Source organism: Glycine max, chromosome 10, assembly GCF_000004515.6.
Source record: "Glycine max cultivar Williams 82 chromosome 10, Glycine_max_v4.0, whole genome shotgun sequence".
NCBI lineage: Eukaryota > Viridiplantae > Streptophyta > Magnoliopsida > Fabales > Fabaceae > Glycine > Glycine max.
In genome coordinates this window covers 49,683,332-49,749,133 of record NC_038246.2, presented here as the reverse complement: position 1 = coordinate 49,749,133, position 65,802 = coordinate 49,683,332, and the positions used below count along the sequence as shown (strand labels likewise).

General features: G+C 33.6%; 4 protein-coding genes and 1 pseudogene across 7 annotated transcripts; 1 reads left to right on the top strand and 4 right to left on the bottom strand.

Annotated features, from left to right (window-relative positions):
* Positions 1-7,758: 7,758 nt before the first annotated feature.
* LOC100527343 (uncharacterized) lies at positions 7,759-9,684 on the bottom strand. 2 transcript variants are annotated; one of them, XM_006588352.4, is made up of 4 exons: positions 9,464-9,684; positions 8,752-8,911; positions 8,590-8,656; positions 7,759-8,476 (listed from the first exon to the last, which is right to left on the bottom strand). In XM_006588352.4, the coding sequence occupies exons 2-4, from the start codon at positions 8,889-8,891 to the stop codon at positions 8,156-8,158; spliced, it is 528 nt and encodes a 175-aa protein (XP_006588415.1). In that variant the 5' UTR covers positions 8,892-8,911; positions 9,464-9,684; the 3' UTR covers positions 7,759-8,155.
* A 3,754-nt stretch (positions 9,685-13,438) lies between these two features.
* On the bottom strand, positions 13,439-17,321 carry LOC100781843 (50S ribosomal protein L15, chloroplastic-like; annotated as a pseudogene).
* A 9,239-nt stretch (positions 17,322-26,560) lies between these two features.
* Positions 26,561-29,154, top strand: LOC102664687 (zinc finger protein JAGGED). Of its 2 annotated transcripts, XM_006589630.4 has the most exons (5): positions 26,561-26,933; positions 27,066-27,160; positions 27,677-27,808; positions 28,040-28,127; positions 28,340-29,154. In XM_006589630.4, coding segments are annotated over exons 1-5 (774 nt in total). In that variant the 5' UTR covers positions 26,561-26,931; the 3' UTR covers positions 28,797-29,154. The 2 variants fall into 2 exon arrangements, with proteins under 2 accessions (XP_006589693.1, XP_006589692.1); XM_006589629.4 differs by lacking the exon at positions 26,561-26,933 and having other exon boundaries at positions 26,940-27,160.
* Positions 29,155-45,912: 16,758 nt separating this feature from the next.
* Positions 45,913-49,278, bottom strand: LOC100814824 (IST1 homolog). 2 transcript variants are annotated; one of them, XM_003536634.5, is made up of 6 exons: positions 49,127-49,278; positions 48,670-48,802; positions 48,458-48,561; positions 47,465-47,636; positions 47,220-47,360; positions 45,913-46,606 (listed from the first exon to the last, which is right to left on the bottom strand). In XM_003536634.5, the coding sequence occupies exons 1-6, from the start codon at positions 49,174-49,176 to the stop codon at positions 46,232-46,234; spliced, it is 975 nt and encodes a 324-aa protein (XP_003536682.1). In that variant the 5' UTR covers positions 49,177-49,278; the 3' UTR covers positions 45,913-46,231. The 2 variants fall into 2 exon arrangements, with proteins under 2 accessions (XP_003536682.1, XP_006589691.1); XM_006589628.3 differs by lacking the exon at positions 49,127-49,278 and adding an exon at positions 48,922-49,119.
* A 1,073-nt stretch (positions 49,279-50,351) lies between these two features.
* LOC100814294 (caffeoylshikimate esterase) lies at positions 50,352-54,153 on the bottom strand. The gene is made up of 8 exons (XM_041005994.1): positions 53,817-54,153; positions 53,638-53,747; positions 53,432-53,529; positions 52,775-52,921; positions 52,572-52,702; positions 51,782-51,923; positions 50,961-51,022; positions 50,352-50,842 (listed from the first exon to the last, which is right to left on the bottom strand). The coding sequence occupies exons 1-8, from the start codon at positions 54,075-54,077 to the stop codon at positions 50,627-50,629; spliced, it is 1,167 nt and encodes a 388-aa protein (XP_040861928.1). The 5' UTR covers positions 54,078-54,153; the 3' UTR covers positions 50,352-50,626.
* Between the last annotated feature and the right edge of the window lie 11,649 nt (positions 54,154-65,802).

The following is a 65,802-nucleotide window of genomic DNA, read 5'->3' as shown; positions in this document are numbered from 1 at the left end:
CCTGTTTCTGGGCATCTAGTCTGGCGCCATTTTCGCGTTTTTTCTGCACAGTACTTGCGAATTGATCGATAATGGACTCGATTTGGATAACTTTGCCTAGAATCTCATCAGAGGTAAGGGGGTTGTGCAATTTCTTCAAAAAGTTCAGGTGCCCAAAAGCAGCAGGGGGTTCTCTTCAATGGATTTAAGTACGTCTTCCCGTGCGTATTCCATTGATAACTTTAGGAGCAGGCAATCTTGGCGTACTGAAGAGTTTATTTCGGCATCAGATGAGGACGAAGCACCAGGAATCTTTTCACTTGAGGTGTTGGCTTGACTTGTGTTCAGCAGGAGTCGAAGGGCTGCAGCAGGGTCTTCGTCTTGCATTTGAATGAATGTATCTTCTGCGATCCCTATGCTAGCGGAAAGCTTAGATGTCGAAGACGCCGGGTAAATGTCCGAACCACCAGCTTCAGCCTCTTCTATGGCCTCTTCATCGGAAAAGTTTTCTTCGGATGAACTTTTCTGACTCGATCCATGAGGACTACTGGATCCAATGCCTTGACCTTCACCCTGTTCCTCAACATTCACTGCATCCGTCTCAGGAGTGGGAGATGTTCGAGCATGTGAGGGTTGTTCTTGTGGTGAGTCCGGTTGATCGACAGGGTTGCCCATCTCAGCAACAGAAGGAGTAGCCTCTACTTCAGTGCCGTCAATATCGGTCGAAGGTGGTTGAACGTCAACAGGTTGATTGTCACCTTGTTCTTTTGAAGGCTTGGGCTTTTTCTTTTTCTTCTTGATTGGCTCACCACCCTCAACAGCCACAGAAGGTTCAGGCTCGACCTGCTTCACTTTCTTTTTCTTCTTAGGCATTTGAGCCTGGGAATTGCCTGCCTCTGTTTGTTCAGCAGACTTGGTCGAAGTCGCAGGTAACTTTCTTTTTCTTATAAGAGGTCTTTCCTCTTCTTCCTGCATTACGAGGGTAAAGAATTGTCAGAATATAGACTTGAAAGAAAGCTATAATATTGACATTAGAAATAAAACTTGCATCTTTCTCTTCGTCTAATTCGACGACCGCATGCTTTGAGCGTTTTGAAGTCGTGGTAGTATCAATGCTATCATCTTTCTTTTGACTCTGAAAAAATAAAGAAATATGAGGCAAGACGTTAAGAGTAAAAGATAAGTTCAGAAGAGTCACCTTCTCTTTTTGTTTCCCTTCTTGGATCTTCACCCCAGTGGGTTTCTTGGGTCTCACATCAGCTCGAGACGTTTCAGCACTTTTCTTCGTCATGATTGTTTTGCCTGAAAGTAAGAATATTAGAAAAGGCAAAAATACATATCAATTTAGAAAGTCAAAAGTAATTTAATACCTCGAGCTTGAAGGTTTGAGCGGATATTCTCGACCGTTGGTTGTGTAAAACCACTCTCAAGTCTGGAGATCATGATAGTAGTGTCTCCAACTGAACGGGTCGAATAATATTTCTCCCACCAGGTAACAAACCCCATGGTGCAGAAGTGGGAATGGTTGAACTCAAAAGGATGCAGGTTATAGTTTTCATCAAGAGAAATCTTCAAAAACTTCTTGAAAGTCTTTTCCGAAAGATTGGCACCTCTTATAACGTCTCGAGGATCTTCGAACAAGCTTTTAGGACGGATTTGCGAGAGGCCAAATTGTCTTGAAACCAAATTAGGCTGGTATCCAACCAGGCCTAAATAGTTCGATTGAACACCTGTACGACAAGACAGGATCTGTGGATTCAAGTAAAATGACCATATTTCGTTCACTTCTTCTTCATTGTCCGGATCGACAGCAGGAAAATAGTCAGTGAACCAGGCCGGGCCAACCTCTCGACTAATGAATGGAGCATGTTGGGGAAGAAACTTGTCAAAGCTCAGAAAAATCCTCATGTACTTTAGGAACAGCTTTTGTGGGTTTTGATCTAAGGTCTTGGGTGTTAATCGAAGTGCTCTCTGGCCTTCGATCGAGCGATTCGCAACTTCTTCAGCATAATCTTGTGGGATTATTAATCCCATTTCTTGTTCGAAAGTGGCATTAAGCCACAATTGGAGAAGCCACATAGGCCCGGACACTAAGAAGGAAGACCCATCCTTCGATTTCTTCAGATCATCACATGCCTCACCAAGCGATTCGTATAGCACTGCTAACAAGAGGCGTCCAAATCCAAAGTTCTGACCTTCATAAATTTGTAATGCCATTGGAATAAATCTTTTGGCTACTTGCAAGGATTTCGTGCAGAAGACATAGTGGGATAGCCACAGGGTTAAGAAGGCTACGTGCTCTTCATCAGAAACCTCCTCTTCGACGGGTCCTTTGTGTTCAGCTATATATTTGGAAAAGGTATTCTCCTTATATACTAGCTTGATATTGTCACTAGAATTAGTGGGGTCATAAGTTTCTCCGTTAGGCCTAAGGCCTGTGAGGGCGGCTACATCTAAGAGAGTAGGGGTCATCATACCACATTTAAATTGAAAGGTGTTGGTAGAAGACTCGAAAAAGTGCATAGCTGCTATCAGCATTTCTGGTCGATATTCAGGACCAGATCGAGAGAATTGTATCAAATCAAAGATGCCATATGTCTTCCAGAAATCCTCATACGCTTGTTCGACTCGATCAAGCCAAGGTAGGTAATCCCTATGGGCTATTGACGGGGCGGATCGAAAGAGTTTGTGGGGTTTGCTTAAACAATTAAAGTTGTAAGGCTCACTATCAAAAATCCTAGGTTCGCAAGTTGGGTAGCAGGGAAATACCTTGTTCATTGTACTCGAAAGTGATTCTTGGTCTGGCAGGGGTCCACCGAAAGCGTAAACTGTTCTTTCCACTGCGAAAGGGATCATCACCTCTGATTCCCAGGTTTCTGTTTGTTCGGCGTCACCATGTGGTTCTGGAACCACCTTTTCTCCATCAGTCCTGACTGTAAAATGGTGCCACTTCCCAGCAAACGGAACTGCTTGTCCTTGCGACATTGTAAGAAATCTGAAAAGGGATGATTTTCTCGTGAAGGGTTTGGTAACTGATAGAATCAGTGAGTAAAAGCTTGGACTCACGGAGAACAATGGCAAAGCTCAGAAATACGGTGAGGTTGATGATGAAAGGAGTAGCAAGTTGTTATCTGAAAATAAGAAAGCTTCGCCGGAGATAATGGATACGAATTAGAAGAAGAAAGGTTTCAGAAGCAAAGAAGAAGAAAGGTTTCAGAAGCGAAGAAGAAGAAAGGTTTCGAAAGCAAAGAAGCTGAAGGGGTTTTGTCTGGGGTTTCTGGCGCTATTTATGGGATTTCACTTTTAAAAGGGGAAAAACAATATAATAAGAATCAATGGTCAAAATCAATCACATCAGATTTCCCTTCCGATTCCCCAGCATGACACGTGTCCCACTTTGCCTAAAAAGGTGGAATTAATGATGGGTAGTGGGAGATCGAGGCGACGGTTACACAGTGAACGTGCGATCATGACGCCGTTTCAGGAAAACTGGTAGAAGAAGAGAAAAAATGTCAACTTCTCATCTTCCTTCGATCTCGAATCGAAGCAGACATTTTTTGGGGGCAATTTGTTAGCCCATATTTTTGATGAGCTAAAATATGCTCTAAATACGCATTAGATGTCGTCTTGAATTTCGAAGCGTATTAAAGAGCAAGAGTCTTGTCAGATCCTGTTCGAATCGAAAAGAAAGAAGAGTTTATTGAAAGGGATTCACGGGATCAAAGAAGTATTTATGAAGTATAAGGCTAAGACAAGAAAGAGGGCTTCGAACCATTGGGCGATTCGAACTGGTGTATACTCGAGTCGAAGTCGAGGCAGCAAGATTTCTGGACTTAGCGCAATTTCTGACAAAACTTCACAAAATCAGTTCGATTTCGAGTAATGTGGATAACCGTTCTAAGGAGCAGTTATATGCATGCAAGGTATACGTAGCAGGACACTTGGCATTAGGATAGTGTTCGACCGTTAGGGTAGTTTATTTTCGAATGTCTATATATAGCAGTTTTTTAGTCAGATTTCAAGGTCGCAAATCATTCCTACAAAATCCTTATATACTCAAAGTACCCAGCGCAGAGAGAAACGAGTACGCAAGGAAAATGTATGATTGTGAACCATTTTAAGTTTCTGTAAACTTTACATTTCGAATGCAATGCAATTTACGCTTCACTTTATAATTCCTGTCTTTTAAATGGTTCATTCGATCGAATGAACTCGTTGAGCCTTTTAATTCTGCAATTTACCTTTCCCTTGTCAATTTACTTCCAGCATTTCGATCCTGTCAAACAATTTTACTTCCTGTAAGTCTCAAACCAGTAAATGTTTGTTGCAATGATGAACATTCAAAGCTTTACATTTAAACGCAAACACACAAATGACATGCTCCTAAGATTCACTAGTTGATCTCGCAAGCAATTAACTTAGACTAGCGATTGTTTACCAAATTTCAGCGTAAACAGGTATAAAAAAATATATTTTCTTTTACAGGATGCTTTTGAGATTATGTTATGATTTCTAGTGATAATATGGTTTATATATTTAATACAATAATATTGATTGTTTGTTAACTTTAATTCTATAAAAATAAGTATTTATCCTATGTAACGAACAAGCTAAAATATTAGTTTAAATTACAAATGAAATATATAATTAATTATAGTTAAATTTAAAAATAAATAGTAGAAGCAACCAAAAAATATAAGTGTAATTAACTCTTAAGAAATATTTTTAAGTAATAAAGATAAAACAATGCATGCCATTTTTTGAAAGAAAGTATGTTAAAAAAATTATCCGTTAATTTAAATTTAGTATACAGAGATTAAAAGTGATGGAAAAAAAAGTCTCCAACGTTACATTAACCCTTCATTATGATCACCAAAAAAAAATTAACCCGTCATTATTTATAAATTTTATTTTCTTGGCAGCAATAGATACATGAATAATTGCAATATGATTTTTCCTGTTTGTAGTCATCCCAAGTCAAATGTCAACATCCAGCCAGCCAGGTTGGCTCCAATTTGCTGATTTGGTACCTGCGCTGCCTCCATCAACAAAGTTCCTTTTGGGTCCCACGACTCACTAGAAAAACCTGAATTGATATAAAAGAATTTAAATTAAAGTAAAATTTTAAAATATCAGTTTTACTTTATTTCTTTTTATTTTCAGGATCTTCTCACACAAAGCAACACATCCTTAAAGACTTTTCATACACACCGTAAAGTTAAAGGATGCTTGATTTGAATGTTTTTGGTTTTCGTATTTAAAGAAAACAGGAAATAAAAGATGTTTCCTTAAAATTTAGAAAACATTTTTAAAAAAATTCAAAACTAAAAACAACAAATTAATGCTTTTGATTTTTTTTATGAAGAAATGAAAATAGAATGACACTTTAGGGTGTTTTATTCTTAATATATATTTTGAAAATTTTAGAATAAAATATATGTATTTTTTTAAAAAACACTCAAATCAAAATCAAACGTTGATGTAAAAAAAATATATTTGACTTTTAAGAGATGAAATCTTTTTTTTTTTTTTTTGACAAAACTTGTCTCTCTATACTGATCCAACATCATAGTGGAATTCAATCACAACCAGCTACAAACCTAGTGGTACGAAAATGAGTATGATTAGTTCCGCTAAGCTATTTTGATTTAATATAGAGAGATTAAGAGACATAAACAGTCACCTCCACTTTTGATTATTTAATTAAAATTGTTTTCCTAAATTTTACTTTCCTCCCATAAATAGATACTACTGGAGTACATAGAATATGATTTTCCTACTTACATGGAAGACCTTTTTGTAGTCATTACTATTAGTCAACGACAAGTCAAATGGCATCTTCCGAAGATATCGGTGAGCATAGTTTGCCAATTTGGACGAAAGCTACGCCCATCATCTAGTGTTAGTCCGGTTAGATAACCATCTTCGTCCATCAAGATAATTCCTTTCAAGCCTTTTAATGCATTTCCACCAGGCAAAAATATATATTTTGTTTTTCATAATTTGTTTTTTTCCTTACAAATCTTGTCTCTGTAAGGATGCAAATGCAACATCGCAGTGGAATTAAATCACAACTAGCTACCAACGTAATGGTATATGTGAATGAGTATGATTAGTTCCAAAGCTATTTTTTATAAATTTATTATAAAAGCCAAATAACGAATTATAATATGTAATATGATAAAAAATGCAAATATAAGAGAAAATTGAGTTACTTTCAGAAAAAAAGAAGAGAAAATTGAGTTGTAAAAGAGGGAGTGGGATGAATATAGTTACTCATAAATAGGATATGAGTTTAGACTAATGTTCATTTTCATATGTACATCTTCTAAAATAATGTTCCTGAACTTAGAAATGATCAAGGTCAGTTTATGATGGCTAAAACTTGTAGGTCATTGCCTATGATGCTAGTTCATGAAGGGGGAAGCTACAAAATTTATTGTATGCAATCTACTGGACCAACGAACTAGGTATGCAGAAGTAACTATTTGAGTTGGATTATAAAATGGTGGTTGATAATAGTTTGACAACATCTTCAAGTCTGGCCCCGAAGCTATCGTTCAAGAATGCAGGGAACTCCTTTTTATTAATCCAGTTTTTACTTTTGAGTTTGTGAGGAGTCAAGATGTATACAATGTAGTTATTCATATTCTTTCTAGGGTTACCACATCTATTGAATAGTCTCTTTATTTTTTTTATTTTTTTTTATAATTATGCTCTACCATGTATCAAGACCTACCTTGCACTTGAATTAAAAAATATTATGTTATATCCTAATTATAAAAAAAAATTGTTGGACATTTAACTAAAAATATTCCCAAACAACAAAATTTCTAAACCCGACTTAATAGTCAGTTTCAAAAATATATATTAGACAGAAGTATAATATATAATTTCAGAAGATTAAGTGTATTTTTTTTTCTTTCAATATTTTAATTAATGCACAAACATGAAACAAGATAGAATCATACTCATCATAATTTTTTACAAAAACTACCAATAAAAACAATATTACATAATATTCTTATAAATATTCTAATATTTTATAAAGTAAATATTAAAATTAAATAAATTTAATATCTTATATCTTATAACAATAAAATTTACTGAATTTTTCTTTACTGAAACATAACAATTTGTAGAAGAGTTCATGAAAAGAAAATTATGCTAAAATTGATGAATAATTTTTTCAAAAATACTTACTAGTATTAAATATGAGTTCAACTAACAAGCAGTTCCTCTCCGTGCTTTCAACCAAACAAAACGGTTACGTTAAGAACGAGGTCAACAGATTCCAACAGATCTGTGACTGTGACCATACAAAAAACCACAAGCGCGTGGACAGAACACCCAAAGCGACCTAACAGAACAGGTTAGAGTTAGATGAATGAGACCGCCATAAAACCCCTTTTTTATTTATTTATTTTCCTGATTGCCATATAACCTTTTTGCTTTGTCGTCTCGGCAAGAAACAATCACTCGCGCCGCCTCATCTCAAATTCCATCACTGTTTAATCTTTTTAATCCTTCGCGTAAAGCATAAGCAAAGACAGCTATCCGACGCAGAATTTCAATCAAATAAATTAAAAGTCATTGTTATCCGACAGGCAAGAAAGAAACACAAACCAGCCTTTTCTTTTTACGCAGTAAAACTTTGCTCATGCTTTTCACATTTCAAAAAGACCCATGAACTGAGAATTCTCAAAACAAACCATTCCTTTGTACAGATTTTGCTTCTTAAGCCGCTACTAATTACAATTCAAGGAGAGAGACCCATCATAAAAGAAAATCAAAATGAAATATTCTCCATCCTCAAAAGACTTCTACTTACAAAAAAGAGAATGGTATTTTTCCTTAGACACTACTAACATAGGGCACGGGCGAAATCTAATTAACACCCAAATCAACCCTCTATCATTATTTGGAGGCTAGACAATATTTCTCTACACAAGACACACTATTGACATTTACATGCACTGGCCGATTAACTGAACATATTTACAAACAGACACAAGATAAAATTTTATCTCTTCCTCTAGATTCAACTCTCAAGCATCCAAAATTACTCTTCTCCGTAGGGTATTATATTGTATGAAGGCTCATCTTCTGTGGTTATGTTTATATGTTGAACTGAATCCTAATATCAAAGAGACGTGTGGCGTGTGAGGAGGGTGTTCTAAGCCAGAGCCGGGATGCTGCAATTTCGCCTGTCCCTGTCAAGGCAATCGAACCCCTCAATTCTCACAGCAGGATTGTTACCAAAATTGGCTCGGACACACCCTCCCTTCCTTGCAGAGGAAGAGGGAGACGGTGGCAGACCCGACGCAGCAGCCGGAACCACCACCCACGACGGTGGGGAGAGCGGGGAAAAATTCTCATCCCCAAATCGAGCATCCTGAATCAAAGGGTTAGCTGCTCTACTCGGCGGCGACCCGCAGAAAAATGGGGGCGACGAGGTTACCACTGGCCATGATTGCTCTACATCAAAATCACCATCCTGCAAAACCCATAAAAACAATTCAATCTAAGCACAACCTTCGATCACAAATCAACAAGTTAACCCAAATCATACAGTCCATGATAAAATAAAAAATATCAAAACAGAATTACCTTGGTAAGTAAGTTGTCCAAAGGATTTGAACCAGACGAGTTTGAATCACATGGCTCAGCCTGGCAACTGCAAAGAAAAAAGAGTACGCAAAGCTGAATAATAATAATAATAATAACAAGAACAATATTAGAATTAGAACAAGAAGAACAAATTAATTATACCTGAGATGCCAGTAGAAGGGTCTAACAGGGGGATCGTTCACGGGGAAGTTGAAGAGGCCGAGGCGGCGGGGCTTGGGGCAAACCACGCTAATCTCATCGTGGGATGGAGCGACGACGTTTTGGACGGCAAACTGCTTCATCTTCTTCCTTGGATTTCTATCTATATATTTAATTAACAACTAAAACCTGTTATAATATATAGCAGAAGCCACAAATTAGAACCAGGCAGCCATCAAACGAAAATTCAAAAACCAAAAGGAGTAAACAAATCAAGCGTGTCAGAGCAAATTTATTATTATATTCAACGAGATGGTAAACGTACATGAATATAACTATTAACTATTTGAACAGCTCAAGGCTGAGATCTAATCAAATTCAAAAAACTTAACAACGAAAATTAATTATAATCACGCCTAGAGTTTCTCAAATCTCAACCACCTAGCTCCTATCATAGCTACACACCTCACCTACAGATCTAACTAAAACCATAGAATTATTCACATAATAAAATTTCTAAGTAAATGAAAATAGTTTTATTTGAGAGATCAACAAATTGAGTTAGATCTAGAAAAAGAAAAGCGTTTGGTTTATGTTTTCTAAAATGGATTAGAAAATAGAAATATTGAAAAAGGATAAAAGGAAATCGGTTCCGAGCAGAGATCTGAAAAGAAGAAGAAGAAGAAGAAGAAGGAAGTGGTAGAAGGAGTAGTACCTGTGAGGTGAGGTGAGGTGAGGTTGGGCTTGATTAACTGTACAGAGTTTCTGAACCACAAAGAATTGAAATGAAAGAAAGACGAAGGTGAAGAGAGAAACACAAAGTTGATGGGAGAGGGATGAACTATGGGTTGCAACCACACTTCCTTTATATTTATCTTTTTAATTTGTTTTGGGGGAGATTTTTTTAATATTGTATGGTTAATTCATGCGGGCGGTGCCTCCCGCGATATATCACATCGATTTTCGCACCCTCAAACCCATTCTCTTTCTCCCAACAGTAAAATGATAATTTTATGGGCATGAATGAATTATGAATTATTTAATTAATTATTATTTAGAATATTAAAATGTTAGTACCAGTATGTATGATGGGGAAAAAAAATCTTAAATATCAAGGGATCCGTTGGGAATGAGAATGAGTCTTGTACGGTGGAGCGTTTCGCAACGCTCAACATTTAACCTCGTCCCTACACGTGGCAGCCTCTCAGAGTTTTAGGATGGAAGGTCGGCAAACTGAAACTTTGAAGAGGGCCGGCCCTACGATTCTTGTGAAAAAAGCAAAAAAACACACCATTGAATAATTAGGGGTGTTCATAACTTGCAAATACCAAAGTATATCAGCTTCACTTTTTTAGGGTATCTAAGTATTTATTCTACTTGAACGCATCTTCAATTTGTCTGTCTTTCAAAATCTAATTAATTTTAATAGTGTTCTTTTGGTGTTGGGTACTTGCCCAGTCAAAATATAAGTGTTTTTTCAAAGATTTGGGCAAAACTGAATTTGGATGTTGTCTGCGAGATGAGGAGGGTAACTTTATTCAAGGAGAAGCCTATGCCATTCTGCGAGCTTTGAAATGGTTAGAACAACAACATTTATGAGTGGTATTTTTATAGATCGTGTCAAACGGAAGCTCAACTCTCGTCCAGGCTTTAGTATTCAGTTCGCAAGCCCAAAGGCAAATTATGCAGCTCGGTCTTCTTTAGAGAATCACAACAATAATTGTTTCCATGTAATTCCCTCTTGCATTCAATATGCTATATCAATGGAAATTAGTTGATTTTCTTTTGTTATTTTTTTTTATCATCTTTCACAGACAAAATAAGAAAATTAGTAATTATATTTAATTGGATCAACCTCAATTATTTTTTTTCTCTAACTTATCTTCATTCAAATTTATTATCAGAAATAAAAAGAATCCATAAAACTAAAACCTCAATAAAATTAAAGATATTTCAAAAATAGTACTATTAAATAAGTTAAATTTTTCTTATATTTATTTTTTAGATGACAATATTAAAGAAAAAAACATTTTTTTCTTATGCTTAAGAGTAAATGGATTATGTTCCATTACTAATAACTGTTATTTAAAAATATAAAATTATAAGTGGAATTTATTAAATAAGAAACAAAATTAAAAGAGCATTATAATTTTTAATAAATTTTAACATGTAATAAAAAAATATTTAAAAGAGTGTGTTACTAATATAACAAAAGTTTTTTTAAGTATAACATGGACCTAGTATAATAATTAATTTAGGATGAACTAGGTACTAGTATTAAATTTCTCGACCAAGAACGGACTCTCTCTCGCGGCACTGTTATTGTGTTATTCATTTGAGGAACTCACCTCTCTCAGCTGATGTTTTCCATACACATGCACAAAGTATAATAATTATTTTAAAGATTATATTTAAAATTATTTTTAATTAGTTAATATTATAGAAATCTTAACAAAGTACATGAAGGCATGCTCCCTCTACCTCTTGTCATTTGTCCAAATAGATTCTCCCCTCCCCTCATGCTTCTACCGAAGAAAAAGCAAAAGTCAAAGAACAGAAAGAATGAAAAGAGGATGGAGTATGGACAGATGATGAAAAATACAGAGAGAAATTGTAAAAAAAGAAAGAGGATATGGAAACAAGTTGAAGAGGGCAGTGCTGGAAAGGACTCGAATAAAGATGATCAGATATTGTGACGCGGTGACTTTTGAGCCATTCGAATTTTGACCCTCAAACTGGCCCAAAACATATGGCATATACATAAAATACAAATCGTGGGTTAATGGTTTGACGTATTTGTTGCGATTTGCAAAGCATTTGTCAGCAAATCCATTCCCTAATGTCGTAGTTTTGTACAGATGATATGTTACTAAAAATAAAATAAAAAATCTTGCAAAAATGAAATTAAAAAAGAATATAAAGGAAGACATATTGATGAAGAAATGAAATAATTATTGACAAACCAAGAGACATATCTTTTCTACGCATCTATGCTTCCAAAGCAGTGGGACACTCAATATTTCCATCCGAGTAAAGAAGTGCAATCATATTCTCTAATAACTGTGTCCAGATTTTGCAAATTATTGTCCTTTAAAACCTTAATTATCGGTAAAGTTTATAGCATATGATTCTTTAGTTAAAAATATTATAAAATCTCCCTTGACGTGGTTTACCTTCTGTCATCAACATATTCTAAATTAAATATATTAAAGCAGCTGAGGGTGTCCAAGTTAGGCTTACGATTTGGTGAGAAGGACAATTTTGGTTTGAAAGGATCGGCACGCTTTGGTCCCAAAATCAAGTTGGTGTTCACACAACCACCATGTGTTTGCCTTTGCTTTTGGCAGTGGCTTTAAGAGGAATAGATTCAAAATCAACACTAATGGGGAAGCATTACAAATTATGCCCATGCTTAGAATTACAGAATCATTTTGTTGACGTAAGCAACTTTGTCAAAAAATCTAGTGCGTGTCTTAGCGTCAACAACAATAGTTTATTTTCACGTGCTTGACATCCACTAGTAAGGCATACGGTAAGCTAACAATGATTTGACATCTCAAATTGCTAAATTCTGCTGACCATCATTCAAATTTCAATTATGAAAAATAAATAATCGCAGGTCTTCTTCCACTTTACGATAATTGCGCAGTTTGTTCATCAAGCAAAGTCAATCAAAGCAGTAAAACGACCACAATTTATTTATTTATTTTTTTAAAAAGGAAAAATGCTTTTAAGAAGAAGACTTAGTTGTATAGCTCCATTTTTTTTTCAACTTGTAAGATTTTTATTTGAAGAAAACAGAAGAAAAAGAAAAAGGAAAGTGGAAAAAGGAGAGGGGGGGTGTGGAAGTTGGGGGTTAAAGGAAGCAAGTAATCTAGTTTTGGAAGGAATTTACAGCTCCCACGTTGCAACTGTCAACTTGTCTTATGCCATTCTCATCGAAGTAGTTTCTCCTTAACGTATGGGGTTGGATTGGAATTTACATCACTGGATAGGAAAACAAGGCCAGAACGAAGACCATTCAGACTTCAGTTAGTTCAGTATCCACCTCAAACAATAAACTAGAACAAAAAAACACTTTACCGATTGCACCTTATTGTGGTCACCTTATTATAGAACTAAGCACGCTACTACCAAAGGTTTGCCGCAAAAATTGGCAAACCAAAATTTGCATTTTTTACTTTTGTTTCTTTCAAACATTCTGGTGATGGCTGAACAAAATGTTACAAGGTATACAACACTCATTTTTGTTTGGAACCAGAAACTAGAACACATTTCAATGCAAAATGAATGAATTAATGCCTTATAAAACAACTAGTAGATGAACCACAGAGGATATCTAAGAACGACAAATATGTGAGGTGATTCCTAAAGAAATCACTCTGCACCTCTCTCAAAGATTTCTAAATGTGATGACATACAGATAAAAGTAGTTCAAGTTCAAGCTGAGGCTGGCTCGGAAGCAGTTGCAGCACGCTTCTTGACAAAGTATTCATCAGCACGGGTAAGTGTACCAAATCGTTACAAGTAGTAAAGTTTTCGGAAGTCCGAGTGTCGAATCCACATGAACTTTGTTTGTACTTAGATTAATGCAAACCCAATTTAAAAGCAAGAGATAAGAAATTTAAAATTTAAAATAAAAGATAAAGATAATAGATAAGATAAGATGAAAGAAATTTAAAATTTAAAATAAAAGAAAAAGATAAAGTCAAATAAAATAGTGTTAGGAACTGACTTGCCTTGTCTGCCTAGGATGTATGAGTTTATGATTTTTTCTTTACCAATTCAGGTGATTTTATCCCACCCACATCTATTCATTTACTGCCCCTGATGCCTCACGATGACAAGCCTATTTTACCTATCTATCCCCCAAATGCCTTTGCAAAGACTCAATAGATAAAATGCATGAAGTTCTAATTCTAGATGTTTGCTTTGACGCATGGGCATAATGCAATCACTCTATGCCTAGCAATGATTTTATTATGATATCTTTTCTTCTTGTTCTATGAGAAGTTATCCTCTCCCGAGCGTCTAACCCCTAAAACTACTGCATGCATATCTTCTTTAAATCTTATTTAGAAGTTACCCTCTCCCGAGCATCTAACCCCTAACAGAATAATGAAACTCCTAGGAGAGGGGGTTCTGTCGTGGTGTGTTCTGTCCCTTGGACTGGCTCTCTATTTATAACTGCTGAAGTGGGCTTTGGGCCTTCGTAGGCGCGCTCAGCGCGTGTAGATCGCGCGCTTAGCGCGCATGTTGCAGGCTTAGCGCACGCTTCTGTTAGATCGCGGGCTTAGCGCGCGTGTTGCAGGCTTAGCGCACGCTTCTGTTAGATCGCGGGCTTAGCGCGCGTGTTGCAGGCTTAGCGCGCGCTTCTGTTGGATCATGGGCTTAGCGCGTAACGCGCGCTCAGCGCGCGTATTGGACTGGGCCTGCTTCAGATTTTCTTCTTTTCTTCAATTTTTCTAGCCTTTTTGCTTGTTACACTTCCAGTTTTTATATCTGTAGCCAAAATTCAACAAAACATCAATTCTTTAATATTTAAGCGCAAATAACTGCTAAATAATTATTTTTAGAGACAATTTTGCCTTATTTTCTATCATCAAAATACAATTATTTAGCAGTTATCAGATGGCTTAACCCATTTCTTGCGGCCAGGAAGCACAGTGAGGGAACAACCAACATTCTCAAGTTTCTCCTTTGCTGATGTGGAAAAGGCGCGGGCTTTTAATGTCAACTTCTTGCTCAGTTCTCCTTCACCCAAAATCTGCAACCAAAAAGCATAATAAAGAAAAAATTATGGGCCTTGAGATGTTCAATACACTGGATGGCTAAATAGAATTAAAAGGCTAGCTTAAAGATACTATACAAACAAGTTGTCTATAGCTAAAAAAATTCAAAAAATTTCCTGCATTTCTGCAAAAACAGAAAAAAAACATTTATAAACAATGAACACAGTAAAATTTATCCAACAGATGCATTGGCCAGTGGCACCTAAAGTTTCAACTACTTAATATTAGTAAATATCCTTTCAGAAATTAATTAATAGAGTCATTTCAACCAGCATCCGTCATTTTGAAAAGCTTGTTGGAATCAAAGTCAATGTAAGTGCAATTTATTTACCCAAATATTTATTTTTATATTTTATTTTTAAGAAATGATCATTTAGAGACGCTACTGCATTGTGACAGGAATGCCATTTCATCTCATTGCTTATCCCCCAAAGATGATTTTCAACAGAAAATCAAGTCTAGCATTTGGCCTCTAGAATAAAGATTCGGAAAAGGCCATCACATCACCTTTTAACATATGAAAAACAAAGGAACACCGTAAAGATATTGAAAACGGAAATAAATTAATGACTTTGAATATTTGCTTCCTGAACCAAAGTAGTCATTGCTTGAAAAATCATCACAGAGCAGTATGTTTTAAAGTGGAGTACTGACACTCTAAAGAATAAGACCTCTGACTACAAATCAATTTATCCCATGGATAAAAGAAATAGAAGACTGACAATCCACAGTCTTTAAATTGAGAAAATTAAATGCCAAAATATGTAACTATACATAATTTTTGGTGTTCATAACACAAATGAGAAGGGTATTCCAAATTTACAGCTTCAAACCACTGACACATCCACCTAAATATTATATGTTTGACGCTACATACTTATCACACATGCCAAAAAGTGCAGATAAACTTGAACACTAAACTAGGATTAAATAACATCAAAGAATTTACAGAAAGTAACTTCATCCACAACAGACCAGGGGCCTATGAGGAATAGTCCTTTTTGGTAGGTTGTGCTCCTGCTAGGAAAGTAGTAGCATCCTCATTTATTGTTAAAAGTTAAACATCACAATACCTCTACACATTCAGAAAATGATATTGGAGAAGCAAGATTTAAGACAACGGCTAAGGAAGAAATTGAGATGCCATTAAATTAACAAGTAATCTGTACCTTCAAAGGGAGTCTCCTTTCTCTTCCTGATGTGTTAATCACACCTTTCGCCTTCAGGAACTCTAGAGACACTTCTTCCCCTTCCTTAAATTTAGCATCTTCTGTCTCTCAGATTTACATGGACATATTTGTGCAATCCCGCGTGCATACCTTATCAAAGGGCATAGGTGAAGAAAAAAAAGAGAGGCATAAACAAATAGTTCCAACTTAAGAGAGAACATATAGAGAAGAATAAAAGACAAGCATTTCATAAAATACTAGCTTTTAAAACAAAATTATGGAAAGAAATAGGAGAATAAAGAAGAAATATACAATAATAAGATATGAAAGGGGTCCATAATCAGTAAAGATGTCTGACATAATAACATAAGAAAAAGAAACTTAGGTACTGAAGTTTGACACCATAAAAAATGCAATGGTTCCCTTCACAGAAGAATCACCATTCCTCCAAATGCATCTTCAAAAATCAATACATTAGAGAAATATTCAGTGTTCCTGCCCCTACAATAGATATATAACAATTTCATGGATTACCAAATATAACGTAGCAACTATACATAAGCAAACTGCCAACCAAAACAGTTTATACTTTATACAATTACTTTTGACATTTTGAAATTTATTTAGACCAAGAAGAAAAATTCCACACAAAGCATCTCTCCAAGACCGTGTTACACTTTGCACATTTGTTTTAAAAAAAATTACTACATCAACAAAGCCTTATCCCACTACCTGAGATGGACTACACGAATCACATGACATCATTCGACACAGTTAAAAATCAAAATTTCACAAAGACAAAACTCATGGAAATTTTCTCAAGGAACGTAAGTAGTAAAAATAAGCAAGAGAAAACCCCATTGAAGAGCTCTCGAATGATACTGGTGAAGGGGGAAAAAGAGGTCTCCCAGAAAAGGGTATGAGTTGAGATCCACGGGAAGCGAAAGAAAAGTACTGTATCAGTCTATCCAAGAGAAGGTGCAAGGGGATCTCTAGTAGCTTTACATTTTAACTAGAAGGAGGTAAAGCTCAACTTCAGTCTAGAGTTCAATTATTATGCCAGTATCAGATCCCAACATACAATAATACGCACGATGGCAGAAGAAAAAGGTAAATTAAGTTAAAAACTTGTCAATATGCAATTATAGAAGAAGAAAATAACAAGTTAAAATCAGCATTAGGAGAAGCTAAATGAGAAGACGTGGATAAATTAACTTATGCATAAGGTTAATTTGAACTTGTAGGAGAAGCTTAATTCATTTTAAATTGTTAATTTATAGTAACAGGTTAGTTAAAGGGGGTTTTATTGAGAAATATTATCCAACAAGAAGAGATTAAAATGAGGATGTTGTGAATTAATAGAGGCATTATTACCTCCTGCAATTCCTCTGAGTTTGGGGATACGTCGATAAAGAGGCATCTGGCCACCTTCGAAACCTATTGTAACGGCAGGGCCAGAGCGAGACTTCTGACCTCTCATCCCAAAACCACAACTTGCTCCTTGGCCTGCCGATATTCCTCGAATGCCGACGCTGGAAACGAGGGGTCTTGCTTGCTCAACCTTCAGCCACGGTTTTGCAACTAAGCTTTTCACCGTTCCCTGCAATGCCCAAATTCATTGCTGAATGCTCACAAGAGATCAATACCTTGAAAGCCAACCATGAAACTGGAATCAGAGAAGCACTTCCCATTTCTCTGTGGCCGATAGATACACTCAGACGGATCACATGATGATATAATATTCAGTGTATATTTGATAGAGCGGAAACAAAAGAAATTAAAATAAAAAATAAAAGTGTGAGTCCAAAGAATTCTAGTATTTACTTCATTCTTTTTCCATCCTCTTTTTGTTTTACCAAATGGACCATAAGACAACTACTTTCATTCTGTGATAGTTTTTTTTTAGAGGAAAAATAGTTATATCATCTCATTTATAATTTGGAAAACAATACAAGAAAAAAATAGAATAAAAAACATGAGAGTTAGCATGTCTTGTGAGTTACAAGATTAACTTGTCTCTTAACAAAACTTGCCCTAAAATTTAATAGTTTATGAGAGTAGATAAATTTGCTCTACATTTTTATAATAAAACATGAAAATTGTAGAGGCTTTCAAGTTTACAATCAAATCATCAACAACAGATTGGTGTGAATTTGATAGTTATATTATTACGTTAATGGAGTAGTAAAAATACGTGGAACATGTCTCCTGATTTGGACCATTATGAGGCTTAAGCCCAACTAAACAGTTGGGTTACTGGGCCTCCACGTTCATGGAATGCAACTGCTTCAGCTATATGTAGCCCAACCACTACCTCTTTCTCTTGATTGTCGTTTTGACGTTTACCTTTTTGTTTTTCCCCCCTTGTTAGTGAATAGTGATGCATCATGTTTACTTACTAGTTACTACTCTATGGACTGTTGCTTGCTACACCTCTCTTTTTTACTTTCAAAATGACCAATCCAAAAAAAAAAAATAATCGAAAAGGGTGCTGGAAGTAAACGTGATCCATTAATTGTGAGCCAATTTTACCATGGTCCAAGCTCCATGGACCATATTAACTTAAGTGCCGCCTACAATTTATCTTGTCATGTGTACATACATAGTATAAAATGGTCTGTAGTAGGATGAGTAGCGCTTTCCTTGTATCCAATTTATCCATAAATATCTTTAGATATCTAAGGATTTAAGAATCCTAAAAAGAAAAATTAAACATAATATTGCAATAATTTGTCAAGTTGATTTACATAATTTGTAATAATCAATTTACACAAACAATAACTACACATACATGTATGAAATAATAATAAAAATTATAATAAATGAGTAATTTTAGGGTGGATAATATGATCCTGCCGCTTCTGCCCAGCATTTTTGTCATTTTGTTATTCATCCTCTCCTTCAATTCCTGGAAAATCATCTTATATTTTCCTACTCTAAAATATGGGCATTCCGTGAAGTTAATATCAGAAAGACATAAATTGATATAAACAGAAAATGCAATTTTATTTTCGTAAGTTTTGTATATATATTTATTGTCTACTGGCATTCGAATCTCTGTAAAATTTACAATTGAATCATTTTCGGCCCCTATATTTTACCAGTGGATCTGAATCTGTTAGTAAGCTAAGCCATTTCTTGGGCGTTTTAGTTTTCTCTCTATATTTTCAGTGCGGGCTCGTTTAGGCTAAAAACTTTCTGCAGCTCCAAGTAAAATACAAGTACCGAGATCAGTACTTGGACTATATATGTAGTCTCTGTAATAAACTACCATACTTATGTGAGACCTCTTATGAGGCATTGAACAGGTAAATAAGAGTGTATCAAAACGGGGTATATAGGCTAGGAAGGAGGGTAACACTAACACCTCTGAGTGTTGGTGTGTGTGCCCTCGGGCCTTGTGTGTGATTATGCTATGTGTAGCTTATTAGAGCATGCCAATTAAGGGTACTTTTCGGAGTTGGTCATAGTACTCATTTGAGTGTAAAGATTTAAGTGGTGCATTGTCTAGGAAGCCAAATCAATGCATAGCTAGCTAGCCAAAAGAGAGGCTCGATATTAGTTTGATGTACAACAAGTAGGAAAAGATGCCTTCCCACCAACCCAATCTTGATGATATACATATGGTTTAGTTTTGTTCGGCTCTACCGTACTATGTTGAGTCCCACTTTAGTTCTATGTCTGCAAATTGAGTCCACTTTGGTTATTTGAGGTTGGTATGGAACTTTATTGAGAACAAAAAGGCCAAGAGGCTACAAATTAGCTAGCCTTTGATGTTTAAAATAAATACATATATCTTTTATGTGCCAAAAAAATGTATTTTTTAATATAAGGTTTTGTTCCCGGTTGGGAATGAAGGTAAGCTACAATCAAGAAGTGAGGGCTTCTGGTAGCATTCTGGTGAAAAGAATAGGAGAAAGAACCGGGAGTGGATCCAAAAGCATAAAGACACACACAGTGCATGATGAGTTCTACTTGTCTAAGAACAAAAAAAGGCTCTATATGCAAATGGAAACTGCAAGCTGAAAAATCAAAGTAACTAAACAGCTATTCAATCACAGAAAGTATGAAGCAGCTGAACCCATGATCGATCCCTCTTAGTGGCAAGCACAGTACGTATTCCAGAGCTATCTGATGAGATGAGTGAACAATAACTAGCGACATCCATTTTTGGAGTCTGCATGTATAAGACCAATCACCCTACCATCAATAATTTGGCACTGATTCAATTAGGTGAACCAGTGTAGTATGTATAATTGATGGAAATTGAATGCTAATAGGGGATGCAGACAATTCTCTGATTCGTCTTCTCATCAGCACCACCACTTGGTACGAAGATAGTGATGTAACCTTCATTGGTTGCATCTGGTAACTAATTGTTTGCAAGTCATGAGTAATTTTCCTCGGAAAATATCTGTTTCTTTACTTGTCCCTCGAAAGGTTCAAGTCCTTATTTGTTTTTTTATCCTTATATGTGTCTCAAACCACTCACAAAGTTCAACTAAATTTGCATGATATATGTAGGTCTTTAAACATTTTTACCATGAATATCATTTGTCTATTATATTAAAAATGATTTTCTTTTGTGTTATTTCTATCCTTGCAAGTTGAGAAGATGGCAATGAAGCAAAAATCATCTAAAATTAAGTGGCTAGAATTAACTAGCAGTAGCGTATCTTGGACCTTGCAAGAATAATCTCAAATTTACACTAAACCATTCCCATAATTCCAAAATAAAATTAGATCTACCAATGAGCTGATTAGAAAGAAAGAAAAAAAAACTAAAATAATTAGAAAGAAGGGAATTGAAATGAGTTATAAGAGAATAAGGTCACAGACGTGTTCACCACGATCGAAGACTACATAGGTAATACATTACACAAGACTTAGATCCCAAGAGATATAAACACTTCTTTTTTAGGCGGTCAAACGCTCCTAAAATTTATAGAGATTTAAATAACTTATTCCTATAACAAATTTTAGCTTTCACCATATATAGATAGTAAGATAAATTGGATTCACTAACAAATCAATATTTGTATTTATAAAAAATAAAGAATAATTTCTTCAAATTTTATTTCCTTGTCAATTATTTTTTGGTACAATTAATTTTTTTTGGGAGAAGAGGTATTACTTTAATTCAAGGCCAGAAAAGTTGTTCGATTCAAATAATTATAAAAAATTATACTTATCTAATTTTAAGAAAATAAATGGGAGACTTCAAACTAACAACCTCCCAAATGCATAACGAGAAAAGTTTTATTTATCCTTAAAAATTTTAATATTTTTATTATATTATAAAAATGTGGAATTAGATTTTGTAATTAGAAAGTTGACTTATTTTATACCAAAAATAATATTTGAAGTTTAAACTTAAATCCACCACGTAAGAAATAATGATTTAAAAAATTTAAATGCATCTGATAAATTTTTAAAAAATATTATGTTGTTTATAAAAAAGTATACTTAATGGCCATGAATCTTTTAAAGTTTTTTATATTGCAGGAAATTAGGCATTATCTCACAAATATAACTAACATAAGATTTATTTTACTTCGTTAGTTTTTATTATGTTATAGAAATCAATTCATTGAGAATATTATATACAAACAAATTCATTGAGAATATTATACACAAACAACTAAATTTGCATGATATCTTTAGGTCTTTAAACATTTTTACTATGAATATCATTTGTCTATTATATTGAAAATGATTTTCTTTTGTGTTATTTCTACCCTTGCAAGATGAGAAGATGACAATGAGGCAAAAATCATCTAAAATTAAGTGGCTATAATTAACTAGCAGTAGCGTATGTTGGATCTAACAGTAATAGTCTCAAATTTGCACTAAACCGTTCCCATAATACCAAAATAAAATTAGATCGACCGTCAATGAGCTAATTAGAAAGAAAACAAACAACTAAAATAATTAGAAAGAAGGGAATTGCAATGAGTTATCACAAGAGAGGAAGGTTGTAGATTGCAGGTGTACCTTAGAGTATCGCTGATAAATAACTGAAAGATCCAAGGTTATACAAGTAATACATTACGCAAAACTTAGATTCTAAGAGATATAAACACTCTTTTTTTAGGTGATCAAACACTCCTAAAATTTATAGAGATTTAAAAAAGTTATTCCTATAACAGATTTTAGTCTTTACCATACATAGATAGTGAGATAAATTGGATTCACTAACAAATCAATATTTGTATTTATAAAAAATAAAGAATAATTTCTTCAAATTTTATTTCCTTGTCAATTATTTTTTGGTACAATTAAAATTTTTGTGGAGAAGAGGTATTACATCAATCCAAGGAAAGAAAAGTTGTTCGATTCAAATAATTATAAAAAATTATACTTATCTTATTTCAAGAAAATAAATGGGACCTCGAACTAACTACCTCCCAAATGCATAACTAGGAGAGTTTTATTTATCATTAAAAATATTAATATTTTTGTTATATTATTACAATGTGGGATTAGATTTGTAATTAGAAAGTTGACTTATTTTCTACCAAAAATAATATTTGAAGTTTAAACTTAAATCCACGTAAAAAATAATGATTTAAAAAATTTAAATGCATCTGATAAATTTTTTTAAAATATTATGTTGCTTACAAAAAAGTATACTTAATAGCCATGAATCTTTTAAAGTTTTTAATATGGCAGGAAATTAGGCATTATCTCACAAATATAACTAATATAATATTTATTTTGCTTGTTAGTTTTTACTTTGTTTTGGAATCAATTCATTGAGAATATTATACACAAACAAATTCATATAGAGAATATATATATAACAGAGTAAATTGTCAATACATGATTTATTTTGTAATGATTTATTTATAAATTAGAAATCAGGTCCATCCCTTTTGAGTCCAAAATATAAAACAATATTAATTATTTATTTGTGACATACAAGATTTTGTACATACAACTTTTATTCATAATTAATCAACTGATTTACAAAATTCTTTATTATCTTTATTATTTTAAAAGTATATGATATTAAATTCAAAACTGTAAATGTATAACATGAAGCATATTATTAAATATAACTAAGTCTCTTGACAATTAATTAATCACACAATTTAAAACCTAAAAGAATGCATTGCAGTAATTAACTAGTTCCGTTGAAAATCATTTACTTAAAATTGTGTTTTAATTACTCCAAGGTTTAGAGAGTTTTTTTTTATGATTTATGAATATAATTAATAACAATTGATCATGTGGATTGTTGAATTTATCCAATCAATATATATAAAATAATATGAACTGCACAACTCCAATGGTTAGCTAGTTTGGCTAGGTCATAGGCAACAGAGCCATTTCCATACCAAAACAAAAAAGGCTTGCTCGTTATTAATGTGTGAGGTCCTTTTCTTTTTCAACATTCTAGTAATGCATTCACATTGTATTTTATCAATACAAAATGTCTACGGAAAGGAGCTTTATTTGTGAATAAAAAATGATAATTTAAATAAAATGTTGTGTCTAATAAGTTATAGTAAATATTCGTTAATGTAGTGAAAACACTTCTTTCTTAACGTTCAAACAAGTTTTAGCAACATTTTAAAATTGTCTTAACGATGTTCACTACCTCAATTAAGACTTATTCAACTAGTCAACTCTAGGGTGGAGTTAGTTCTAGTTTTTCCAAGGCAAGGAAATGCACAGTTAAAATTTTGAGATTTAATTTTTATTTTTATAATAGTATTATAAAAGATTAAACTTATATTCTCATGCATATTATCTCGCTAAGCTCTTACCATGAAATCGACTTAGTGGGTATAAATTTTGAGAAATTTTTTGAGAAAATTAAACACGGAAAAAATAATTTTATTTATTATAGAAGAAACATAATTTAAGTATAGTAGTTACTACTATAACTTAAATGATAGTAGTAAAAACTAACCAAACAATAAATAATAATAATAATAATAATAATAATGACCATGATCATGATTTTTTTGATATACATAGCCAATGCTACCCGATTTTAATGAAAGGTGCTGTCCGTATCTGTGTAAACATTAATTAATCTATCTTTTTTTACTCAGGTAAGGCGGATCATTTACGATGGAGCTAGAAGATTCAAAAAGATATTTCTCAGACTGAAGATAATCAATTCTCCATTTGCATATCAAGTATTTGTTCACGACTAAATCAATTCGTTTGGTACAAATTCAAATTAAATGGTCAAAGGTGATCCATGGACTTTCTTCACATGCTTGGGTGAGTTGGGTCCATTTGTTTACATTTTTTAAAAAAAGTATTTTAATTAATTAAATATACATATTGAAAAATCATGATAAATAGAATTCTCAGTAAAAAAAAATAGTTGTTGTCCATAATTTTTTAAATTAACATTAAAAAATACTTGCTCTTAGAAAGAAAAAAAAATCTTATCCTAAACATTTAAACATTATCACAAGTCTTTGATAATGATTTGTTTGTCACACGAAATAAGTGTTTTTTCGAGATTGCTTTTAATATGGGTCCCATTTTAATTTTTTTTGGTAGGCATCATGGTATTTATATTGTTATGAACTAGTTACTACTACACTAGGGGTCAAACTTTACCTATAAAAGAAAGAAACTTTAGAATTTTTTGTAAATGGTTGATTATCCCATTATAGACTTTCTAAACTTTAAGGGTTAATTTGGTTTGGTTTCAAAGAATGATTTGATTTAATTTGGTTTCAAAGTTTTGCTAGTAGTCTATTTACTGTTGGTTCCCCGCCTCATGTATGTTTAGAGTTGAAAGTTGAAACCTGTTGAGATTGCATCATTTAAGCCTTACAGTACCCCTCAGCTCCAATGAATTTGTCAGAAAACTTTTTTCCTCTAATGGCTATCACCACAATCTGATTTGTAGTACCACGATCGATCTGGAACAGATATATATTCTCCTCCCCACGTTTTTATCAACATAATCTGATTTGTAGAATCCAACACCCCATAATTAGAATTAAGCCTGAAATATGAAGTTTTAATATTTGATTTTATTTTGTTACCATTGCATTCCCAATTTCTCATGGTCTAAACATCTCGTAAATTTCAATCTTTCTCTGGCTAAAAATATAATTAATTAACGGGTTTGATTTCATGCACTTTCTGTCACAAGGAAAGTTAAGATTTAAAAGTTTTTCAATTTTAAATTTTGAGTGCTTGAAGGGAAGCTAGCTAGGTAGGAAGGCAACATGATGATGAAGACAATTTGCTCTACTGGTTTGTAAGTTTGCCTTGCTAGAGTTCTGAACATGGAAGAAATGTTTGTTGGATTTACTGCTTAAATTCGTGAAGGACCACTTGAAAAGTAATGATATATATACACACACACTTGCAAGAAAATTTCAGATAGTTGGGGCGCGGTCATTGCATGAATCTTTGGGTCCAGGTTTTGAAAATATCGAATGTGTCTCATATCATTTCCTTCATAGTACCAACCAGCTAGTCAAGGCCAGCTGCAGTAGTGTGGTCCATGAATATATCACCTGATTTTAATGCCTAGCTAGCCCTCTTATTAGGTTGTGTCTTCTTTCTCCTTTATATCCATTTCAGGTGTGGTGGGGAAGCACTGATCAGCTTGTGGACAACCATCAGGCCCTCTAAAATATTGTTTCATTTTCCCATTTACACATTTATGCTGCTCCAAATCAACACGATTCAAAGGAACTTACGTTAATTAATTAATTAAAACAGCTGCAGGTTATTATTAATTTCAACCGTTAAAGTTACCTGCCTTTTTTACCTGTACTAGTATGTATATATACTTTCTCTCAGCTTTAAACTCGTAGTAATCAATAACCCCCACCACTATTTTTTTTTTAATTTTTTTTAAAATGTAAAACAGTTAATTGCTTCTGCATATTATTAATTTGGACAACATTAATTTTACCTAGCTAACTAGTTAACTATCTTATAAAGGAGTCACTGATCACTAGAGATGGAGCTAGTACTGTTTGGATTCAAAGAAATGCATCTAAAGCGAACAGAGAATATAATGATGAATGTGAGACATACATTAAGAAAATTCAAATCCATATATGTCTCCAGTTCATGCACATCCATTGAAAAGGACTATGTATATGTAATCTATGAGATATAGCAACTTTCAAAGAATAAAACAACAAGTGGGGGTCGAGTCTATCTCAACTTAGATTGCTAAAAACCCTAATGATAGATACTGATAGCAACCCTTCCTTGATGCAAGTCTAAGTCCCCTGGGTAGAATTTTACACCCAGAAGGAGGCATTGAGCTACTGTGGACCATACATGACCTGTTCTCAAACATGCCCCCCCTCTTTAAGCACAATAACCACGCAAAATGTCTACGTACCCTACTCCTTGTCTTGCTTTCTTTCTGGTATAAATGTCATCTTTCATTCCTAGGGCAAACTTTAATGCTCAAAGATTTGTACTGTACATTTGATTTCCATCCTTTGTTGGTAAAGATTTTCATTTGGAATATTAATTTTTTTTTTCTCAATGCATTTGACTGATATTATTTGAATATTTTTTGACCCTTTAATTTGTTGATAGCTCTAGCTAGGGCAAAACAACAAAAAACAAGAAAACTAGATGCAGAAGTATATCATATAATTATGCAAGATCATATTTATTAATAAAATTATATAATAACCAGTATAATGCTCATTTTTTTCTACCTTCATCATATAATTCACTTTATCGCACATTTCTTTTTATCTCTTATTTATATATTTATTAAATTAATATAATTTCTGTATATATTAGGAATAATTAATACAAAAGCAACATGTTTCAGAATCACATATCTTTGCACTTTATAATTCTGTCTGTCATTTCCCAAGTCTCAACCAAACCAGACGAAGCTAGCTAGCAATTTGCAAAAAAACTGATTAAGTTAAGCCCCCCACTTCCACTACCACACTCACGCTCTCTTTTTAAAGTCACGAGACCCACTGTCCCATTGTTCATTCAATTTTTGGTGTGGGGGGAGATAAGAGAGAGAGAGAGAGAGTGGCAGAGGAACCGATAGGGAACTTTCAAAGCTCTTTATCTTCTACCATCACTCAACTAGCCTCTATATTGCAGTCTCAAACTGAAAGTCTCACAAATTTTGTAGAAAACTGTAGTTTTATCCCCACCCCCCTCCCCCATCTGAAAGAAAGAGTATTTGCCTCGCATCATTTTTCTTTTCTTTCTCTCTTTCTGTCTCTCTCTCTGTCGGTACCATGTAGGTCTTCCCCCACTACTACACCTTCACACCCTTCTTCTCATCCTCCTCTTTCTCCTTCTCTAACTCTAAGCCCTTTTAACTTTCTCTCTATCTTTTTCTCTCTCTTATGACTTTGTCGTTCCTTTACAGGAGACCAGAACGAAACCCATTAGATCTTAACAATTTGCCCGATGAGTACTCTAGGGATGGCAAACAAGTCCTCGAAGACCATACCTCTTCACCCGGTAAACTTCATGATCATATCTATCTATCTATCTATATATATATATAGAAGCACGCTAGAATATCAAAGGAATACTTTTTTTCTTTATATATTCCGAATTCTATTTCACAAACACACACCATGGGAAGCCTTTCACTTTTCACAGGAAACAAAGTTGAACACTGCCGTGGTTTGTTACTTACCTCTGTGGTATATTCCTTGACCATGAAACAGTGTTCACCACACTTCTTTTTTTATTCTTTTGGTTTTGTCCTTGTATACGTTTCCTTCTCTCCTTTTTCTTTTTTTCCTCTTCTTCTCTTAAAAGATAAAAGAAAAGGAAAAAAAAGAAGAAGCATAAAAGTAGTTAGGTGATAGAACTTAAAATAAAGAAAAGTAATTGTTGGGGCGAGCGATTAGTTAATTAATTAAAATGAATTGAATTGATTTGAGGGATTTGGGTAATCGAGAATGAGGCGTGAAAGGGAAAGAAGGTGGTGTCATGGAAGTTGCTGTAATTGGATGGTTATGGTTGCAGGTTGCAGGAAAAAGAAAAGCGGCGGGAAGGATGGAAAAGACGAGTGTGGGAAGGTCTACGAGTGTAGATTTTGTTCCCTCAAGTTCTGCAAGTCTCAGGCTCTTGGGGGACACATGAACCGCCACCGCCAAGGCTAGTATATACCACCTATTATATCTTTTCGTTTTTCTTCCTCTTTACTCTCACAAGAACCAAATCTTCACTGCCCGTTAATGATTTGGCCATGAAGGGTTGTCATTTCAATCAAAAAAAGTTGAGTTAGCTGAAATTCGATCCAGAGGGTCCCTTCAGCTGTTTTTCTTTTTTTCTTTTTTTAATTCTTTCTTTCTTTTTGCTTTGCTTTTATTATTTTGTTTTGAGCAGAGAGGGAAACGGAGACGCTGAACCAGGCTCGTCAACTGGTATTTCGTAGCGATCATATCATTGCTCCACAAGGTGCCCCTCACTTAGGGTATGCACCCATTACTTCCATGCAGCTATTCTCTTCCAATTTGTTGTTGTTGTTCCACCCTAATATTACACTATCATTCCCAGTTCTTTCTTAAATACTTGTTTTTCTCTAGGTTCTTTAGCATTTGTTAACGTTGTTTTTTCAAGTTAACGCATAATATTAGGGTGCGCAGCATGACACTGTTTGATACAATTGACTGTGATAATATTCAGATGCTGCCAGCCAATAGGAACGGGGGGTTATCACCCATCAGGAGACCCAACAGTGCCTCTAAGATTCCCGAGATACTTCTCAGGTTCATCCTCAACTCACATGCCACCACCGCCGCCGCCGCCGCCGCCACCGCAACAATCACACCTATACGCATCACCTTCGAGGCCAGTGTCATTTGGGTCATCACACTTCCCCCACCAGCATGCTGTGAACGATTACTATGTGGGCCACGTGATGAGTGGTGGGAGCCACGGACACTATGTTGGAGGAGAGAGCACGAGTAGTTACACGTACATTGGTGCCCCGGTGGGGCAAGCTGGTGGATTCGCTGGTGGTGGTAAGGAGGGGTCAGCAGTGCAGGAGGAAGGGTTGAGTTGGGGAAGGAGCTATTCAGGAGGAGCACAGCATCGTTTGGATCCTCCCTCAGCGATCAATCGGTTTCATGATGGTTTCTAATGAGATGAGATGAGATGAGAGATTCTTTTGTTTGAGTGTTTTTGGTTTGCGTTTTGTGTTATGTTATTTTATGTGGTATCATCATAAAGACACGCAATCCAGAGAGAGAGACATAACAAGCTGACACATGGGGTCATGGAGAGGAGGGTATAGCTAAGGCTAGGATGAAGAGAGAGAGTGTGCGTGAGAGGTGGTTTTTGGTTTATCTACAGTAACCAGGAACAGCTTTTGAGCTCATGGACACGCTCAGCTACTTTGGCTTGGAGTTATGGGTGGGATTTCTTCTCAACATCGCCTTTTGTATTGGTAGCTACCTATCTTGGACAACCAGTTAGATATGAACTGAAACTTTCCAAACTCCTTTTGCTTTGCATGCCAAATTACAACCATTTTCCTTCTAATTTGCTTCTTTCAACATACTACTATTACTATTTTATTTATATATATCTATTTATGTGTGCATGTCTGTTTTTGTGTTTAATTTACCATTTCAAATTCCCTAAAGCCCCCCGTCACTCTCGATCGCTCTCACTCTTTCTATCCAAACCAAAATTGGGATCTACTAATTTCTTGAAATGTTTTATGGTCTCAGTGTCACACTATGCTAGCACAATTAGGGTAATGACGCAGAGAAGTTTTGGAGTCCTCTTACGAAAAAACTATCTAGCTGAATTAATGCTCCCTGAATAGGATATTCAAACAATCAAACCTGCAAAATATCTAATTTCTTCTTAAAGAAAAGCTTTATCCTCCCTCACTAGCTATTTCCACGATATTGTAAATAATTTTAGAATACAGAGATTATTTATTGCAGCAGACAGTGAATGCAGCTATATTTAATTTGTTTGGAGCATACCAAACAAAACTACTATCTAAGGAATAAAAACACTCTTGCTGTCAGCTCCGAGAGCTTCTACCAAATGCAGCAGCTAAGAGAAATATATACACAGCCTTAAGTAGCTCATGATCGTTCTTGAAACAGTAAAACACGTGTAAATAATGTAACCACATTATTATTAGCATGATATTTTCTCTTGTTTTCAATACTTGTTGGAAATGAATATGTTTTTCTTTGTATATAGGTTGTACGTACTCCCTTTACGCACAGTAATTGAGGATATAATTATAAGAAAAATTATCCTCTTAAAAATTATTTTAAAAGAAAAAGTGTTTTTCTGGCTTCTTGTCCTATATATATATATATTAGTTCGTGCTATATATTTTAGTTCGTTTTTTCACTCAAGGAGAATTAAATATTCCTTCACTCAACAAAGGATAATATGTTAAACCGTTTATAAGTGAAGTTTATTTTTTTCTAGGCATGGTGAAAATGGTTTGTATGAAAAGGAAGGGTGATGGTTAGTGACTTATATATGGCAGTGTTGATAGTGTTTATGGTACATCCAAATATCCAATGGCAATAGCAACATTGGCTGATGCGGCACGAATTCAGTGGCATGTTGTTGATGGCAAGTAGTGACATCAGAAATTAAAGATGAAGATTGAAGAACGTGGTGGTAGTAAATGGCTGTAAGAACAATTGCTATACAGGATAGAAATGTACGCAAATGATTTTTTTTTTTATCAGAATATATGCATATTCTTTAAATAATGTAATTATGTTTGAGACTGGTAATAAAATTGTTATGGGCAATAACTTTTTTTACTTAAATATGTAATACAATTACATATTCAAAACTTCAACTTAAACATAATATTAATTAAATTAAAACATGTCAATAGATCTACAAGTTCAGTGGTAGAACATAAACGAATATGAGTACTTAGAATTTAATTAGGATTGATTTATGAAAAAAAGGTTGTTTAAATTTGGTTTATTTATCAAAAGACTTAAATTTGAATTTACATTTTGGCCCGGTAAAACTGAAAAAAGATACTACAAAATTGAATTTAACTCATTTAGTTAATTACATGACTTAATTATATTTTATTTGTTGAATTTCTATTTAAACAAATTTTTGTATATTAATTCAATACTTAACAAATGCATGTTAGGAAAATAAAGTGAAATAGTATCAGAAGACCTACGGACCAGCATATATAGTTCAATAATTGTGATCTTGATGTTGGTTGACAAGAGAAGTATATATATGTCGAAATAGTTGGACATATATTTTAATCAATTTTGTTTGCTTTAAAAAACAAGTTTAAATAATCAAACATTGAATGAGTCAACAACTTAGAATGAATCACAAATAATTTAACTCCTTACAACTGTAAAAAAAAAATGATCAAACGTGGTAATGTTCAACAAGGTGGGATGTACTATGTACCTCATATCTTGCTTTTTAACACTTGAGATTTTGGGTGCAATGGATCCAAAAATTTGAGTCATTTTGGAGTCATAATATTTTATAGAATTAAAAAAAAAAGTTGTGCGAATAAAGTTGCAAAAAAAATATAATTCAAATAATAACTTAATATGCTAATAATATATAAAACAGAGAATATTAAAGGGCACGTGCCCCCATAATATACATGTAGGACCATCCTGGTGGCGGGGTCTAGCTAGGTTCACGAAGAAATTAGAAGGCTTTATTTAATTAAATAATTGTTATATTTAACGTGAAAAAAGCATATTTATGTACGGATAAAAAAAGCATATTTATCTGATTTCTAAATCAGGTAAAAGACATAAAAACATAGCTGAGTCTTTTAAACGAATACTTATAAACTAAATTATCGTTATTGATAAATTTTTGTCTATGCGGGTTTATTTGACTTGAATCAAATTAAAGCAAAACTGTAATCGCTTCTGTACTGTAGTCAGACTAGTTACTTCTGTCTGATCCAAAAGTAATGATCACACTGAGTTTCCATACTTGACCAGATAATTGAGGTTTGAGTTTTCAACCTCACAAATAATTAGAAACCTGTTTATAGTCTTGTTTCTCCATGTATTAATTAATTCAAATTGAAATTAGAGGAGTAGCATATATAGTAGCTTAGCTAGCTAACCTTATATGCCTACACTGAGGTGGCTCTATTATTTATAGGTATAGCTGAGGTGATTAGATAGAACCCAAAGATTACTGAGACATTTCAGGCGGCCTAAGAAGCATAGGCTTGAATTATAGACCAAATCCATTTTTGGGCAAGCCATGGACATGCATGATGCATGTATGTGGGGGCAGATATTAGGGTTCCAGGTCAGGTGTGCTTAAAAGTGAAAAAACCTGAAGGATGTGGTGGATAACATAATAGCTATGTTAATTAGCTAGCTAGGTACTTATGAGCTAAAGGACAAAAAGATACGGACAAATATTTGAGAGGAGCTAGCAAGACCTAATATGTTACTACCATCACCATGTGATGGATCGATCTTGAGATGAGATTCATTGATATTTGATAAGCTAGGTATGTTGGTTCCGCCAAAGAGTATCGATCCATGCAAGATGTCGCGCCACCACTTGGCATTCAACTCAGATATATGTTACTTTGTTAATTAGTGGAGCTACAGCTTGGGCCCATTCCCCATATTTTACATTCACCTTTATGAGAACAAGAGATACATCAACGGTAAGTAAGAGCAGTGATTGACATCTCAAATGTTTTATAGCTAGACATTGCTTTTAGTTTCCCTAGTACACTAGCTACTTCCCTTCGTGGGTCAACCTCATAAGAGAAAGACTAGTGCTACTCTCATAGTCTACTACAGCACAAATTCTGTGCAGATTAGTTTCTTCTACAAACATTTTTTTTCTTTTCTAAAGGAATATATATAAGAATAGTCCAATCTATATACAAGTAATTAGTTTAACAGTACACCTTGGAATTTTTTGAAAAAGAACTACAACACTATTTAACACATGGTAAATGATACAATAGGAAAATTTGGTTATTAAGAGCTGTATTCTTTCAATATATGCAATTAATCAAATTACTGTAAGTACTGCCTCATCTCATCAATCACAGTGACCAAACAAGAATAAACCAAAATATTAATTCTCCACAATGGACCCATTTACTTTCCAACCTTGAACCCCTCGCTTGTGTTGCATAAAATGACTAGAGCTCTATTATGTGGCAAAACAATATTAAATTCCAACTTCCTATAACATACACACTGAACAGTAGTATTTGAGAACTTTCTTTGTGGAAAAGGGGAACCTAAAGATTCACATTGATCTTAACAAAAAATACAGCTCAAGTTATCATCCATAAAGACCACAACATGGTGTCTCAATGCCAATTAAGCTGGCAACCTCACGTGCAAAAGTTTCTAGGCAATGGCAAAAATCTTATTCGAAATAATTTTGTCCTGACTTTCAAGTGTGTATTTGAGTGAGTGATTACAAAATTGACTTTTAAATAAAAAATTTCAATTTTCACCTTGCAACCAAATTTGTAAAATTTAGTGTAAATTTTCAACTTAATACAAAACCCCTTTTTACCACTTCTAGTTAAGCCAGAGTTTAAAGACAACATCGCATTTAACGTAAGATATAATCAATTATAATGTTTTTCACCTTGAAAATAAACACACACTAAACACATTCAACTCAACTATATATAGAATTGGGATTATTTAATTTAGTCCATTCTAATTAGAGCCAATCGCGCGTATATATGAAACTAAAAAAAAGAAATGCAACTTTCATTTCATGAGCAACTTTGATTCATATGCAGAATAGTTGAATATAATAGCTCCATGGAATAATGTAGTTGTTCCTATTCCCGTACAATTGAATTCCTCTGCCAGCTATGAAAAAAATCCTCTGCCGACGATGATTCCATGTCTAGGATCCATGGTTCGAAAATTCGAATAACCCCCCACATTTGATATTACAAGTTTACAACCACTTTTGTACTTTTAGATAAGATAAAGGTCGATGAAAAACTCACTTAACCATCATACCAAAAAATATATTGATTCCATCTCCTACGAATATTCATTTTTTACTTCAGCTGCAAACTAATATTGAGAGATAGCGCCATTTAGAGGTAGTCCTTCCAAGATATATATCTCCACCTTCACTCTAAAATTATATCTAGATTCTAAATCTTTTGCCAAAAGGCAATTAATTAGGTTATGAAAATAGAAGATAAATTGGCAAATTAGACAAGATTAAGTTTATGAAAACAGCACGATCATCAAAAAGAGTAAATTTTCATACTTTCCAAGAGGTAGATTCAGGTGGCGTGTCCCGCTGGAGCGGTGATGCAAGTACCCAGAAGATGTAGACTCTAATAGTTAATATAGAATACTCGTGAATGATAATGACTTTCACTCGAGGAGAAGATTATCATGTGAAAGAGACTCGCATTTAGGAAAGATTGTTAGAATATAAGTGTGAGATGAAGTCTCATATAGAGTAAAAGTGAAAAAATTGAACACCATATATATGAGGAAAAAACCCATCAACTTGAATCTTAATGTTTTGGATTAAAATGTGGTGTCAGATTTACTTACATAGTTGTTCATGATCCATTGAAATTTGATTAAAACTTTAAATAAGTTGTGAGCTATTATTTTCCTCTCAATTATCCAACCCGACTTTTTTTTACAAAACAAACTAGTTTGTGTTGTGTGTGAATAAGTTTTATTGTTAGGAAATACAAGGAGTAAAAATTGGAGGGATTAGAGGGATGTCACTGGATCACAAATCAACCATACAAATAAATTTAATATCTCATCTAGTTTAAAATTCTAAAACATTAGGTTGATTATATATTTTAGCATACTCATTTTTATCTAATTGAAGACTTCTTATACACACTTGCACACCAATATTTATCTTTCTATTTATTAACACAAAATTGAGCTTGAATTAGGATTGTTCCTTAAATTTTAATTCATAGCTTTGTTAATTTTGTTAATCCATTTGAAATTAGAATCATAACTCCAACTCAGCTTGAGCTGTTTCTAATTCTTAGTAAAGTCACTCAAATTTGTCTTATTTTTTCATCTAACTACTTTTCTATAAAGAATTTTTTATCACCATTACCATTACTGTGACTATAGTGTAGCCATGCATCTCACATCTATTGAGTTCACTACTAAGTCCACTGCTATCATTGCTACGCCTACCACCCGTCACTGTTGGAATATAGATTATCCATGCCAGTTAAAATTCAAATTGAGTTATGATATGCCTATAAATTGACATCTCAGGTCAATAATTGAAAGTCATATATTAATTGGTTTTATATCTAAAATCTAAATTTTACTTCTAGCTACTCACACGATCGAAGAATTAATGACATATAAATCTAATAATTTAATTTAATTAAAAAAACTTTAGAAAACAAGGCATTACTGTTGTAAGGAACATATTAAACCCCCAAAACACAAACAAGAATGGAAAAGGAAAAATAGCAAGTCGTACACTATACATACAGGCTTTGGCTCACAAGTCACTGAGTCTCTCCGGGTCCCCCTACTTTTTCATCTGAGTACTTTTGTTTTTGCACAAACAAACGTACACTGATAAAAGACATTATCAAATTACTATACTCATAATCTATATCTATAGTCTTTGACAAAAGATATTCACACACTGATAAAAGACAGTACGAGAGATCATTTTTTTTTCTTTGATGCTGAAACACTGATCCCCAGTAAAACTACCTTCGTTATATACCACATTCCTTTTTCAACAGAGAATCCAAACATCGTTTCTTCATAGTTATCACACGCATTCTCTATATTTTATATGTGGCTTTAACAGAAAGCTAGCATATATATAGGAGTATGTATATATATAATATATTCCTCCGTTTCAAAAAATATTTGTATATCAACTCACATTATACATATTGATTTCTTTACATCTCTCAATGGCCTTTATTTATTTCTACCCATGTAATGATCCTAGTCAGTCTAATGTAGTACTCTTCAGACTTTAATGCCTCTCGGGATCAGAGAGAGAGAGAGAGAGAGAGAGAAGCATTAATGTGCTGTGGATCTTGGTGATATATAGGGCCTGAACTACACTAAAAAAGTTGCATGTTATGCTGCTAAATACTGAGACGGCACGAGAAAGACAGCATTGCAGGCCCATATATCTTACCTGCAGAAAAGAAAAGAAAGAAGAATTTTAATAAATGTATTTGAATCTTGAATATTCAACTGAAAATAAAAAAATATATTAAAATAGTTTTATTAGTAGTATATTTTTATCATAATATTTATGCACCCATACCATAATTTATTAATTTCTTAAACACTTTGATGAGTATATAATATTCTTTAACTATTTTCAAAGAAAAACTTGTAAAGAAATTAAACTATATTGCAAAGAAACATAATGGGAAAAGAAAAGAAAAAGAACGGCTGCAGGAAAAGTTGATGAACATAGACTCAGTTTAATGGCAAAAGAAAAGAAAAAGAACGGCCGCAGGAAAAGTTGATAAACATAGACTCAGTTGACTCGGTTTATTCACCAACTGACTGTATATTACATAAATGAGAGAATGTTTAAAGATGCTAAATGGCTTTATCGTAATTAATTCGTATCCCTGTTCTTCATCTTCTTCGATTGCTTCAATGATCTTTCTCCATCTAAAGAAGGGGAAAGTGCACTCAATTTTTAGTCGTTTCCAATGTTCAAGAACTTTTGGATTAATTAAAATCATGGAGATGCAGCCCGACCCCAAAATAGTAATAATGCAGATCCTTATCCTTTTATAGCACACTTTGGCAGTAAATTTTTCTGTCACTATCACAATGCTTTCTCTCGCCGTGTCTTAATTATCACCTTCGTTAATGTTGCACTAACTAGTCATTGTCTCTGCTCGTGAGAAAGAAACAATAGCTTTTTATTTAATCTCCCAGAGCAATTTTTAAAAAAATTTATTTCTATTTTTTAAAAAATTTATTTCTAGGGTATATTAATCCTATCCGATGAAACATGAACTGACTTGGTTTCATCTTGTTGATTTTAAACCTTCTTAGTAATCACTCGACATATATTTTATTTTAGAGGGTTTTATGTGTTTAATTTCAGAAAATTATTTTAAGAAGAATGCTTTGTAAACACAGAAGTGATGAGAAGTCCCGAACAGTTGTCATTTTTTGTTTGGGTGGATGATATTCTAGCTTAATTTGGTACTTAAAAATTACGTTAAACTAGTAATATTCATCTATTCACTGAATTACAAATATTTCTTGATTCTCAAAGGAACGAATGAGACATTTAGTACGAGGGAAATCTTAAATTCACAGGTATGTATAAATTGGATACCTAGTGTACGATATATACATAGCTTCTTGGAACATCACTTGGTTCATTGCAGAGATTAACACCAACCTAGAAGGGTGTTGGTACAGCCAAATATATACATACATACATATATATATATATATATATATATATATATAGAGAGAGAGAGAGAGAGAGAGAGAGAGAACAGTTCATTACAGAAAACTCACTTCAGGTTCTTTCAGCTTTTAGTTGAATATGAGCATGCACTAGGAAATGAAAAGGAAAAGTGGGGGGTTTGGAGTGGTTTCTGCAATTTGCTTGATTCTCCATTTTCCTTTTTACAATTAATTTACCTAATCTGTAAAATACCTAATTTGATTTAATTTGATTGTGATTCGGGAATGAATCGATGACACAGGTGACTAAAGAGAAGGTTTATACTTGCTAGCAATGGTCCCTGCTGTTTGGGTGAACATGCATTTTACTTTATTTTTTAAGATTTTGAGTGAACAAATATAGTTGTCGCACTAATTTTTAGATAAGAGATGATATATATAGCTTGTTATTTTTTTTTGTTTGGGATATTACTCTCATGAGGTGTAGCTAGCTTAGCTAGGTTAGAGTGGAATGCATTAGATTTGGATTGATTAGGTTTCTGTTTTATTTGAGAGCGTATACCATTCTAAATTTCTTTATGAATTGACCATTTATAACTTCATATTGTGGATTGTGTAGAAAATTAGAAAAATTACGTATAATTTGGAACATGTGATAAATGCCATAACCATTAATTATCTAGTAATAATGGTCAATAGTTAGTTGTATATTATGAGAAATAATAATTAGTGTCATAAGGATATTAATTAAAAAATTTAAAGCAAAAATATTTTAATTGAAAGACAAAAATTATATTATTAATATTTTTTTTACACTTTCCTATGATTTATACAATGAATAGTTTTTTTTAAAATTTTATTAACTAATATCATAGGAGCTGGTCAGTAAGTCTCTGTGACTATTGACACTCCACAAGTCATTAATATTAATTAATTGTGTTTTAGGAATTAAAGATAACCGATATATCAAGGGACGTCTTCAAAAAGAAAAGGATATATCAAGGGATTGGGTATGTAAGCAATCTTCACATTAATTTATTGAATTAATTTTAGATAGGTCAGAATTCTAAATAATTGAAATTAGATCCGTACTGTCTCTATTGTTTTATTCTTACTCTCTGATTTTATATTGTGATTTTACCATTTTTCAAAACAATATAAAAAATTTGATAAAATAATAATAGTATAAATGCTCTTACTAAATCAATCAAGAATTGTTAACAGTGTCTGAATGTTGAATACTTTTTTATTTTACTTGTGGATCGAGTATTTATTTATTTTTGCACGTGTATTTAACCAGTTAATACTGGATAGGCATGCAATGCCTAAAATGTGAAAAAGTTTGGGGTTTTCTTAATTATGTTTCGTTGTTATATCTGAAACGTTATCAATGTAAGTGCCACAATTTTTAGTGTTATAAAATCTTATGTGACGTTCCTTTCATATCGTGGAGCAATTTCATCAGCCTCCACAGCAAACACAAATATCAGAGGGCATGGTATGATCTAGTTTGCTGAATATTAAATTAATCTACAGAAAGAATACTACAGCACAATGTGTGCATCTTGTAATATTGGGTCCTACCCAATGTATCTGTTAATTAGCTAAAAGTTAAATCATTTTCTAGTAATATATTGCATGCGTTCGATCCAATTAATGTATCTGTTATTGAGGTATGTCTTTGAATTCTGCTTCACTGAGACAAAAAGTAGAATCAAGACAAAAAAAATGCCATTTATTAATAGAATAAAAATTGTCAAAATATAATATTTCTATTAGAGAAAATCTAAGTCAATCGAGACATTCAGCAAAAAAACATCGAGTGAATCGAGACTAATCCAATACCATTATGCCAAGTTTTAATATATGACAATTTATTTTGTAGTGTAATAGACACTGTTAAGCATTTGAGTTATAAACATTTAATGTAAAAGTGTTAAAAAAATTACACTTGAACTCATTTTTAAATCCATCAAATTTGATCATTTCTTCAATGAAAAAGCGAATGAAAAGTAATTTTTTACTCGTCAAGTAATACTTTATAAACAAATTATTTTGGTCGTTTCTACAATAAAAACGAATGCAGAAACAATTTCACTCGTCAAGTAATTAATGAAAAAAAATAATTAGCTTACATGTGCTCTCAAATTTTAATCATACCATTTTTTTCTTAAACTAGTAAAACCGCAAACAACTTGTATTAATATTAAGTTGTCGGTTCAATACCCTATTGCTAATCAGGCTAATTGACCTATTTTTTATTTTTTTTTTGGATTGATTATTGTCACATTTCCAGATCTTATAGACTCCACCCATTATTTTGTTTTGAGGAAGGATATTTAATTTCCATTGAAGAATATTTAATTAGGTGGCGAGTTAAGGAACTGAAAAAGAAGAACTCTCTGTTTGGCTTTTGTCATTGAAGTAGAAAGAAGAAGGAGAGGAACTAATTAAGAGAGAGCGACACGTTGCGTATGTTGTAAGAGTGGAAGGTTGGGCCGGGCGTATAGAAAGATAGAAGCACTGTGAAGACACTTTCCATTGATGCAATGCAGCAGTGCAATAATATTATATGGTAGCAGAGTTCCAATGGTCGATGCATGCATACATGTACGTACCTTGCAATTTTGTAATGGGTGGACCATATTGGTATCGAAACCAACTTACCCAAAACAGAAAAAAGAGAACCATATATCAAGCCCCTACGCATGATCCTTTTTCCCCTTGCTTATATCACGGAGTTTCACTACATGAACACACTCACTTCTCACAAGACTACTTACTGTCTTCAGTTGTCGGAAGCCGAAGAAAAAAAAAAAAAAACATGCACACTGAAGCATGCAATGAGAGAAACTCATGAATGATTCAACCTCTATACCCTGGGGCCTACCCCTGCACTTTGCATGGATGATCGTCAACAGTCAGAAGCTTAGTTTTCTGTCTGATATGATCTGATCCTAACATTGTACTGCATTTTTACCACACTATGACCGAGTTTTTGGAAGTGTTTGGTCTCATTGCACCCACGTTGCCCAACTCAAACCTAGCAATCTAACACCACCGAGTGCCAGAAATCTTGAGTTTAAGTCCTGCACACATGCACTGTGTAAAATATTAAGAAAAAAAAAGTTTAATTTGTTACTTGTAATAAACTTATTTAATTTAAACAGAATTGTCTCATGAAAAAATATGTGTTCGACACCAAAAACCTAACCATCTAACATTGTCGTATCATCTACTCACGCGGTGTAAAATTAATACGCACACACAATCTTATTTATTTCTTGTATACTCTAAATCATCAGAATCAGAGTGCATGTGGTTGTTGGTATTTATTACGTACTATAGCTAGGTTTTTTCAATAAAATAATTTAGTATCAATATATTAGGGTATGCAAATAATTTATGTAGTAGTACTGATCCGTATTTCTATTCACGCCTCTTCAAAATAAATCTCTTAAATATTTGTGAAATGATAATCTCTTTTAATAAATCTCAAATCTCAATATCTTAAGGTATTTGTCCTTTACTTCTCTAATGATACTTTTAGATGATAAAAAATCAATATCATTATTATTATGATTAAAAAATAATAGTCAGTTTTGAACACTTTTAAGTTATAGGCTAAATTGACATATATAACTCTCGTTTCAGACCAATAATCAGTATCATAATTAGTTTGAAGGATCAAAATTTATAGAAATATTTTTAAATTTTATCAAAAATCCAAAGATCCTACTTACCGTGGTTAGAAAAAAAAAAGTTACCTAACTTGAAAATATCCAAATAGATTTAGAACTTTCTACCCTGACAATTTTGTTTATTCTAAGACAGTGTACGTGCATCAGTGCATGAAATAAATTATAGAAGAATAAAATTATAATTTAAAAATGAATTTAGTTGAAAGTTGAACGCAACAAAGTATGGAAGCTAAACCAAAAGAGATAAATGGAGTGATAGGAGATAAGAATGAGGGAGATATAATAAAAATGCTAAATTTGAACTATTTATTTGAGAGGAAAAATAAGGAGAAAATATATTTTTGTGCACATAGTAAAATTCTTCACTTCTTTTCTTTTTATTTTTATATATCCAAACAACATATGTGTTTTCATTCTTTTTTTCTTTATTTTATTATTCTTTCCTCTTTTTCCTCAAATTAATTTATAATCTAAACAAAATAATAATATGATTCTATTATTTCAAAATAAATTATTTAATATTACAGATGAAATTACGTATATATATATATATAATTATCTTTCTCATATATATATGAGAGAGAGAGAGAGTGATTAAGGACTTAAAAGATAGTCTACATTCAATTTTAAAATACATTATGCATAATTTCTAAAATATAAATATTTTCAAAACTAACTTCGAGTCAGCTTGAATTATCAGAATGGAACTATAGTCATACTCTTATCTAATTGCACAATCCCAAAAATATTACATAATCTAATTAGTACTACTCCACGACAACATACATTGCACGGGCATCGTACGGTTCTATTAGCTTGGGGCCGGATGACATAAATGTTTAGGTCTGATAGCTCATGGTTTCTTGCACGTCATTTTTTTGTTAAGCATGATTTGCGTGCGCGTGTTAAAATTTATTTTTTTTTTAATTTTATTTAAAAACAATATAAATAAGTGTAAAATCTTATGTGTTATGTACTACATAATTCCCAATGGTACAATATTTTCTACATGAAAATTGTTTTCACACACATTAATTTTGTGGCTACTGATAATTAAACTTTTCGTTTCACTTCACCTAGCAGCAATAATGGGCTTCCTAGAATTTAGTATGATTTGGACCTACGATTCGTTGGTGTTAACTATATCACTAGTTTGCAACCAATAAAAATGGTAAATTTTCCTTTTGACACGGTTCTGGTTGATTTGCTATGCAAACTGTTGGCATGCATACTTGTGATTATCCTTACTCAAGAATCTCGCGATTCTTCAATGTTGATGATAGCAATATTCTGCAGTTCAACATTTTGGCCAACATAGAAAGATCCAAACAAATTACTAGTATATACATACCGCAATTAATCTGATTGTGAGCATATTGAGAATGTTTTAATCACAGTGTAATTAAATGTGATTTGAAGTACTCAAAACAAGGGACAAGAAAGCATGGTCTAAAAGAGAAATTAAACAAAAGGTTGTTTGGATTTGCATGCACCCAAATGCATAAGAAAAAAGAATGGAACAAGAGGGGCAGATCTAAACCGACCAATGGAAACATGTCCGCGTTTAAACGAAATTCAAGACGAAAACGACCCTTCATTTCAGCAAAATCAATGTGGCTTCTTTCTTTCGGTGTAGTGTACACATCACGCGGTTGAGTTGAATTCTCTCCCTTTCCCTCCTCCCTCATCCTCATGGATACTACCATGCATGCAGGCCCTGATTTAGAAACTGAGTATTGAGGGGTCCTAATACTTTTTAACCTCCCTCTTCTTTTTATCGGAACTTTGTTTTTAACTTTGAACTGTAATAATTACTTCTTTTTTTTCATTTTGATTATTAATTTAATCCAATATTTTCTGAATTGTGTACAATTCAGAATAAATACATCAAATTTAAGTCGCTTCAGTGCGTATGATCAGTTAATAGTTTGGATCATCATACCTTAAATCGAGGAATGCTAGTTGGACTTAAACTCAATAAATACACACAAAATATGCATGAGTAGAGTTTATTTCTTAAATGAGTTAATTAGGTATAAGTGCATGTTTGACAAATATGTTGGTGGAGTACAAATCGGAGGTTGGTCAAAGCATCTCCTCTCTTACTTATGCGTTGGATCTTTTTTGGAATACGCATCACTGCAAAAATAACAACAAAACAAACATGCCTATGGTAATAGATAGTTGAGTTTTTTAAATATATTGACAAAATTTTGATTTTTGAATATATGTATGGAAAAAAAATTGTCGAGAGAAAAAATAAAATCATCTATACCACATAAGAATATAGTTATTTGATTTCTAAATATATGTATGGAAAAAAATTTGTTGAGGCAAAAAAAAAAATCATTTATACCACCTAAGAATATAGTCCTCAATGGCTGGTTGTGAAACATCCTTAATTAGTACATGGAATAATAATTTTAAAAAAAGTTTATCTAACTAATTAACTCTACTTAATTAACTTCAAAGTTGCTTAAAAGTTTATATATTTTTTTTGTTGAGTATAATAACTCTACTTAATTAAAGTTACTCCAAAGTAATTTGACAAACGTACAACTAGAATATTATCTACCTAAAAATGTCAGATTAATCTAAAATTTAATATATATATATATATATATATATATATATATATATATATATATATATATATATATATATGTGTGTGTATTTAAACTTACTAAAAGCATATTTTGATAAAGTTAAAAAATACTTCTACTTTCAAAGAAATAAATTATTCCTTCTCATTTTACCCATTAAAACACACAATATTCGCAAATATGTTTTTGTATCTTCAAACTAAACATAGCTTAAGTGGTGTAACTTTACCAAAAATTACTTTCTAATTATGTCAATTACTTTAAAGTCATATTGGCAAAATGATGGTTGCAAATTAAAGGTAAATCCTAGCTATATCTTGAGGTGGATTTGTAATTGTGTGGAATATGGCTGACTGACGCAATAAAAAAGAAAGGGACCACGAAATGAATGAAAACATAACATATCGATATGCATAAGATTGTTATGAAAAAGTGTTGGGGTTGGGAGGCCCCCTTTAGCATCCCCACCCACCAAATGGTCTGGTCTTGTTCACTTCTGTCCTTATTAGTTCCCCTGCAAACCTACGTTACATCTTTGTCACACACAAACAAGCACTACTTTCTCTCTCTCTCTCTCTGTTCTGATCACAGTGAATAAATGTACGGTTAGTGTGCCTCTCACAGAACTGTTTGGTGAAGTTTCATGCATAGGTACTGTGTGTCTTTTGTGAATCAGACGAGTAGAATGGAGTTGCATGAGAGAGGGAATGGGGTTGAGAAGTGTGATTATGCGCTGAGAGTGTATATAATACGATACAATACAAAACTAAAAATCTCTTGTCTGAGACAAATCTCTGCCTTGTGCTGTGCCAAATGGATGATGTAGATGTAAGTAAAATAGCTAGCAATAGCGTGTAAAGGGCTAGCTAGGGCAATAGCAATAGGGCTCTTATGTGAAACCTAGGGGCCTTAGCTAGGGTTCACTCTTTAGCCTGCATGTGCCTGTGTCTGTGTGTGTGGTCACTAGAGTGAGTTAGTGCATGTATTGTAATTTGTAGGTCACGAACTTGTGTCCGGGAGTGCCAACAAGAATGTTTTGGTTCTTCTGACTCACTTGGTGTTTGGTGTGAGGCCCTGCCACCAACTCTTTTGGTGCCCTCATAACCAATCGTGCCTCCTCATTCAAATACTGCACCTCTCTCTATATATGTACATATATGTGTTTCTTTTTTTTATTTTTAAAATGCTTTTTTTATATATATATGATGAATTGATACATATGACAAGTTTTTGTACTTTATGATCTAAATTTTATTGTTTTAGTTTCTGTACTGTTCCCTCTGATTCACATGTCAAAATATGCAATTTGTATTTTATATTGAGGAATCATTGTGGATCGTGCAGCTCTTTTTAATACACTACTATTTTTTAACATAATGTTTGTATCGGTCAGCACTAAATAATAAATAAAACTTATTAAAGAGAGTGAGACTCTTTCCATTTAAGAAAACTTAATTCTATTATTTTTTTCCTTAATTACTAGTATATTGCAAACAGTGCATTACCGTATACTAGCATTCTTTTATAAATTAATTTGTAAAAATACAGTTATATTTCATCTCAAGTTTCTTTTAAACTACAATTAATTATAGAATATTTCTATTTTCCCAACAAATGTTTTATATAAAAAAATAAAAATAAAGGTATTGATCGTGCAAGTCATTGAATAGTCAGTCAGTTTCGAGAAAGTTAATTCTTACACACGCCAAGAGTTGTTTGATGGTATAAAAATTAAAAATGTATATTTATATATTTTGAATATATAATAAAAAAAATGAGAATTTCAAATGTGCTCTGTTTTAAAGATTTTCCGGGGAAACTTCAGAATTTCAATTTCTAAAAGATACAACAAGAATTGTTAATCTGGTCATGTTTTTTAAAATTTTCATTGAGACTAAGCAACAAAGCCTGTAAGTTGATTCAGCTCCCTGAACGGTTAAAGACTATCTTTTTGGGACTATCTGTACATTCTTTTAGCTTGGTTCTTAGATTGGGCTTTATTATTGCTCAAAATAAGATTGGGCTTTGTTATATAGAGGATAAGAATTATAATTATAACTATGTCAAAATTAAAATAAAACTAAATATAGTTGGTCAATTGCATCATTGATCAAGAAACAAGGATACTAAAACAGAGTTATAATAATGGAATTCAAATAGTGACTGATGATAAACTATGGATTGTCAAGAAACAATTTTCGTGTGTCAGAACCCTATGCCCATCGTGGGCACCAAACAGATGTATCGCAAATGTTCCTTCGTTTGCACGATCTTTTTTACCCTTTGAGCCAAGCTTTTCTAAGAGGCTTCTATTGTTTTCACAACGTAGTTAGCTTTGAACTTTAGTCGCTTTATAGAAACGAACCAATCGCACACGAAGCTGTCATATTTGCACCATGCCAGGTTGTTGGACACAACACCTAACAAACATATACTAGTTGATATCACCAGTACAAAAATTTATATCATAACTGCATTAAAATATGCATGAGATGATAAGTATAACATTTCGGAAATGCATACAATTATTTCCTGGGTAAAACTGATGTTTAAATTACTTAGAAATAACATCTATCAATCCATGATACACTACGATCCGCAGTCGCAAGAAACACGAAGATTTAGAAAAGTTCACACTGTTCAGTATTCCGTTCCGTTACAATGATATACATGTATTGATTATCGAATGTACAATGCAATACGACACAATTCTTATTACATAGAATCACTGTGTGAAGCTGACACCTCCGTAACAAAGAACATAATTTTCTCTTTTGGCATTTAGTTCTTGACATTTTTTTCCAGCATTAAGATCCTGGGAGGGCAGCATTTCATCGATGTGAAGGTTTATTTACCTCCCAGTTTCAATGATCCAAAATTACTCTGAACTAGTGCAGCAGCAGCACGAGCAGCTGCAGATGCACGATCTGCAGAAGCAATGGCAGCCCGCGCCTTCTCCAGTACATCAGAGGATTGAAATCTTATCTCACTTTTAGCATCTCCAGCAGGAACATCATTATTTTCGTGCGAATGTTCGATTTCATTAGTATTCAACAAAGAATTATTGTTAGAAGGGCTGGGAGCTTCAAGGGGTTTATATTCTTGCTTAGCATGCACAGACTTGATAGAAGGTTCCGTAATACGAGGTGATGGATTATTAGAACCATTTCTGTTGGGAGTATGAGAAAGCGTAGCTCCAGCACTAACTTGTTTTGCTCCACCCTACAGGTAACACGAGAAAATCATAATAAAAATCGAGAAAAACTGAGCAAAGTACTGCCACCACAGTAGAAAAGTAGACAACAAAGTATAGGCTTAAAAAATCTGGGACAAATTGATCAAAATCAGATAAAGTCAATATCTCTTGCATTCATGGAATACCTCATTTATAAACCTGCCTATGTTTTTTTTGTTGAACATCTTTACATAGTCCCGAGCCCAGATAAAAGGTGAAGGTTGTGTTAGACTGTTTAGACAATCGACAACCAATGTAAACTTTGTTGAATATCTATAACATTTACGGAAGATGTGAGACATTTAAGACAAATACTCTCAACAGCTAGAGTCACTTCTCAAGGCTCATTGTAGAACTATCACATGAAGAGCCAAGTACCCTGAGGTTAGGATGAAATTTGAAGTAATTTCTGGGGTCAGTGTCAGGGATAAAGGTGGTAGTAGAACCATTATAGTTAGACAAATGAGAACTTATTAGTTATACAGATGCTATATTACTATCTACCGTCAATGACAGAAGTATGATATCACATGGATCTAGTAGTCGATAATATTTTTAATGTCCAATAATGAAGAAACAAACATCCACTGATAAAATTACCAGGAGATCTTCATGGTTTTTCCTAAATTCAGCCTCAGTTTTAGAAGAATCCCATGCTATATTGTATTCTTCTGCAATCTCCCTCAAGACCTTGAGTTTTACCTCTCCAGATGGAGCACTAACTGAAAGCTTTTCGATGATCTGAAATAATCATATCAAAAGAACAGATGGACTACTGATAGAAAGCAATTTTTCCGAAGCTGTAACAGTTTGCCATTCAGAAGCTGCAATTAAAGATAAATCACCGTGCGGTTCACGCCCGAATCAGGACGAAGTTCAGATACTGCAGAGACAAATTCTTTCCCATATTTAGTGGTAAACAAGTTCTTGATGTGCAATAAGTCTGGTACATCTGAACATCTAGGAGCAGCAAAAATTATACTTGCAATGGCTTCTCGCAATTCTGTGGGGCACTCCCTATTATGTGGAGAAGAAAGGCTTCAAGTTTGACTTAAAAAATGTTTTGCTATAAATTGTATAAGAAAATGAGCAACTGTTTGAAAACTCAATTCAGTGGTGAAAATGAATATTCTCTCAAATTATAAAATTTAAGACATAACAAAGAATAGCTTAAATATATCATATAAATGATGAATCATGATCAATGTAATAATTTTAAACAAGAAAATGACCAAAAGCCTCACAAAACAAAACCATGAGTAATAACTGAGTGTTTGAAGCCTTAATCAGACTTAAAACAGCAATGGTATAACCAAATACAATAGATAGAATGAGAGAGTGACAGTGTGAAACTCCGGTTTTAGAAGAATGAGACTAAAACATCTGAATAATCAAATAGGATGTGTTTAGTAGTGCTCCTTTAGTTCTTTTTTCTTTTAACAATTTAAGCTTATAACTTTTTCATTTAATTTTAAAACAATATGTGATAAAAAATTAAAATTAAAAACAAAATTTGATGAATTGTAAATATGGAATTGCATTGATTCAGCCATGTATCATAATTCATAATCATCTGCATCTCTTGATGCAAATCATTGGCTATCCAAATCATATCAAAGTCAAATCACGAATCATAAGATTCTAAAAACTATGTTCAAAAATATATATTTTACCCCCTTTGAAGATTCAGAAACAATGTAATTACAAATACTTTAGTTTCAACCTCTAATGTAATGAGAAAAGCATAGTCACTAGTAAAAGATAGTGAAGCAGGAGATCCAGAAAGCCATCAATCTGCTTCACATTTGTGGAAAATAACATCAAACCCGTGGACTTACCTCTGGTTCTCAATTATAGGTACACGTGCTAGAACAAATTCACAGAACAACTCCAATATTTCATATGCAGCCCATGTATTTTGTTCTCGTATGATATGCTCCACCTATTTAAAATTATAGATCAATCAATGCATTTTACAAACAGGCAAATCACAACACAGGGAGAAAAGATCCAGAAACCAGCAGCTATTAACTAAGACTAGAAGGATTACCCTAATTCTAGCAATTGCCTCTTGGCCAGCCTGCAAGAATTGGCTAATCTCCTTGCACATTTGTTTCAGTTGGATATCTCTCTTGTTTTGCAGCAGCTTAATTCGTGAAATTGCCAGGTTCAGGCATGTTTTGCTACAAGATGAAAAACATCATGTTTACTAGTGTTACTTATTTGGCATTAAAAGGAGAGAGAATCCAGAGAACAATCAATAGAAGTAGAACATTCATTTCGATAATCACAATCCATCTACCAAGGATCCGTGATCTTTCATCAAAATAGCTCACTTCCCCACAACAACCCAAAATCTGGCTGATACACATTGGATAATCTTAAGGACTCCAAATTGAAATTGAATTTGACACAATAAACAGTTCAATTGTTATTTGAGACTAAATCGGGTATTACAATCAGAATCAGAAAACTTAAATCTGAGAAGCAAAGGGGAAATCAGTCACCATCGAGTGCCGAAAACGCCTCTGTTAAAGAGCTGGTTAATAAGTGACATGGTGTCTGTGTCCACTGCCTGCGTAAGAAAAAATCTCTGCTTGCATCCCAACCAACCTATTTCTTTTCTCACAATTATTATTTGACTTTTGTTATATTAGTAATTTTCTTTTATGAGATTTAGATATATTTTTACTTCTTTGTGATTTAATATTTTTTTATTTTTTTTATTATAAATTATGTTTATTTTATTTTTAATCCTTAAAATACTTTAAATAATAATTTGAACAGTAAAAATATTATAAGAACGAAAAAATAAAAATAATTATAATTTAAAAGGTCTAAAAAAATAATTTTACAAAAAAAAAAATATATAAAATACTAAATTATAAATTATAAGAATTAAAAAGATATCTAAGTTTCTTTATGATTTAAATTCCTCGCGCAATTCTCTGACATCTTTTAAATTTTAAATATTTCGTGTTACTTCATTTGAAAATTTGTTTGGAAATAGAATAATTCTGCTTAGTATGGATAAATTTGGAGAAAGGATATACAAATCCATTTCCCATAATTTTTATCAGACATTAAGAATATTTTTTCTTCTTCTTCAACTTTCTTTATGGATAACAGGTAAAGCATTCTTCAACTTTCAAATAATTATTAAAAAATGAGCACATATATTCATGTAAAATTTATATTCTCTTTCGAATGCATTAAATATTAAATTTCTTAACAATTTCATCAAATGTGAGATGGGAGTTGGGATTAATTAAGACAAATTGTAAACACATTTTAGGGGCGGACAAATTTTCTTCTTGTGTTGTGAACTGGGAATTCCAATTGATTGAAGTTGAAAAAAATGTGTGCCTTGTGAAATTATTCAAATACCATGAAAAATGAAAAAGTGTTGTGCAAAATGAAAGCAGGTACTTATAATTTTATATTTTACTTTCTATATAAAGCTTAATAATAAGTTTTAAGTGAATAAAATTATGATCAAATAATAAAATCCCGCTTTAGTATACCATAAACAATAATTAGTTACGATCTAGAGGAACTAGTTTTCTTTATAGAGCTAGCTTTTATTATTATTTTTAATCATGTTAAGACTTTCTTTAAAATTCAAAAATCCAAATTATAAAATACGGGTATTTTATGTTATAAATAATAATTAGATTATCCCGAGGAAAACAATAAATAAATATTTTAAATTACCCGAGAGAAACAAAACCATTTTACTGGATAATGAAACTTTATTAATGGTCAGACCTCACAATAACGGGAACCAATGGATTACATCTTGTTAGAAAATCCAACAAGCGAATTGTAAGATTAAACTCATAAATGAGCCTCTGATAAAGTAGAAAGCTATATTGACATGTATATGTAACTACCATAATAAGAAGCAATAGAGGTGCCATTCCTGTGAGGTAACTTTTGTGATGGGTGTTCACTATAAGATCAAAAATATCTTGGTGGGGTCAGCAACACAATAGCATGAACCTCATTTAAAGTGAGCACCTAAAATCAAGCCATGAGATAATGTCATTGTGCACAGCAAAAATTCTGTCATCAGGTTCCCCTTCCAAAATGCCGTGGTAACTTCCTTCATAGATTTCTAGTGTCTTATCCTTGCTAGAAGCTTTCTCATAAAGAAATTGGCTCACTAATGGATCTGTCACCAGATCGTCTGCTCCATGGAGAATCAATAATGGAGCTGAAACCTGCATCATCCTCATGTTTTTGGTTGATATGACGATAATTGCATGCAAAAAGCACAGATAACCAAAGCAGATATAAACCTTAGATTCTCGGAAAACAGAAGTGTGAGCAAAAACTAACCTTATGTAATAGTGACTCGATTTCTTGAGTAGCACTTAAAAGCTCCATGCCAGTTTTCAATCCTGTTGGATGATCATAAGAAATAACATTGTAACCAGCCTATAAAGGAAAGAATCAACTCTAACAATTAGTTTGTTTTAGAGTGCAAATTTTCAGGGACTGGTTTTTCATCCAACTTTTTGAAAGTTAACAACAATTCAACGACAGAAGATACTATGGATTAAGTCATGCTTCTGAGCTCTTTCATTCATTCACTTGAACCACAGTATAAGAATTAATGCATTTGTTGATAAAAATAAAAATAAAAAGAATTAATGCATGGATGCATGCCACTCTTAACAGAAACATATGTGATTCAGTGGTTGAGTCAGTAATCCTGCAGATGTTGCAGAAAAGACTTGTGACAAATGGACAGGTTAAATAGCATCCACTAAATGGGAAGTTATAGAGATCATGAGGGATAATGAGTATCAGGAATTATCCAAGTTTGTGTGTGTCTGTGCATAAAGAAGAACAAAAAACAAATCCAATCAGATAAAATGAAGAGAACATGCATTATGCACATGGATATGGCTCTTGACTCGCAATTTATCATTTGGTGATCATCATGCATATGAAGATGCATGCTGAAAGACTAAGTATGACTGTCAATGATGTGAAAGTTTGATCGTACATGTAATATGGATATATTGAAGCATATGATTTATGACCTTAAACATTTAGTTAATGCAAGACATGTTAAGAAGAGGCACGATACAGAAAAACACTGGTTGACCATTTCACTTTGTAAGCATTGAAAAATTAGGGGTTGACAAAATTACCAACCACTTTTCTCTTGCCAGGTTCTCGGAAAGTCAGTGCAGATAGATCTCTGTGCGGAAACAGTTTTGCCTTTGGCATCACTTTAGACAAAAGATTTAATACCTTCAAAACTGCCATTGGTGGTAGCATGCCCTCTGCAACCTTAGCACCAAAACAAGAACAAATCAGGCTTTATATGACACATACGCTTATACTACCATGAAAGGCTATTCTTCAAATGATGGATGATCCCATTTTCCTATAGATTGATCTTGGACTACATCCAATTTTGACTTGAAGAAAAGTCTCCTAATAGACATTTTTTAAGACATGCATTAATTATTGAAATTCATTGGAAATATAAGATACCAAATATTGAACACCAATTATAAAAAAAAAATTAATCACAAACGTAATTGATAAGGGAAACAGACTTTAAAATCAAGTCCACTCATAATTGGATCACAAAATTCTGTGATACATGTTACATTTTTCTTATATTTCAAAATTGGCAATGCTTATTAAATGAGGGTCTATTAGTCCCATATTGGAGGGTGATATTACTGTCTAGATATCAACTTTCATGTCTCACTTAAGAAAACAGAACTCCTGGTGTAGCATTTTTTATTGCCATAATATATTAGGGCAAAGTTCTAGCTTTCAAAAGAATGAAATTGAACCTTAGAGATGACAAAGACATTATAAGAATAAAACACTTCAATGCTCTCAAACTATAGAATGATTCAGAAGTTGAAAATTATAATAATGAAGCTGGTAACATCAACTGCAATACAGAGGAAATGAACTTACTTTACACATTGGTGCAACAAGGATTACTCCATCCCAAGTGTTTGGTTCCTTCAAATGGAACTTAAGAGCAATTGCTCTGCCCATTGACTGCCCCAATATGAATCGTGGCAACCCTCTCACCTCAGGCCTAGCTGTCGATTGAAATACAAAGCATGGTCAACAAAAATGATCAATGTGACATCATGGATGCTAAAAAGTCTTACCTTTGATTTTTGTATAATGTTCTATAACATCATCAACCAAATCATCAAATTTTGGTATGTAACCATGTAATCCTTCAGATAGACCAAAACCAGGATAGTCCATAGCATAAACACCATACCCAGAAGCATCTATTCGTTTGGCAATACCTGAACAAAAAAAATTCAAATCCTCCCTTTATAACATCTGAGAAGTTTCTAGGTTTGTTATAAATTGATAGCACAACATACTTCAAATGGAAACTTAGCTACTTCTTGAAATGAAATTTTGCTTAAATATATTTTTTATCATCCTAAATATCACGATTTTTCCATTTTGTTTCCCATTTTTAATATTTTGTAATTTAGTCCTTGTCAATTTGGACCACAACATCAAGGATTTTGGAGTCTCCCCAACCACAATTGCGGCCACATTGATGTAATTTCATACAATATCAAGTTATCACAATGAAACTGACATGACGGACGTGATCTAAAACCTCTTTAAAGACACTAAACAAACGGAAAACTAACAAAGGGATCACACACAAAGGGGAAAAAGAAAATGAGGAGAACTAGATTACAAGCTTTTAAAAATGAGAGCTCAAATTGAAAAAAACACATATTAAGGTATGAAATTTTGAAAAACCATCAAAGAAGAAAGTGCAAGTGCTGCCATACCCATGGCAGAAACACAAAGCAGCCTTGAGTGGAACGCCCGGTTCAGGCATCCAGTTTTTGCAGAAAATTTCCAATCCCCTAGAATTCCTTTCATACCACTAATATAAACATTAAACACAAATAATCAAGTTGATAATATTTTTCACCAAACTAACAAAAGAAAGCATGCTCATAGAGAGTTTTTGCCAAAAGCTGAAAACGCTTACTTCCTCAGTTCTGATCCCGGCAGGAGCAGTCTAGTTTGCCAACCAAAGACAAACACATGAAGAGATTGAAACATCAAAATCAATGACTGATTCTTTAACAAATCCAAAATCTGAAAAATGAAACCGCGGCAATTTGAATTCATGAAAAGACTATGGTGAATTGAAGAGTGAGAACAAACCTTGAACAAGAAATGGTCGAGCTGCTGGTGCACCTCGGTGAAAGCTGCACGAACCCGTCTCCGGGAGGGTGCGAAGTCAAGGTTCTGAGAGGTCATGGCGTTCAACTCTTCGCTCACACCTTCGATGCTTGACTTTTTCTTCGCCACCGACAGCGTAGTGTTTGAACTGAATTTTGGTGAAACTGAAATAGAAGAGATGGGTGTATGTGGGAAGAGGGAGAGGGTGTGTGTGACGAATCTGAGTGTCGCAGATGCCTCCATGATCGTTTCGCTTAGTGACTGGGGTGAGCAAAGAACACAAACGTGCTTTTAGCCATCTCCAGCGGTGAGCAAAGAAAATAAATTTGTTCATTCTATTTATCTTAAATTTATAATTTTATTCTTCTTATAATTTAATTTATGAATTTATTTTCTCAGTTTTATTATAATTTAGTTATTTAAGTTTTCAAACTTCAAAATTAGATATTGATTGTCCTTATCAATGTTAATCGTCGTATACATGACGGTTAACGTTCAATTTTAAAATTAAAAACTAAAATAATCATATTATAAAAAATTAAAAGATTAAATTTCTGAATTAAATTATAGAGTGATTAAAATTATAAATTTGAAACAAATAAAAAGATAAAATTTACAATTTTGGCTAATGATTTTAATAAGGTTCATTTGCAATACTTTGTATGTGATAATCTGATTTTATTCAATGTTTTAGCTTGACAGCAAAATCTATACAGTGTACTACACTCTGCGGATGGGCAGTTTGGGGAAACAAGGTAAAATAGGAACTTATAATAACTTTAATGAGGGAAGGACAATTTGGGGTATTTCAAATTATAGGGCTCAATGTAGCTAAATGTAAGGTGCAGGAAGTAACAGCGCGTCCATAATACACAGTACAATCTTTTATTGCTTGGGTCTTTTTGGTCACAGACTATTTTATATTTTAGTCTATGGTCTCCAAATGGGAAGAGGATTGGATCCAAGTCCATAATTTAAGCCTTGGTTGGTCCCAAATTTACTCGGTTATAAAATCCCTTCCCAGTTACCACAAACTCACAACTTTATGCTCTGGAGAAAGAAAAAAAAAACATTTTTAGGTGCTCTAGAGTAGTAAAACAAATTTAAGTCATATGATATCAGACTTTAGCTATTTGAAATATCTCTTTCGACATTTGAGTCATTGTTATGTTTCAGTTCATTTATGTTTTTAATACTTTAACTGAAGTGATAAATATTAAATAATAATTTAAGAAGATTTTACTGACTTCAAATGAGATATTATTTACAGAGAAAACTTTGGATAATTGTAGAAATAATGGATGAAATGTACATTACATAGTAATAAGAGAATATTGATCATATCTAATTGAAAGAGGATGAATAGAAAGAGTCTCACATTCAAAGTTATTATTTATCATAATTTATAATATAAAAGTGAATACAAGACACGCAAGATTAAGTTTAACTTGAGAGTCAAAATATAATTTGAACTCATCTTAAATATATATTTAATCTAATTTTTAAATTTAAGACCAAATCAAATTAGTAAAGATAGAATGGAACATGCACATGTAGCCCTAAATAGAAGTGTTTCGGCTGAGTTTCGATAATATTTGATTGAGTTGTCTAGTTTTTTCCTTCTCAGTGGAATCTTCGATCTCCGATGTTGAAGTGGGGAAAGGTACCTGCAAAAGGAACTCCAACGAGCAAGTCAGTGGTGCTTTGAAATGTTTATGTGTTTATCTCTGGGATTAGTAAAATGTACTTGGGGGTCTTCCCTTTGGATCTATATATACATATCTGATGTTGTGGGAGTTAAGCAATGTTTGTGAACTACCCCTCTAAGTGTCGTGACTGTGGTCGTGGGTGGCCGTTGAGGATTTTCGTGATTTGAGCAAGTGGGGGCCCCATGAGTCAAGTACATGTTGAGCTTTACGGGTTGTACGATACATAAGCCCCCCCAAGCTCAGAATTCATGCGTGGATGATAAAGCTGAGTATGTGTAAGTTAGCCAAGCTGAGGACATCATCATTGGTGTTTTGTGCCGAGTGTGGTGGTACTCAGACATTCATACGTTGTGGTTGGTGCAATGAGCATGACCGAGTTACAAGAATAACCTCGAGGAAGTATTCAAAATGTTTAAACATAGGATGACATATGTCTTGATCAATGTGATGGTGTCTCTTAATCAGTGTGGTCGATCATGATGACCCTTGAGTGTCTTGTCATTTCGGGAAACACAATGGAGTGCGTGTAACAATGCGATGCTCCAATGAGTTTTGTCATTTCATTTCTCGTGCCATTTGCCAGTAGTTGTGACTACTGAGGTCGCTATTGAGAATGAAGTGTTCGGACAGCGGGTCATTATGTTTAGGGAATGAAATGACGAAGCAAAAGGGCATTCTGGTTAGTGAAAGGTTGAGAAGTCTCTACAAAAAGGGTGTTACGTGTGTGGACCAGAGGCCATCATTTTCACTGTCACTTACTTCCCCTATTGCTCTACCATCGTTTTGTGCCTTCTTTTTGTCTCGTTGCTCTCTAGTGTAGGTACGCCTTTGGTCCCCTACTCTTCTTGTTTTTTTTTCTAGCCATTATGTCTTCTTTTTTTGCCACGAAAAAGAGGTCTCCCGTTCGCAGTAGATCGCTCGTGATAGTGACTGTGATTCCCTAGTGTCATCTCCTTCCTTGCTCTCGAATTCTGAGAAAGTGAAGGAAGTGTTTGTGGGTGGTGGTGATGAAGTGGAGTTTTGTGCACAGAAGGACAGGGGAGAGGAGAAGGTGCCAGAAGGGGGACAAGGTCGTCGTTGGTGGTGAAAAAGTTAGGAAGGGTAGGGAGGGCAAGTTTTTCCCGATTACTATTCCTAGGCACGAATGGGTTTTTGTTGAGGTCAAGTCGTAACCAACTCGATTTCAAACTCGTGAATCAATCGAGAAGTTGAAAAAGGGGATTGACATGACAATCATCAATGATGCTGAACTGTTGATCGTTGAGTTGTGCAACGCCGATGAAAGCGTTTTTCGTGAAGGCGATGAAAGGTGAGGCCCATTTCGTGTACATGTGTACGGATGTGTTTAAAGAGTTGAGTGTACAATTTTCCTTGGCTGACTTTGAGTGTGAAATGCTATGTTTGATGAACATCGCTCATGTTCAACTTCATCTGAATAGTTGGGCCTTTTTGTGCACTTTCCAAATTTTGTGTAAGAGGTTGAGTATTGAACCTACTGTAAATTTATGTATTTCTATCAATTGGAAATGGGTGTGAAAATGGGTTGGGCGTCCTTGAACATGTATAAGTATGGGAAGTTGTTCCACATGTATACTTAGTCTTAGAAGAACTTTAAGCCTAACTTCTTTCGAGTCCAACCCAATCTTGTGTGTGGGGATTCGAGGGAGTTGTTTTTCAAGGAGGATGAGGAGACTTCCAAATTCCCATTTTACTGGCAACGTTTCCCATTCAAGTTCAAATCTCGTGCCCACCAAATACTGTGGCCCGAGGAGAATAGAGATATAAAGATTATAGGGAAGTGACAACATGAGATGTCATGTAAATTCATTTTGGCCAACCCCAACTCAGATTTCCCTGACTGCATTTTGTGTAGTGAGTATTCTTACTCAATAATGATATCCTACAGAGTTGGGTTTATACTAAGTGTTTTGTGTTAAATTTTGCAGAAGTCATGAAGGGTTACGACTATAAAAATTTGAAGAGTTTGATTGGTGATGACCAAGCAGACCTCGGAAAATTGAAGAAGTGAAAGCAGGTCAAAGATTCTTCTTAGTTCGATGTGCAAAAAACATCCAGGGTGCCAGTGGAGGTCGTCGCCGCCGATGGGGAGGTCATCCACATGGATGGGCTCGAGGTGTAGGACAAGTTGGTGGAAAAGGCCAATGTTGGTGAAGGACCTGTTGAGGAAACATGAGTAGGGAAAGGCACGAAGATGGAGGTAGAAACGACGATTACTGAGGAGCTGGTGGCTGCCGCCAAGGAGAATGGGGTGGAGGTCGCTGAAAAATTAGCCTCTATTGTATCTGGGGACCCTTGAAGTATCGGCATGTTGGGCACAAACAAAGTTGTGTTGCGTTATCATGAGGGTAAGCTACATTGGTTGGACCACATTTTCATGGCTCCTAACATTGTGTTGCTATGGAATGTCGACTTGACAAGTCCGTAGTTTGTTTAATTTTCTACCTTCTTGAGCCAAATCGATTGCAATATGATGGACTATGTGGGTCCGGTGGAGAGTCTAGATGCGACTGAGATCTTTCTTGGTTGATCCCATGTTGCCTTCCATTGTTGGAAAGAGATAGTGTCAAAAGCTGATGAGAAGACAAAGGCAATGGCTTTCTAGTTGAAGGCCATGAAGACTGAGGTTGGTAAAACTAAGCAACTTAGCCTAGAATTGACTAAGAGTATGGGAACGGTGAAAAATTTGCAAGAGGATCTTGACAAACATGTTGCCTATCTGTCCAGTAAGGTCGAAGAAAACAAGGCCTTAAGTGTCCAAGTTGCTGACCCAGAGCAGCAAATGAATGACATAGGCAAGAAGATGAAGGATCTAACCTCAGAGAAAAAGACAACTAAGGCAGAGTTAGGGACCGTGAGGGACGAGATGGCTGAGATGAAGGAAGCTCTTGCAAAAATGGAGATCGAGTTGCGGGAGAAGGAAGAAGTTGAGTCTACTTTGAAGGCTGAATTGAACGAGGCCAAAAGGTTGATCGTGATAAACCACCTAGAAGGGTTGAAGAAGGCTTAGTGTTAAGTCAAAGTGTTGCTTCCCTCCTTTGATGCCGCACAACTCGATGTGAACTGTGACGTAATGGACAACAAGATCATTAGGGAATCACAGTTGTGCTTGGAGTCCGAAGGAGAAGAAGAAAATGAGATTTAGTCTAAGCAACTTATTGTAATGGTTTAATATTTTGCTTTGTACACATGAAAATTTTAATGAATGAAATTTAAAGGAAGGTTATCTTTATGTTTGTGTTTTATGATGAGTGTGAACATACTTTTTTTGCTAAGTAAAGAGAAAAAACTTTGTATGCAAGATAAGATCGGTGAGGTTCAGATTCGACCTCCTGAGGATTGCTTTGAAAAAGTTGTGGTTTTATGATGCATGTGAACATAGCAAATAACTAAAATGTTGTAAAATAACTTTGTGTGATAATATCGCCGAGGTTCGGATCCGACCTCATGAGAATTTCTTGTAAAAAGGTTCGAACTCGAATTTTTGAGAATTGCTTAACAAAAGTTGAGGTTCGAATTTGACCTCTTAAGAGTTGCTTGAAAAAATTGAGGTTCAGACTTGACCTTCTTAAAGTTGCTTGAAAAAGTCAAGGTTCAGACCTGACCTCTTTAAAGTTGCTTAAAAGGGCTGAGGTTTGGACTTGACCTCCTTTACTTTGGAAATTTACTAAGTGAATTAGCAAATAAATGCAGATAAAGAAATGATGAACAAAGTTTGGGGAGTAAAATGATCGTATTAATAGTATGTTTCATGAAGGATTGTCATTTTACATGAGTGCTCAGGTGTGCCTCGTTAAAACTTCTTCAGCAAAAACCTTATTTTTTTTACAGGTGGGAGAAAATACTAAAGTAGGAAAAAAAGTACACTACCTGATTTTAACTGTAGTACGATCTTAAATGAGTTGCATTTTAGGTCCTAGGGATGACCTTTCTTGCGACGTCTTCAAGCCTATACACCCCATTTTGCAAGGACTCGATGATGTCGAATGGGCCTTTCCAGTTTGGTGCAAGTTTTCCTTCCAAGTTGTCCTTCCAGGCATCTCCTCGGAGCCTCCAAACCAATTCGTTGGGCTTGAAGCCATGTTTCTTGATCTTTGAGTTGTATTTCCGAGTTATTCTTTGTTTACATGCTTCTTCTTAAACTCATCCTTCACATTTTACTTCTTCAACTAGGTCCAATTCTACTACCAAGGATTATGAGTTGTTGGCCATGTTGACCATGCTTCTGCGAAGTGAAGGTTTGTCGATCTACACAGGTAACATAGCATTGACACTATAGGTTAACTTGAACGGAGTGTCTTGCGTGGTAGACTAAGAAGTACAGTGGTACCCCCAAAGCACGCTCGGGAGCTCATCCACCCACAGTCCCTTGGGGACTTTGGACAGTCTTTTGCGCAACATGACAAGGATGATCTTGTTTGCGACTTCTTGTTGCCCATTGGTCAAGGGATGCTCAACCAAGGATGTGAGATGCTTGATACCAAGCTGCTTAAGGAACTCTTCATAGCCCTTTTTTGATGAATTGTCTTTCGTTGTCTATCACGATGGCTTGAGGTAAGCCATACTTGCAGATGATGTTCTTCCATGTGAACTTCTGGACCTTTTGACCTGTGATCGTTGTCAAGAGCTTTGCTTCAATCCACTTAATGAAGTAGTCCACCGCAACGAGGAGGAATTTGACCTATCCCTTGGCCGTGGAAAATGGTTTGCGGATGTCCATTCCCAACATGACAAAAGACCAAGGAACATGATGTTGTGGACGTACTCCGTGTGATCTTTGTTGACACACATCCACAATAGCCTTGAGATGACTCTCTTAAACATTTCAGTGTTAATAATAACGTAGTGTGAAGTTTGATGTCTTACCTTTCTAGCTTTTATTGCCTCTTAGGATAAGACGTCGGTGGTCAAGTAGATTCATATGAAAGATATTTATTCCTTAAGAGTCATCAGAAATAAAAAAATAAAAAAATATTTATGTATATTGTTTTTTTTATTCTTGAGGATGCAATTGACCATAATCATAATCATAATAATAATAATAATAATAATAATGTCTTTTCTTTCACGGGTCAAAGATATTATAGTTTCTAGCATCAACTCAGTCAAATCAAATGATGATGATTAGGGTAAAGCCATTAGAAAAATCAATAAAAGAGATACAATTAACTACTGTACTTTCAAAGATACACTGAGGAAAATTTTCCTTATTTGCAATAGAGGAGAATGGCTAACCCGATCGATATACGTACATCAAAGAAAAAGCTGCAAGACTAAATTTGATAAACGTCCATCCATCAACCCATTATTATTTACATTTTGAATCAAGCGGTCTAGTACAAAAAGGTTAACACGATCACGACCCTTGTAAATAATGCTACCAGAATGTCACAAATTTTTCTTTCTACTGTGTTTGGTTTCAAAGAATGAAAATGAACTAAAATATGAGAAAAATAAATGAAAAGAAGTAAATTAAAAAAAAAATAGAAAGTAAGATCGTATGACTTGAGTAAAATAAAATGAAAAATATAAAATATTTCAATTAAAATTGATTGATAAAGTAAAAATTTCTCCTTTAACGAGACAAATGTTTTTTATATATAACATGCGCCTATAATCAATTATGTCCGAGATAAATTTCTTTTAATTTGATAACATATAGTCGATTGTGTTCACTTGCTCTGAGAAACAAAAAAACATGCATACAATCAAAAACAAAAATAATGAAAAGTATCCAGGAGTTGCACAACACGAAGGTCATAAGGCATAATCAACATGGATATATTTTGAAAACGCTATGAGGGAGAAGAACATGCATCCGATCAAGACAAAAATGAAAAGTATTCACGCGCGAGTTGCACAACATGAGTATCACGAGGCATAATCAATGGGGTCATATTTTGGAAACAAATTTTTATTATACATTTCATTCCTTTTCATCTCTTATTTGCACTGAAAAGTAGGACTCACTCAAAATTTGTTACTTTCATCCCTATTTGATCTTATACTAAACATGTCTAATTCTTCTGTTTCATTCTCACCCATTTCATCTATCGCAATTCCCAAACATAATATAAGGGTATTTGTTAATCAGAACTACTTACAAAATGCGAGCTTTAGTTTACTTCTTTTCTCTATTTTATTGTACAATTCAACTCATTTCATCTTCTTCTTTTTTTTTCATGTATTTACTATTTACCGGGACCCACCATTTTAAAAAAATATACATCTTTCACCCGACCAAACAAGTTTACTTTTTTATATTTTTACTTTTTTCAGTTTTTTCACATTTTTTACTTTTATTTTTCACAATTTCATTCCAACCAAACACGATATAAAACAAGTAGAAAGAAAAAAGAGAAAATAGAACTTAAAATTAACTTTAAAAAAATATATATATGATATAAAATTTAATATGTGTATATTAAAATAATATTATATTGTATTGTTGAATAGTTAAATTAATAAATTTTGGACTATGAATAAAATACGAGGAAGGGACGTGCCAAGTGAAAAAAATAACTACTATAGTTTTGAAATAAATTATTAATTCGCTTAATCATTGAAAGACAAAGTATAATCAATTATTGAAAAATTAATCTTTATACAATGCATTTTTGACTTAACATGTGTCCTAATTATATTGTCCATTTTGCTGAGTTACCACCAATTAAGTCAAAAAAAATTGTCCTTAAAATCTCTATGCAATCCTCGATTAAGTCAAAAGATAACCATTATACATCTATAAAGATTCATAAAGACATTACACAAATCAAAGGACATACATCAATATACAAAAGTAATTTTCTCTCCATCCACCACGTGCCCTTGTATACGGCCAAAATAATAACCATTCAAAGTTCCAATCAAAAATAATAGCTATGCCTAGGCATGGCACCCATGCGAGGCGGGGGTGGGGAGTATTCCCCTGCTTTCCGTCCCCGAACCTTACTCTGTTTTCCGTCCCATCTTTGTTATTTGTAGTGGGGTATTTTTTGCCCCATCCCTGTTTTCTAGTTCCCCGCGGAAATCTTGTTTTACATTAAAAAATATCAAAAATTATATAAAAAAATATTTTTTTTTGTTTTATCTCAATTTTTCAACAATAATAAAAATTTTCAACAATACTAAAGTTCTATGAGAGTGAAAGGGCCAAAACTATGAAGTTAATTCAAAAAAATTCAAGTCGCATAGCTATAACAACGAACATGTGGAGAAGAAGGAACGTTGAAACGAACGATGAATAAGTGAAAAAGTGAAAACAGTGTGAAAGGGTGAAACAAACGGTGAAGAAGGAACGAAGGTGAAATAGTGAAGAAGAAACAAAAGTGAAGAAGGAAGTCAAGGAAAGAAGTATGAATGTTTGATGCGGCGTTTTAGGGTTCAGGTAATGTTTGTGTCTTTTTAACTTGTGAAATATTACTTATATATATGATAATTTTATTTTGTATTTTTTTTACTAGTAAAATATTATATTGACCCTTATATTTATGTTATACATATTATAAGTTATGAGGATATATAAGTAAAATTCCATATACGCGGGAATACAGGGACCCTGCAGGGCAGGGAGCATAGTCTCCGTCCCCGAATAAGTTGCGGAAGGTTTTTCATCCCCATTCCCGTTCCCGCGAAAAAGTTTTCCTCGACCACAAGGTCCCAAATAGGGTAGTTCTCACATGGATCCCGAATTGCGGGAAGAATTGTCATGACTAGCTATACCATGCTAAGCTTGGTCAACAAAAGGTAAATTAAGGTAAATGTGTTTTTAGTGGCGCTATGTAACTTTTTTTGTCAATACACATACACCAATGATCTTTATCGCAATAAGCTCCTACTTTTCAATTATTAACACTATAATCGTAGAGGTCATTCTTGAAAATCATAAAAATTTAAGGGAAAATATAACTAACTAGTTAAATTAATTAATTTTCTTAGTTCTTGTATTTTAGTTAATTGCATCCTAATGCTGGATACAAGATAACTATGCTTAACTAAAATCCTCTTGATATTTCTAACCATGTTGCATTGAATATGAATTAAGTTTATTCCTTATTCCTAATTCATGTTGCTTTCAAAAATATTTTCTTTTAACAAGAAACAAATAAAATTTGAAACTATAGAACATGCTTTCTTCTTTTTGTCTAATGGTGATGGTCTTGTACAACAACAAAGACATATCCGACACCAAAATATTTAGAAGGGAATCAACCAATACAAATTGAGGTAATTGAAAAAAAAAGTTTTCCTCCTATAATACATATTGCTGAATCAGAATCAACCCTGACTAGAATAGCTAGCATGGCCTAACAAAAACTAAAAAATATCACAAGGAAAAATAAAAATAAAAAGATGAAAAAGAAAGTCACAAAATGTAATTATACATAAGGACACAACATAATAGTGCCCTAATAGCATGTTAAATTTCATAAACTCAACATAGTAAATGGAAGAAATTATTCTTTAAATAAATAATAGTTCCCGTTAAAATTGTAAAGAAACAACATAAATATGGATATTATTTATGGTGTATATTAATATGATGATATAATAAAATATTTCACACAAAAGATATGAATATGATGAATATAAGAAAAATATGAATATTAATCTTTTTTTATAAAAAAAACATATAAATTACTTCAAGATACAATTAATAGTATTACAAGATATTTTATATCATAGGAAAAGGATTTCTCTTATGTGTGTGTAATACTATTTTATTTGAAGAATAACATAATGGAAAAGAAAAGATTATTAACTTATAAGTTATAAGTAGATAACCATTAAAGTTCATGTTCAGACATTGGTGATAGGCTTTCAAGCTTTTATTATATCTATCTGATCTTAGCCTAACATCGTAAAGCATAACGGCTTTCAAACCTTTTTATTTTAATTAGGTTTTCTCTCCATCATTTTTCTTCCTCTTCCCACTCTAGCCTTTTTTTTTTTTTTCATCGTGCGTTGGTCATACTCATACATGTGTACGCACCACATGTGAATGCAAAAAATTAGTCTTCAATTGCGATTTCTTTTAAGAAAAAAAAGAGTCTTCAATCGTGATAGGAGATTTGATCACATTTGTGACGTTGAGTTCAGGGCTATTTTAATGCCTTTAAATAAGTAATACAAGTATAATTTTTAAATTTTAATAAAATAAAGTGAAAATATTTTGACTAGCTAAGCCATGCATTTTGAAAATACTAAAATTTTTTTATTACAATTTATTGTAAAGTTCTAATATTTGCGAATAACTAAACATATTGCATAGTTATTAAATGTTACCCATTGTGAAGTTAATTAGTAATTAAATTTATATACATTTTTAGAGATTTTCAGTTTAATTTTCTTTATAAAAATATTTTAAAAAATAGCGAAAAAATAAAATTTCAACTTACAATAAATTAGTTTAAGTACTATAATGATTGCACATATGATTATATTCAACTTTTAACATTCACAATCTATATCTACGATATCAACCGGCTCCTTCGAGGCAGCTAGAAAAGCTTTCCAGCTTGACTAACTTTAATTTCTCTTTAGCCATATCTTGGACGAAAATGTCATAAATCTTTGTTGACTCGGTGCTTATTTTCCAACTTTAGATTCAGAAGAAGAAAAAATATTTAAAGTCTTTTAAATAATTGTAAAAAGTATTTTTTTTCCCAAATAAATTAATTTAAATACAATCTTAATATAAATATTTAAAATTATAAATTTTTAAAATAAACTGAACCAAACGTGTGCTTATCTACTATATACTCTTTAATCATTGAATTGGGAGAGAATCTAAAGCTAATCCGGCGGCTGACTTAAAAACTTTAAGTTAATCGAAGCAGGGCCATAGATGAAGCTTCACTAGCATGCTTGATCATTACTCGAGTCTCTGTAAGACGATCATATCGATAACGATTTTTATTTCCCTCTCTTCCGTCAAGAAATCTAAACCAATAAATAACAGGTAAATTGACCAAATTAGGTCCCTTTTAGAAACTTATTCTTAAAAGAGGGTTGTTTTGAAACTTTTTCCTGGGGGGTCTGTTTCTGGAGGGGACTCGTCAATGAAGATGGCGAGTTGGACACGTGACGACACCTGATGGACTCGCCAGTGGAGTTGGCGAGTTGTTGTCCACGTGTTGGGTCCCGCCATTCGTACTGGCGAAATACTTTTTTATGGAATTTTCTCTTTCACTTCAAACGGGTATACTTTTGATAGGATGTCCGTTTGAGACCCATATGTC

Excerpts from the sequence above, each read along its gene's own strand:
- LOC100814294 (XM_041005994.1), bottom strand. The coding sequence starts at position 54,077 with ATGGAGGCATCTGCGACACTCAGATTCGTCACACACACCCTCTCCCTC. Across the intron at positions 53,530-53,637 it reads CCGGGATCAGAACTGAGGAA|TGGTATGAAAGGAATTCTAG; the intron begins GTAAGCGTTTTC and ends TGTTTATATTAG. Across the intron at positions 50,843-50,960 it reads TCGAGTCACTATTACATAAG|GTTTCAGCTCCATTATTGAT; the intron begins GTTAGTTTTTGC and ends AGGATGATGCAG.
- LOC100814824 (XM_003536634.5), bottom strand. The coding sequence starts at position 49,176 with ATGTCACTTATTAACCAGCTCTTTAACAGAGGCGTTTTCGGCACTCGA. Across the intron at positions 48,562-48,669 it reads AGGCAATTGCTAGAATTAGG|GTGGAGCATATCATACGAGA; the intron begins GTAATCCTTCTA and ends AATTTTAAATAG. Across the intron at positions 47,637-48,457 it reads CCTATAATTGAGAACCAGAG|GGAGTGCCCCACAGAATTGC; the intron begins GTAAGTCCACGG and ends TCCACATAATAG.
- LOC100527343 (XM_006588352.4), bottom strand. The coding sequence starts at position 8,891 with ATGAAGCAGTTTGCCGTCCAAAACGTCGTCGCTCCATCCCACGATGAG. Across the intron at positions 8,657-8,751 it reads CCCTTCTACTGGCATCTCAG|TTGCCAGGCTGAGCCATGTG; the intron begins GTATAATTAATT and ends TTTTCTTTGCAG. Across the intron at positions 8,477-8,589 it reads TGGACAACTTACTTACCAAG|GATGGTGATTTTGATGTAGA; the intron begins GTAATTCTGTTT and ends TGGGTTTTGCAG.
- LOC102664687 (XM_006589629.4), top strand. The coding sequence starts at position 27,043 with ATGACTTTGTCGTTCCTTTACAGGAGACCAGAACGAAACCCATTAGAT. Across the intron at positions 27,809-28,039 it reads CATGAACCGCCACCGCCAAG|AGAGGGAAACGGAGACGCTG; the intron begins GCTAGTATATAC and ends TGTTTTGAGCAG. Across the intron at positions 28,128-28,339 it reads CAAGGTGCCCCTCACTTAGG|ATGCTGCCAGCCAATAGGAA; the intron begins GTATGCACCCAT and ends GATAATATTCAG.